Source organism: Panthera pardus, unplaced genomic scaffold (assembly GCF_024362965.1).
Source record: "Panthera pardus isolate Hobbes unplaced genomic scaffold, ASM2436296v1 HiC_scaffold_16, whole genome shotgun sequence".
NCBI classification, from domain to species: domain Eukaryota; kingdom Metazoa; phylum Chordata; class Mammalia; order Carnivora; family Felidae; genus Panthera; species Panthera pardus.
Window position 1 is genome coordinate 125,108,523 of NW_026526721.1, and position 68,491 is coordinate 125,177,013.

The following is a 68,491-nucleotide window of genomic DNA, read 5'->3' on the forward strand; positions in this document are numbered from 1 at the left end:
AATTTGAGGAGGCCAAGGGCCTGCGAATGCTGAGTAGATGGCAGCATCTGGGAAAACCAGACACCAAGGAGGAAAACACAGCTGTGTACTAGTTCGGGTTCTCCAGAAAAACAGAATGAGAGAGAGAGAGAGAGAGAGAGATTATAAGGAATCAGTTTACATGATTATGTAGGATGAAAAGTCCCAAGATATACAGACTGGAGACTGGCAAACTGGAGACTCAGGAAAGCAATGGTACAAGTTTCAGTCTGAGTCCCAGTCTGAAGGCAGAAGACGGATATTCCAGCTTGATGACAAGTGAAGAAAGAATTCTTTCTTACTCAGCTTTCTTATTCTATCCAGGCCTTCAGTGGATTAGATGAGGCTCACATACTTTGAAGAGGGCAATCTGCTTTACTCAGTGCACCAGTTAATCAAATGTTAATCTCATCCAGAAACATCTTCACAAACACACCCAGAACAATGTTTTTCCACATGTCTGGGTATCCCATGGCCCAGTCAAGTTGATGCAAAATTAACCATCACAAGTCCACCCCTTGCCAATTTGGCTTTCACATGCCTCTCCTTAAAACATGCTTTATCTCCAGGGGTGCCTGGATGGCTCAGTCCATTGGGCATCCAACTTCAGCTCAGGTCATGATCTCACGGTTTGTGAGTTCAAGACCCATGTGAGGCTCTGTGCTGACAGCTCAGAACCTGGAGCCTGCTTCAGATTCTGTGTCTCCCGTTCTCTCCGCCCCTCCTCTGCTCACGCTCTCCCTCTCTCTGTCTCTTTCTCTCAAAATAAATAAACATTAAAAAAATTTTAAACATGCTTCATCTCCAAATAAAGATAATAAAAGGTCATAATGCCATCCAACATGATATAACTATTCTGCATATAAACAAAACCACACTCTTTCCCCAGAAGAGATAAAGTCCTTGAGTAATGTTTACTTCTCTTTGATATCCCATAACTTAAAATACTATGGGATATAAGGTTAACATTATTTTAATACTGATATACATGATATAAGGTCAGTATATCTTATGTTGCATGATAAAGGAATAAGAGAGGGAAGATTAAAGGTATTTCTTTTATATATTCACACACCTATAAACATTCATAACAATAAGGAGGAATAATTGTGATAGACTCCTCATTGCTGTATCTGGTCATGTGGTCATAGCTGGTATTTACAACTACCTTCTTCCGCTATCCATTTCCTTTGCCTTGTTCTTTACCTGCTGAGGTGACTCAAACCCTCATTCCTAAAAGGTCTGGACTGTTAGTGGTCCTGACTGGACTGGATTGTTGTGGTTTTCCGTTGAGTTCAATCATAGCACATGGTAACAATAGGAAACACCCTAAGGGATCTCCTATATTCCATACATTTCCTTACCTCCACTGTGGAGTAGGAGTGTAATTTCCTCTGGTAGTCAAAATCAATCACCCAGCATCACAGTAACTCCTTTCTTTGCCTGTTGATTCAGAGGCATGAGGACTATAGAGTAGCCAGGTGTCAGGCTTAACTTCCAGGTCAAGAGTCATTGTTTTATCTCTTGGTGGAGGCTTTCCTCCTGCTGTAACTAAGACCTCTAGGCCAGCAGAGCATAACGTCATGAGAACAGGAAGCCCAAAAATTTTGCAAGTGGGTCACTAGAGGTGATAATGAGTGGTGCCACTGCCATTTCCATCTCTTGATTCTTGGACCTGTGAGCCTCGGCTATGGGAAGAAGGGTACTACTTTATACTGGATATTGACTCAAAGCATAAAGTCTTATGAAGAACACTGTCCTAGCCTTGCAAAGGTATTGCCATCTAGATGGTACCATAACTGAGTCTTTAAAAGACCATTCTATAGTTCCATCAAGCCATGTGCTTTGAAATGGTAGGAAACATGGTAAGATCAATGAATTCCACATAAGCATGGGTTCATTGTGGCATTTCTTTTGCTGTGAAGTTCCTTGATCAGAAGTAATTCTGTCTGTGTGGAATATTATGATAGCAGATAAGGTGTTCTGTAAGCCCATGGGTGGTGGTTTTGGCAGAATCACTGTATACAGGGAAGGCAAATCCAAATCCAGAATAAGTGTCTATTCCAGTAAGAAAAAAGCTCTGCCCCTTTCATAATGAAAATGATCCAATATAATCAACCTGCCACCAGGTCACAAGCTAACCACCCCAGGGAATAGTGCCATCTGGGGACTCAATGTTGATCTCTGCTGCAAAATTGGGCACTAGCAGTGGCCACAGCAAGGCTGGACTTGGTGAGTGGAAACTCATGTTATTGAGCCTATGCATAACCTGTATCCCTGCCACCATGGCCACCTCATACATGAGTCTATTGAGTGAAGACAGAAGTGACTGGGGAAAGAGAACAGAACCCACAGAATGGATCATCCTATTAACTTGATTATTAAAATCCTTCTCTTCAAAAACAAAAAAAAAATCCTCCTCTTCCAAAGGCACCCTTTGTTGAGCATTCAATGGGACACAAATATCTTCATGTTTTTTGTCCATTCAGAGGAATCTAACCACAGAGCTCTTCCCCCAAATTTTTTGTCATCAATTTTTCTTTTTTTTTATTTAAAGTTTATTTATTTTTGAGAAAGAGAGAGAGAGAGCACAAGCAAGGGAGGGGCAGAGACAGAGGGGGAGAGAGGATCCAAAGCAGGCTCCGTGCTAACAGCAGAGAGCCTGATGCGGGGCTTGAACCCACAAAATAGTGAGATCATGACCTGAACCAGTCAGGTGCTTAACCGACTGAGCCACCCACATGCCCCTGTCACCAATTTTTCAATCATGTTCCTTCCAAGTCCCTGACCATCCAGCCAAACCATTGGCTACAGCCCATAAATCAGCATATAATCGCACATCTGGCCATTTCTCCTGCCAAGCAAAGTGAACCACCAGGCACATTGCTCAAAGTTCTGCCCACTGGGAGAGTTTCCCTCCACCACTGTCCATCAGGGATGTCCCAGAGAGGAGTAATAGTGCCACAGCTGTCCATTTTTGTATAGTACCTACATAATTATAAACCAGGCTCATGTCTTCACTTCCTCTGTCAACTGATCACAGGAAACTCCTCATAAGGCCAAAGGTTCAGGCTAAAAGGGAGAAGTCAATGTTCCAAGAGTGGGGATCACGGACACTTGGGCTACTTCCTCATATAACTTACTTGTGACGTTAGGGCCTGCTCAGGCCCAATCACATGTATATGCTACTTCCATTTCACGATGGAGTGCTGTTGTGTCCAACTTTATGGCTTGGTGTGTCAAATGATGCCCAGTTCATGACTGACAGTTCAGGTCACATGGTAACTTTGTTGCCCATGGTTAAGCATTCTGTCTCTACTAAATCCCAGAGCAGGCCAAGAGCTCCTTCTCAAAAAGAATGTAGTTATCTGCTGAAGATGCCAGAGCTTTGCTACAGAATCCTAAGGGCCTATGCAACGATTCACCTGTAGGGGCATGCCCAAGGCTCCAAACAGCATACTTACCTGCCACTGACAGTGCAAGCCCCATTGGATCTGCTGAAGCATATGGTCCAAGCAGCTGAGAGGCTCACATAGCAGCCTGGACCTGTTGCAGAGCTGTCTCTCATCTGGGCCCAACTCATAACTAGCAGCTTCTTGGGCCACTTGGTAAATGGGCTAGAGTAACACACTCTATGAAGAATATGTTACCTCCAAAATACAAAGAGGCCCACTAGGGAGGTGCCTGGGTGGCTCAGTCAGTTGGGCGTCCGACTTCAGCTCAGGTCATGATCTCTCGGTCCATGAGTTCGAGCTCCATGTCAGGCTCTGTGCTGACAGCTCAGAGCCTGAAGCCTGTTTCAGATTCTGTGTCTCCCTCTCTCTCTGGCCTTCCCCCATTCATGCTGTGTCTCTCTCTGTCTCAAAAATGAATAAACGTTAAAAAAAAAATTTTTTTTTAAAAACAAAGAGGCCCGCTAGGCATTATGCCACAATTATGGTTGTAGGAGAGGCCAGATGCAACAATTTTACCCTTCACCTTGGAAAAGATATCTCAACAGACCCTGTACTACTGGGCCCCTAGAAATTTCACTGAGATAGAAGGCCCCTGAATTTTAATCAGATTTATTTACCACCCTCTAATACATACATATTTTACCACTAAATTTAGAGTAGTTGCTCCTTCTTGTTCACCAGATCCAATCAGCATCATGTTATCAATGTAATGGACCAGTGCAATATCTTGTGGAAGAGAAAGGTGGTCAAGATCCCTATGAACTTCCTTTCCTGGTTGTGGCACTAAGCGGTGAGGAGGTCTTCTCTACATTCACAGCCACACTGTCCATGCAGGTCTTTAGATGCAAGAAGATGGCCACAGCACTGGTGCACTGCTAATGGAGCAATGGCCTCATCAAGTTGAATGGACAGCCCCTGGAGATGATATAGTCTCACACACTGCAATACAAGCTACTGGACCTTGTTCTGCTTCTGGAAAAGGTGCACTTTGCCAGAGTAGACATCTGAGTCCAAGTGAAGGGTGGTGGTTACATGGCCCAGATGGATTTACATAATCCACCTCCAAAGCCTCAGTGGCCTATTATCAGAAGTACATGGATGAGGCTTCCAAGAAGAAGATCAAAGACATCCTCATCCAGTACCACCAGACCCTGTTGCTAAGTGATCCCCAGCACTGTGAATCCAGAAAGTTTGGCAGTCCTGGTGGCCATGCTCACTATCAGAAATCCTACCGATAAGCCCATCATGAGAATCAGGGTTCAACTTTATAACAAACAACTGTCACAGGGGAAAACAAATCTCTGTGAACTAAATTATGACACAGGGCTGGAAAGTTGATATACCCTTGAGGTAGGATAGTGAAGGTGTATTGCTGGCCTTGTCAGGCAAAAACAAACTGCTTTGGTGATCTTTACTAACAGGTATTGAGAAAAAAGCAATGGGCAGATTAACAGCTATACACCAGGTACCAGGGGATGGGTTGAGTTACTAAAGCAATGAAAACACCTCTGGTACAGCAGCTGCAACTGGAGTTACCACCTGGTTAAGCTTATGATAATCCATAATCCACTGCCATTCCCCAAGATCCATCTGTCTTCCAAATAGGTCAAATAGGTGAGTAAAATGGGGCTATAGAAGGAATCACCACCCCCGCATCTTTCAAGTCCTTGATGGTAGCACTAACCTCTGCAATCCCTCCAGGTACTTGGTATTGCTTTTAATTTACTGTTTTCCTAAGTAAGAACAGTTCTACTTGGCCTTTCCCATCCTAATAGCCCCCATTCCACCAATGATGGAACCAGTGTGGGGATTCTGCCAGCTGCTAAGTATATGTATTCCAATTATGCATTCTAGAACAAGGGAAATAAACACAGGATGTGTTCATGGACCCAATGGGCCCACTATGAGTCAAATCTAAATTAAACCTCCAGAGGAGGTTCCGGAAGATGGCGGCGTAGGAGGACACGGGGCTCACAGCGCGTCCTGCCGATCACTTAGATTCCACCTACACCTGCCTAAAGAACTCAGAAAACCGCCAGAGGTTTAGCAGAAGGGAGTCTCTAGAGTCAAGCGCAGACTAGAGGCCCACGGAAGAGGGTAGGAAGGGCGGCGAGGCGGTGCGCGCTCCACGGACTGGCGGGAGGGAGCCGGGGCGGAGGGGCGGCTCGCCGGCCAAGCAGAGCCCCCGAGTCTGGCTGGCAAAAGCGGAGGGGCCGGACAGACTGTGTTCCGACAGCAAGCGCGACTTAGCGTCTGGGAGGTCATAAGTTAACAGCTCTGCTCGGAAAGCAGGAAGGCTGGAGGACAAAGGGAGGGAGAGCTGCTGAGCCCCCGGACGGCAGAGCTCAGCTTGGCGGGGAACAAAGGCGCCAGCGCCATCTCCCCCGCCCATCCCCCAGCCAAAATCCCAAAGGGAACCAGTTCCTGCCAGGGAACTTGCTCGCTCCGCGCAAACACCCAACTCTGTGCTTCTGCGGAGCCAAACCTCCGGCAGCGGATCTGACTCCCTCCGGCTGCCACAGGGCCCCTCCTGAAGTGGATCACCTAAGGAGAAGCGAGCTAAGCCTGCCCCTCCAGCCCCCGTGCACCTTGCCTACCCACCCCAGCTAATACGCCAGATCCCCAGCAACACAAGCCTGGCAGTGTGCAAGTAGCCCAGATGGGACACGCCACCCCACAGTGAATCCCGCCCCTAGGAGAGGGGAAGAGAAGGCACACACCAGTCTGACTGTGGCCCCAGCAGTGGGCTGGGGGCAGACATCCGGTCGGACTGCGGCCCCGCCCACTAACTCCAGTTATACACCACAGCACAGGGGAAGTGCCCTGCAGGTCCTCACCACGCCAGGGACTCTCCAAAATGACCAAACGGAAGAATTCCCCTCAGAAGAATCTCCAGGAAATAACAACAGCTAATGAACTGATCAAAAAGGATTTAAATAATATAACAGAAAGTGAATTTAGAATAATAGTCATAAAATTAATCGCTGGGCTTGAAAACAGTATACAGGACAGCAGAGAATCTCTTGCCACAAAGATCGAGGGACTAAGGAACAGTCACGAGGAGCTGAAAAACGCTTTAAACGAAATGCATAACAAAATGGAAACCACGATGGCTCGGCTTGAAGAGGCAGAGGAGAGAATAGGTGAACTAGAAGATAAAGTTATGGAGAAAGAGGAAGCTGAAAGAAAGAGAGATAAAAAAATCCAGGAGTATGAGGGGAAAATTAGAGAAATAAGTGATACACTAAAAAAAAATAATATACGCATAATTGGTATCCCAGAGGAGGAAGAGAGAGGGAAAGGTGCTGAAGGGGTACTTGAACAAATTATAGCTGAGAACTTCCCTGAACTGGGGAAGGAAAAAGGCATTGAAATCCAAGAGGCACAGAGAACTCCCTTCAGACGTAACTTGAATCGATCTTCTGCACGACATATCATAGTGAAACTGGCAAAATACAAGGATAAAGAGAAAATTCTGAAAGCAGCAAGGGATAAACGTGCCCTCACATATAAAGGGAGACCTATAAGACTCGTGACTGATCTCTCCTTTGAAACTTGGCAGGCCAGAAAGGCTTGGCACGATATCTACAGTGTGCTAAACAGAAAAAATATGCAGCCGAGAATCCTTTATCCAGCAAGTCTGTCATTTAGAATAGAAGGAGAGATAAAGGTCTTCCCAAACAAACAAAAACTGAAGGAATTTGTCACCACGAAACCAGCCCTACAAGAGATCCTAAGGGGGATCCTGTGAGACAAAGTACCAGAGACATCACTACAAGCATAAAACATACAGACATCACAATGACTCTAAACCCATATCTTTCTATAATAACACTGAATGTAAATGGATTAAATGCGCCAACTAAAAGACATAGGGTATCAGAATGGATAAAAAAACAAGACCCATCTATTTGCTGTCTACAAGAGACTCATTTTAGATCTGAGGACACCTTTAGATTGAGAGTGAGGGGATGGAGAACTATTTATCATGCTCCTGGAAGCCAAAAGAAAGCTGGAGTAGCCATACTTATATCAGACAAACTAGACTTTAAATTAAAGGCTGTAACAAGAGATGAAGAAGGGCATTATATAATAATCACAGGGTCTATCCATCAGGAAGAGCTAACTATTATAAATGTCTATGCGCCAAATACCCGAGCCCCCAGATATATAAAACAATTACTCATAAACATAAGCAACCTTATTGATAAGAATGTGGTCATTGCAGGGGACTTTAACACCCCACTTACAGAAATGGATAGATCATCTAGACACACAGTCAATAAAGAAACAAGGGCCCTGAATGATACATTGGATCAGATGGACTTGACAGATATATTTAGAACTCTGCATCCCAAAGCAACAGAATATACTTTCTTCTCGAGTGCACATGGAACATTCTCCAAGATAGATCATATACTGGGTCACAAAACAGCCCTTCATAAGTTTACAAGAATTGAAATTATACCATGCATACTTTCAGACCACAATGCTATGAAGCTTGAAATCAACCACAGGAAAAAGTCTGGAAAACCTCCAAAAGCATGGAGGTTAAAGAACACCCTACTAACGAATGAGTGGGTCAACCAGGCAATTAGAGAAGAAATTAAAATATATATGGAAACAAAAGAAAATGAAAATACAACAATCCAAACGCTTTGGGATGCAGCGAAGGCGGTCCTGAGAGGAAAATACATTGCAATCCAGGCCTATCTCAAGAAACAAGAAAAATCCCAAATACAAAATCTAACAGCACACCTAAAGGAAATAGAAGCAGAACAGCAAAGGCAGCCTAAACCCAGCAGAAGAAGAGAAATAATAAAGATCAGAGCAGAAATAAACAATATAGAATCTAAAAAAACTGTAGAGCAGATCAACGAAACCAAGAGTTGGTTTTTTGAAAAAATAAACAAAATTGACAAACCTCTAGCCAGGCTTCTCAAAAAGAAAAGGGAGATGACCCAAATAGATAAAATCATGAATGAAAATGGAATGATTACAACCAATCCCTCAGAGATACAAACAATTATCAGGGAATACTATGAAAAATTATATGCCAGCAAATTGGACAACCTAGAAGAAATGGACAAATTTCTAAACACCCACACTCCTCCAAAACTCAATCAGGAGGAAATAGAAAGCTTGAACAGACCCATAACCAGCGAAGAAATTGAATCGGTTATCAAAAATCTCCCAACAAATAAGAGTCCAGGACCAGATGGCTTCCCAGGGGAGTTCTACCAGACATTTAAAGCAGAGATAATACCTATCCTTCTCAAGCTATTCCAAGAAATAGAAAGGGAAGGAAAACTTCCAGACTCATTCTATGAAGCCAGCATTACTTTGATTCCTAAACCAGACAGAGACCCAGTAAAAAAAGAGAACTACAGGCCAATATCCCTGATGAATATGGATGCAAAAATTCTTAATAAGATACTAGCAAATCGAATTCAACAGCATATAAAAAGAATTATTCACCATGATCAAGTGGGATTCATTCCTGGGATGCAGGGCTGGTTCAACATTCGCAAATCGATCAACGTGATACATCACATTAACAAAAAAAAAGAGAAGAACCATATGATCCTGTCAATCGATGCAGAAAAGGCCTTTGACAAAATCCAGCACCCTTTCTTAATAAAAACCCTTGAGAAAGTCGGGATAGAAGGAACATACTTAAAGATCATAAAGGCCATTTATGAAAAGCCCACAGCTAACATCATCCTCAACGGGGAAAAACTGAGAGCTTTTTCCCTGAGATCAGGAACACGACAGGGATGCCCACTGTCACCACTGCTCTTTAATATAGTGCTGGAAGTTCTAGCATCAGCAATCAGACAACAAAAGGAAATCAAAGGCATCAAAATTGGCAAAGATGAAGTCAAGCTTTCGTTTTTTGCAGATGACATGATATTATACATGGAAAATCCGATAGACTCCACCAAAAGTCTGCTAGAACTGATACATGAATTCAGCAAAGTTGCAGGATACAAAATCAATGTGCAGAAATCAGTTGCATTCTTATACACTAACAATGAAGCAACAGAAAGACAAATGAAGAAACTGATCCCATTCACAATTGCACCAAGAAGCATAAAATACCTAGGAATAAATCTAACCAAAGATGTAAAAGATCTGTATGCTGAAAACTATAGAAAACTTATGCAGGTAATTGAAGAAGATATAAAGAAATGGAAAGACATTCCCTGCTCATGGATTGGAAGAATAAATATTGTCAAAATGTCAATACTACCCAAAGCTATCTACACATTCAATGCAATCCCAATCAAAATTGCACCAGCATTCTTCTCGAAACTAGAACAAGCAATCCTAAAATTCATATGGAACCACAAAAGGCCCCGAATAGCCAAAGTAATTTTGAAGAAGAAGACCAAAGCAGGAGGCATCACAATCCCAGACTTTAGCCTCTACTACAAAGCTGTCATCATCAAGACAGCATGGTATTGGCATACAAACAGACACATAGACCAATGGAATAGAATAGAAACCCCAGAACTAGACCCACAAACGTATGGCCAACTCATCTTTGACAAAGCAGGAAAGAACATCCAATGGAAAAAAGACAGTCTCTTTAACAAATGGTGCTGGGAGAACTGGACAGCAACATGCAGAAGGTTGAAACTAGACCACTTTCTCACACCATTCACAAAAATAAACTCAAAATGGATAAAGGACCTGAATGTGAGACAGGAAACCATCAAAACCTTAGAGGAGAAAGCAGGAAAAGACCTCTCTGACCTCAGCCGTAGCAATCTCTTACTCGGCACATCCCCAAAGGCAAGGGAATTAAAAGCAAAAGGGAATTACTGGGACCTTATGAAGATAAAAAGCTTCTGCACAGCAAAGGAAACAACCAACAAAACTAAAAGGCAACCAATGGAATGGGAAAAGATATTTGCAAATGACACATCGGACAAAGGGCTAGTATCCAAAATCTATAAAGAGCTCATCAAACTCCACACCCGAAAAACAAATAACCCAGTGAAGAAATGGGCAGAAAACATGAATAGACACTTCTCTAAAGAAGACATCCGGATGGCCAACAGGCACATGAAAAGATGTTCAACGTCGCTCCTTATCAGGGAAATACAAATCAAAACCACACTCAGATACCACCTCACGCCAGTCAGAGTGGCCAAAATGAAGAAATCAGGAGACTATAGATGCTGGAGAGGATGTGGAGAAACGGGAACCCTCTTGCACTGTTGGTGGGAATGCAAATTGGTGCAGCCGCTCTGGAAAGCAGTGTGGAGGTTCCTCAGAAAATTAAAAATAGACCTACCCTATGACCCAGCAATAGCACTGCTAGGAATTTATCCAAGGGATACAGGAGTACTGATGCATAGGGGCACCTGTACCCCAATGTTTATAGCGGCACTCTCAACAGTAGCCAAATTATGGAAAGAGCCTAAATGTCCATCAACTGATGAATGGATAAAGAAATTGTGGTTTATATACACAATGGAATATTACGTGGCAATGAGAAAAAATGAAATATGGCCTTTTGTAGCAACATGGATGGAACTGGAGAGTGTGATGCTAAGTGAAATAAGCCATACAGAGAAAGACAGATACCATATGGTTTCACTCTTATGTGGATCCTGAGAAACATAACAGAAACCCATGGGGGAGGGGAAGGAAAAAAAAAAAAAAAGAGGTTAGAGTGGGAGAGAGCCAAAGCATAAGAGACTGTTAAAAACTGAGAACAAACTGAGGGTTGATGGGGGGTGGGAGGGAGGGCAGGGTGGGTGATGGGTATTGAGGAGGGCACCTTTTGGGATGAGCACTGGGTGTTGTATGGAAACCAATTTGACAGTAAATTTCATATATTAAAAAATAAAATAAAATAAAATAAATAAATAAAATAAAATAAAATAATGTAAGTAAAAAAAAAATAAAAAATTTAAAAAAATAAATAAATAAATTAAACCTCCATTAGTCACATGACCTCCATAACTCCCTACCCTTGACTGGTAGGACACAATGACATTTTGGGTCTCCTGGAGTTAATTCAGAGTCAGTATCCAGTATCCTGGGTCAATTTAGAGTCAGTATCCAGTAATCCCCAAAGCCCTGATTATTTCCTTTCTCCAGTGCACAGTTGCCCTCCCAGAGGCTATAATTCCCTTTGGGGAAGGCTGGGAGGAAGACGAGTAGTATAAATTTTTGGTTGTATACCAAAGTCCTTCCTAGAGGGGATCTAGCCTCCCCTTCATTCACAGGGTTCTGGGTTTATAAACTGGCTCACATTTGGGAATTGATTGAGGAGCTGTGACTCTGTTTTTATAATTCAGGTTAAACTTGTTCACTTAAAAGTTTTCTTATACAGATCAAGTAAACATTTAGTAGGCTTCCCACCTACTTCTAGGAATACCACGAGCAAATAGCCAATGCCAGAGGTCAGTACGAGTTGGACTGTTCTGATTGCTGCTTTGACTCTGCTGTCCACTACAGTAACCACACTCACCTTGCCTTTGGCAGTTGAGCACCACCACTTCACCCCTGCCACCCCAAGATCCAATTACTCCCACTGTATTTAGGTTTCCCAATTTCATGACTACAGCTCTCACTAGGCCTGGTCTACAGAGAAGAGCAATCACAGAGTTCTACAGCAAAATGTATGTCTTCTGTACCTTCCCAGTGTGAGTGAGTAAATCTTAAATGACAGATCCACTCTAACATTCTAATCTCCCCAAGCTTTTGAATCCCTTTACGTTAAGCCAAGACAGGTCAGTCATTTCTAATTTGCTCACTGTGGGCCGCCTTTTGGTCCGTTTATGTCAACCAAACAGTTACAGCCCTTCCTAACTCCTTGAGCTGCAACATAAATGCAGTATCTCTGCTTAGTGCATCTGTATCAATAAATCCCACATGATCCAAATTAATGTTCCTTCCACTATTACCTCACACCCTCCATTCCCACACACATTCCCCAGATTTCTGTCTACACAAATTAGAAAACTCAAGTAGTTCTTTTGGAGTATAGTGCATCTCCTTATGGGTCACACTTTGCACCTCATCTTTAGGGACTGGTGGGATTTGAGTCTAGTTATAGGTCTAGACACAAAGAAGGGAGGTGGAGGTGGGGCCTAAGGAAACTCACCATTGTCACCATTGTCTGGCAACTGCCTCAGGGGAGGGGAGGCCATTATAGTTTCCTCAGACAAGGCAAAGTTAATTCTCTCAGTAGGGAATCTCTACCACTAGAGGTGGGAAGGCAGCTTCTACTGGGGGGCAGGGAGGCCTCTTCCACAGGCAAAAAAGATTCATCAAAATTTAGGGGCTCAGGGTGCCTGGACGGCTCAGTCCATTAAGCGTCTGACTTCGGCTCAGGTCATGATTTCGCAGTTTGTGAGTTCCAGCCCAGCACTGGGCTCTGTGCTGACAGCTCAGATCCTGGAACCTGCTTTGGATTCGGTGTCTCCCTCTCTCTCTGCCCCTCCCTGTGCATCCGCACCTGCTCGCTCACTCTCAAGCTCTGTCTCTGTCTCTCTCTCTGTCTCTCTCTCTCTCAAAAATAAATAAACATTTTTTTTTAATTTTTCAAAAAATAATTTAGGGGCTCAAATTCCCCAGCTTCATCAGGGACTTCATCCCACACACCTCCAACCCAACTTACAGGATCCCATTCTTTCCCAGTATGCCCTCACTTTAATACCCTGCAAGGCTGGGAGTTCAATTTACATTATAATTCAGTCAATTGCAGGGTAAGATTCTGCATTTGATTTTCAGCAATTTCAACTCTTCAGCTATAGTAGATAAGAGTCTCCTTCAGGGCACACATAGAAGTTTTCAGGTGATTTACGTGGCATTTGAGCTGGGGATTCAAATCCCTGAGTTCATCCTTTTCTTTTGCCACTTTGTCCAGCAACATTAGAAGCAACCAGCCAATCTCATTAGATTTGTTATTTTTCAAAAAATGTTAGAAAGTATTATATACACAGTTACCCAGTTCCTTGATTAGTGGATGATTAAGAGCATCCAATAAAGATATTTTGTATATCTTTATTGCCAACTATGCCATGAATTATCAGTGTTCTCTTTACTAGAGGAAATAAAGTCATTAGCATCTTTAAATCTAATCAGATTAGAGAACCAATTCCAGAAACCCCAGAACCAATTCAGAAAACTCATCCTTAAAATTCTTTTCTTCTAGAACCACTCTATCAAAATCTGTATTGGTCTGGGAGATAGATGGGTGAATAGATATATAATAAGGAATTGGCTCATGTGATTATGGAGACTAAGAAGTCCCAAGATCTGTACTTGGCAAACTGGACACCCAGGACAACACTGGTGTAAATTCCAGTCTGAGTCTGAAGGCAAGAGAAAACTGTTATCTCTGCTTGAAAACAGGCAGAGAGAGAATTCTTTCTTACTCAGCCTTCTTATTCTATTTAGGCTTTCACTAGATTGGATGAGGCTCACCCACATTGGGGATGCCAATCTGCTTTACTCAGTCTACCAATTCAAACGTTAATCTCACTCAGAAAAACCTTCACGGACACACCCAGAATAATGCCTATCCAAATATCTGGGCACTCCCATGGCCCAGTCAAGTTGACATATAAAAGTAATCATCTAAAGCTGGAAAAATAAAATTAATTGCCTACATCATGGAGTTACAATCTGAAAACTTCAACAGAAAAGCTTACAAAGAGCTCACAAAAGTGCCCATAAAGAGTTTAGCTTTAAACCTCAGCCAGTCCCAGGGAATCCAAACCCAGCTTTCAACTGTTCCAATCACGTAAACCCTTCCCTGAGCCCCTTCTTGAAATCCAGTATCAGACAGGCCCACAATGGCAGCAGGAGAAGGAGGAAGAAGTAAAAAAAGAGAGATGGAAACAGACCACATACTTCCCCGAAGTAAGGGACCCCACCTGCTAAAGACAAAAGAAGGTTTCACCCTCATATATGTTCAAAGTTTTTATTACTATCTGGGAATAGGTGATTTTAGTTATGAACTGAATTAAAGTGATTGAATTAAAGTAACGATAGAGCTTTCTATCACCGAAGAGTGACCAAAAATGTCATCGATTGACAAGGAAAAAAACTACCCCCACTAGATAAATTTTAAAAGAGGGTGGGGGACACTCCATGAGTCAGTAGATTTTCAAAGCGATTACTTCCATCTCTTGTGTTATGAATTTTTCTGTTTGCTGAGTCTGTGAAATATTCCTCATAATGGATTCCATCATGTCCTTTGTCATTTTTCTTTTATAGCTCATTCTGCATGGGAGTGTTTTCCTCGAACAAGTCGTTCCACGGTAGGTACTTTTGCAGCTGCCTTAGCCCATTCTTCCCAGTTTGCACACCTGGGACCAGGTCTTATGTTCTGGAGTTTCAAGTGTTTGCTCCCAGCCAACAAAATTCCTGGTGCCACACTCCTGTGCAGAAACAGCCAGTTCTCATTTTTTAACAAAGATGTCCCTTTTTCTTCCTGCACCCTGGGCAATAGCACATTTCTGGAGTGTTTTCAGTCACCATTCACTAAGTAGACAAGACAACCAGCCCCAGCCCCATGCAGTGAGCACAGGTCCACTCTCCTGCCAAGTGTGAGGTACACTCATTTCCATTCCCACACGAGCTTTGAAGCCCAACCTATGTATACCCAGTTCCTTATACACTTGGGCTACACTTCATCAGCTTACTCCATAGATTTATTCTTCACTATTGGTCCACAAAGACCACGTGTGTGCATGCATGCATGCATGTGTGTGTATGTGTGAGAGAGAGAGAGAGACAGACAGAGAGACAGAGAAAGATAGAGAGTCCTCTGTGTTTGGAGGAGGTTACAGAGAGGGTTTGTGTGCTCACTCTGCCAACTTGATCATATTTCTTCAAGTCATGCCTCAGACACTGCTGAGCTACTAGACAAGCAGGTTGTATATCCCAGCCCAAGTCACCTCAGTTCAGCAACATAGCAGACAAGCCCATTTCTACAAGTAACTACATTTTGCCTTAGTGATGGGAGGCACTTGCTTATTACTGGCTTTGGCAGAAATCCCTCCCTCTCTTGTCCTGCCTGCTCAGAAGAGCGGACGCCTCTCCATGACAGCTGACATAGGACAGGCTGTTCCACATTCTGGAAAACACAGTGCCAGAAGCTCCCCCAAGCCCTCCCACACACAATAAGGAACTTCAGAGGTGACTCAGAACTTTCAGGTAAAATCTCAGACGCAGACGCTGATACCACATAGGTCGGCTGGCTACTCCAACAAGCTCGGAAGGCTCTGAGCCTCCAATGCTCTCACCAGGCTCCTATTCTTTCCTGCAGCTGCACCATCAGCCCAGCCTGGCTCAGCCTGGCTGATCAGCCCAAGCCTTGAAGCTCCAACAAACAGGGTAAGAAAGACAAGAAGAGGGGCCTGAGCACTCCCACTGGAGCAGGTAGAGAGTCCAGACCCAGAGAGGCAACATGGATGCCTCAGGAACCACATCTGCTTGACATAGAATCAGCCCATGGAGTCACACCCCTCAGGCCTCAGCAGCCATACACACCTTCCTTGAGAGCAGAGCAACTGGCCAATCAGCAAGAAGTTCAGCTGACTGGAATCACGGAGTACCAACTATCCACCAGACATTGCACTAAAAATTTTACATATATTTTCTCATTTACTATCTACCCACCATGATTGGGGAGGTAATGTTAGCTCCATTTTCCAGATGAGTAACTGAAGCTCAGAGAGGTTAAGTAACTTGCCCAAGATCACACAGCTATTAAGTGATAAGAGTCATAATTCAAACCCAGGGAGTCTGAAGCCAAAGCAGTGCTACTGGTCCCTCTGCTCTCACTGCCTCTGGCAGTGGGGTTCTCCAGGATGTTGAGCTAGTGCACCCCACATCAGTTCTCACGGAGAGGTGTCTGCTCCTCTGGGAGGGACAAGAAGACACTGGGCCTCTGTCTAGGCAATAGGGAGTAAAGGAAGGCTGCACCATGGAAAGCGAGAGACATTCTCCAACCGTACAGAGTCAGAGCAACAGGACCCCCAAGGATCCCATTTACTCTGGGGTCCCAATGTTCACCTGCAATCAAGACTCCCAGGTGTCTCATGTTGGAGGGCACCCCAAAGGTCCAGTGCAGCCCTACCCTTGCAAGGCAGTCCAGATGCCCCCAGCTCTGCCTTCAGGGGGAATATGGGCATTTGTGCCATTTAGGGCTTGGAATTAGGCAAGATGCCAGGTAACCCCAGTGGCCTGCTTCTGTGACCCAGTCTCTCCCATAGCTGCCTGGTTGCAGGTCCCTGGCTTCTCTGACCTGCACTGCTGGCAAATGCACAGCCTGCATTGTGCCAGGCAGCCTTTGCCCACAAAGGCACTCCGGACCTTTTGGGTTCAGCCCAGTCCCAAAAACCTACATGGCCCCTGATGTGGAGAGTGCACACTCCCTGAAAATCTTTCCTAGGTGGTAGCTTTATACCAGTGACAGTCAGTCCCCACTTGGAATGGCTACCTGATGTTGTTCTGGGTTTCTCCAGCAAGCAGGTGTCTGTCACCGGAGGGTACCCGAGCAGCCCATGTGCGCCACCACCCCCCCCCCCCCCAGGCAAAACAGTCCACATGCCTCCAGCTCCACCCCCAGCGGGGAATTATGCACATTTGTGCAGGTGAAGGCCTGGAATTTGGCAGATGCCAAGTAGTCCCCCAAATCCTGTCCTGTAAGCCAGCCTCACCTAACGTTGTTCTGTCCCAGGACCTGGCTCCCCCGTCCTGTCCGCGCATGCACAATCACAGACCACAAACGGCACCTTGTTAGCAGACCCAGCACTTGAAGGGGGCACCCCTAGACCCGTGGGTCTCCAGCAGGACCCCACCAACTAAATGGCTTCAGGGTGTAGACAGCCCACAGCCTGAAGATATTTCTGAGGCGCCATTTGAAACTGAGGACGGCCAGTCCCTGCTCGGACCAGCTGTCTGACGGTGTCCTCGACTCTTCCGGCATTTAAGGCCCCCCAAGTGTCTCTTATTGGAGATTAATCTGACCTTCCCACGTGGCCCCACCGTGGCAAGGCAGCCCACAAGCCTCCAGCTCTGTTCCCAGGGGAGCTTGGAGCCTTGTACCCTCCACAGCCCCCAGCAACCTTGACTGGGCCTACGCGACACTTGCCCTGTACCAGGAACCTGGCTCCCCTGACGCGCACGGCTCACACATGCCCAGTAAGCACCGGTCAGCTTGCCCAGAGCAGCCCCGCCCCTCGAGGCCTGTGGAGCTCAGGTCGGTCCCAAACCAGGGTAAAGGGAGCCCAACTCCGCAAAACTTCTCTGGGGCAGCTGCTTTAAAGGAACAACAGCCAGTCCCCATTTGGACTGGCTGCCTGCTAAGGTCCCCGGCTTACCAGTCATCAAGGCTCCCAGATGTCTTTCAGGGAATGGTACCTCGGGCAGCCTGGTCAAGCACTCTAGCCTCCTCCAGCTTCTCTTTCAGGGGAATATGTGCATTTCCGTAGGCTAAGGCTTGGAATTAGGCAGATGCCAGGTAACCCCAGAAGCTCCATCAGGTAACTCAGCTTCTCTCTACAGCTGCCATGTTTCCGGTGCCTGCCTTCCCGCACCTGTGCAGCTCCCGCATGCGCAGTACACACCCCATCAGCCCACCCAGCGCAGCCAGGGCCCTCCAGGCGTATGGAGCCCAGACAAGCCCCAAACCACCTGCGCAGACTCCTGCGTGGAGGGATCCCACCCCCGAACATCTATCAGAGGCAGCAGCCTTAAACTTGCAACAGTCTGACCCATTTGGACTGCCTGATGGGGTCTAGGAGTTTGGCCACAATCAAGGCTCCCAGATATGTCTTATTGGAGGGTACCCCAACTGTCCAGAACAGCCCCCACCCTGGCAAGCAGTCCAGATGCCTCCAGCTCTGCCTTCAGGGGATATATGCACATTTGTGTAGGTTAAGGCTTGGAATAAGGTAGATGTCACATACCCCCAAGCACCTGCTCCTGTGATCTGGCCTTTCTCTACAGCTGCCCTATTCCAGAGCTTGGCTCCCCTGACCTGCAAGGCCTGGCATACTCATTTCAATCCCATCAGCTTTGGGTAGTCTGGGCACTCCAGGCCTGTAGCACTAGGCCAATCCCCAAACCCCTGTGTCCAAGGTCATACAGCAAGGAACCAGCTACATCATCAGGACAAAAATGTATCTCTAAACAGGAGCAGGCTCCAGTTTAGTGTTTCTGAATCCTAGGCACCTTCTCAATAGTTACAGTCTTTTGTTTTCCCTTTACTTTGTTGTTGTTTGCTTGTGTACTGAACAGCAGATTAGCAACCTCCCGTCCTCCCCCACCCCTCCAACCTTCCCCAGGAAATCCTTCTTCAAGTCATCCAAGGACCCCGCATCTGTCCTTTTTAACATTCCCCCAAGTGACTCTAGCATTCTGGGATCTGCTACTCCAGCCGCTCTTGCTCTCCTTGATTCTTTCCTCCTGTACCCATGCTTTTGGAAGGAATGGGCTGCCTCTTCTACTCTTTCCAGCTCCCTTCAGAGTTCCAGGCAGTGGGGCCTTCAGCCCCCACATTTAACACAGCCCTCCTGCCAGACCCATTGGCCTCTTCTCTCCACAGCACAGGATGCTGACAACCACCCTCTCCTTACAGTTCACCTCCCTCAACTTCTAGAAAACTACAAAGATAGAACGAACTGACCACCTCAGTTCTCTGCTCACACCTCTTAACCTCCCTGTACACAGACAGCCCCTCCCGCTGCAGGGATGGGCTCTGTGTCCTGTGACTGCTGCTCTCACTGCCTCCTGGACACATGGCACCCCAAACCTAATCCCAAAACAAACTCATCATCCTTGCCCCAAGCACAGGCCATTCCACCTTCCCTCTGTCATTCTTCCAGTTTCTTAGACCCTGGACTCGTGTAATTATTCTTCCTTCCTCTGTCTCTTTCATTGGCTAAGCCCATTGACTATAAGTAGGACCAAATACATAGTTTGTGGGTCTCCTGGTGCCTGAAGCAGAAAAAAGTCATTAAAGGCACATAAGAAGCTTTTTGCTTTCTTCTGTGATATTTTTCTATGCTTGTCCTAGTGGTTTTTATTTGCTGTTTAATGTGTTCTAAGTAAAAAAATATTATAATTTTTAAATATTAGCCAAATTTTACTGTTCATTTTTACATCGCAAATACCAGAGCATTTACCTCTTGCATGGAATCACCGAAATGGCACAATTCCTCTTTCCTGGCTTGTCCCCAGACAGTGCCAGGAGCTGGCCAGAAGAGGCAGACTCAGGAAGTTTGGAAGGACAGGATCCATTAAACCTCAACTCCTAAAAGCATTAATCTTATGGGTCTTTTTAATACATGAGTATAATCAAAGATACTTTAATTGGAGTTTGATATTTTATGTGGCCTTGTCTGACTCAGGGTTTCAATTGGCAGGGTCAATCCACTTATGTTGTCCTTGAAACATAAAATTCTTTCTAACTGAGGTATTCTTGTGTATGCGTTTCTGTTTACTTCATCTATGCAATAGAGAAGACAGTAATACCAACATAATACACTTTTTTAATCTTCTCTTAGACTCCATTATTTAAATGCACTCTGCATACCATTTTAGACTCATGGCTTCTCAGATTTACCCTATGTCAACTTGGCTTGCTCTATGACAGTAAGCCGACACTCTTATTTCTGATGTTCAAGTTGTCTTAACTTTGCCAGTGGAAGCCCCTTTTAGATTGGCTCCAATGTCCTTTTGATTCCATTAATTTATTTAAACTCTCCTGCTTCCTGGTCTTGTTGTTCAGTTCTTCAAGTTCACCTTGAACTTTCGAAGTACAGAATCCGCCATTTCTCCCAAGGTGTTTTGGAGGGAAAAGAGAACTACAGACCAGAATGTGGAAGCTGAGATGCATTGTTGGGTGACATGTCTCCCTGGCCACTTCAGCAGACAAAGAGACAAAAGGGTGTATTTTTAGTTTACTATTTTTATTCTTTTAAAAGCATGAGTTCATATTGATTTTTCCAGCTCAGTTCTAACAATAAAGTATTCCTACTCAAATCCTTTATTCTACAATTGTATATCCTTTCTTTTATGCTAAAAAAAGTCTAGATTCCTAAAAAAATTAATATAATTGCTTATTTTCTTTGAAAAGAAAATAATTCTAAAATAACTTTACAACATTAATGTAAATTATCAAATTACCTAATAAAGTTCAACTTTTCTAATGCTTATTTTTTTGCTTGTTTTTAGGCCACATTCCACTAAAGATTTGCAAAAAACAAAAAAAAAATGTTTGCTCTAGAGTCATTTATAATCCCTCACTCTATTTGGCTTTGTGAGTCCTGGCACAGAGCTTTGATGCAACCATTTTCCTTCATTTTCTCTCTCTTTTTTTTTTTTTAATGTTTATCTATTTTTGAGAGAGAGAGAGAGACAGAGCACGAGCAGGGGAAGGGCAGAAAGAGAGGCAGACACAGAATCCGAAGAAGGCTTCAGGCTCCAAGCTGCCAGCACAGAGGCTGACGTGGGGCTCAAACCCATGAACCGCAAGACCATGACCCAAGCTGAAGTCAGACACCCAACCAAATGGGCCACCCAGGCGCCCCCATTTTCCTTCATTTTCAATCTGAGAGCCCTAGCATTAGATTAGCCCACAGACCAAAGCTCTTAGTAGGTGGAGACTGGTAGCCACAAGGAGAAAGAATGTCCTCTGTAACACAAGATGATGGAGACACCTCTAGCAGTGTAGTAGCCAGAATTCTGCACAATGACTGCATTTCACCATTATCTGTCCATCTACAATGGCTTACCCCATAGGGATAATATCAAGACTGGTACACATGATTTCTGGCTGAAAGAACCAATTCTGCCTCCTGTTAACTAACCTATCCAATCTACATTATTTTCACACATTCTGTTGTTTCTTTTTCTTTTCTTGTAAAGTCCTGTTCTAATCTCCTAAGCTTTTTAATTTATCTTGCTCCTTTTATGAGCTACAAGCTCTCACTTCTTTTATAATGTTCAACGTTCCCTTACCAACCTAATACACGGTGTTATGTATTGTTACCTCAAGGTTTGCAGTGAAGAATCAAAACCAATTAGCGGTGTCTTAAGCCCAGAACTAGTCAAAGCTTTTAATTTTCTCGCAAAAGGATCGAGTTCTTTATGATTATCCAAGAACAGTACCTGTAAATGCAGAATCTTGAGATTTTACCTGAAATCCTTTTTGACTTATGGATCAAAATTCAGACTTTATTTCATATACATTATTATTGTCCTTATTTGAATTATTGATCAACATAGAGTAGAACTCCAAATTCTCCAAAGTCTTTGGAAAACACAGTTACCAATTACCTTCATTCTATACAAAATCCAAATTTGCCAAAGCCAAATAAGAACGTCATGAAATACAACTAGATATAGTTCAATAAAGTTTCAGTTAAAAAATACATAGCCAGATATATCAAATTATATCACAATTTTTTGATGACTGAAACAACAGATTATTTCACCTTTAAACCATTCTCAGAAAGTTTAAGTGGAAACTTTTTACAAATTAATAAAATTTCCAGATTGTGTAGATTCTCATAGAACCCATTCATAAAAGATATCACTGTTTAGAAATGATACCACAGGGGCGCCTGGGTGGCTCAGCTGGTTGAGTATTCTACTCTTGATTTTGGCTCAGGTCATGACCCCAGGATGGAGCCCCTCATCAGGCCCTGTGGAGCCTACTTAAGATTCCCTCATCCTCTCCCCCTGTTCCCCTCTCCCCCACTTGCATGCTGTCTCTAAAAAAATAAAATTAAAATCATTAAAAAAAGAAATTATAGCACACTGCTCCATAGGACATTAACTAGTTAATGTTAGAGGAGACATCAAAATTCTGCCCAGAATCAAATATGTCATGCCCCAGATTCCTGACTTTGTAATCTGTAGGAGGGACTTCAAGTGAATCACAAATTCTTTGAATTTAGGATAAAAAGATTGATTATCTGGTTTCAGTTATCAATATTGTTGATTCCTCTTTCAAGTTTTGAATGGTATTTAATTTAAAAAAATGATTTTGGAATAAATGTGTTTTTTTGGGGGGGAGGGGTGATTTTTTTAAATGAATCATTAGCCAAAGGAAAGAACCGGCCCCACTTCTGGCATACACCCTGCTGATACCATACATGTCTCCAGAACCTAGGTTTTTTGCTTTTAGGCAGCAGGGTTAGAACCATCCCTCAGATCCAGCTGCTGCCTATCAGTTCTTCAATTTGCAGCTTGTCTTTGCTAACCCCAAATTAAGCTTCTTCTGCAGAGTTTAAAACTTTGTTAGAAAAAGGAATAAAAGAAAGAAAGGGAAGGAGGGAAAGAGGGAGGAAAGGAAGAAGGAAAAAGATGAGGAGGAGGGAAAGGAAGAAAGGAGGCAAATCCTTATATCTGACAAACAGCTTATCTCATAATTTAAAACTGAACTGCTTACAGTCACCCATATTTAAATTTATAGCATCTACTTGCTGCCATCTATCTGCTAACTTAAAACTCTTCACTTAAAATACAGTAATTCTTCACCCCATTGGCAATCCTCCACAATCTAGGCTTAATCTGAGGAGAGGGCGCTATTCCATTTTTATCTATTTCCAATTGCAAAACTCAGACGTGAAGGTGAGAGAGTGGAGATGGAGAGTTAACTTCATGACATGAGCCTCACCTGGGAAGGCCCTTCAGCCTTGTTAATGTAGGTGGGATGACCTCAGAGGGCCCTAGTTCTGGGGGATGATTTCCTAAGGCTAGAAACCAAAGATGATGTTTGTAGACTTAATCTTACACTGAGGCATCTCCAGGAAATGTGGAGACTTGGGGCCACTTCATAGATGACTGGTCTAAAGGACAGGAGCAAAATGTAGATGTTATTGAGGTTTGTGCCAGGATTTTTAAAGTAGTCATTATAAATTTCCACAAGGGAGTCCAATGGAGGGACCAGGGACAAGTATCTCCTCCACAGTAAGAGGATTTGTGTTTTTGCTCTTGGGACTTTTTTGCAGGTACCCAAGAAGGCTACTGCTCAGTTTTTCCTCCATGGTCCTTAACCGGGTTTTACAACCTCTCCTGGGCTTGCAACCTCTCACAGGGAGGCAGGAAGGCCTGCATCTTCCTTTTGGGAGCATCCTGCTCTCACATGTACATGCTCCCAGTTCAGGCAAGAGTGGGTTTTCCAGGACTTGAAGGTCCCTGGAACCGACAAGACAAACTGTAATTTGGGGTCAATTCTTGTATGCCAGTTTCAAATTTCACAGACTAGGTGTCACAGTAGTTTAACATGGCCTCACGGGGGCACCTGGGTTGCTCAATCGGTTAAGCGTCCAACTTCGGCTCAGGTCATGACCTCACAGTCCATGAGTTCAGTGTTGGGCTCTGTGCTGTCAGCTCGGAGCCTGGAGGCTGCTTCAGATTCTGTGTCTCCCTTTCTCTCTGCCCTTCCCCTACTCGCACTCTGTCTCTCTCTCTGTCTCTGTCTCTCTCTCTCTCTGTCTCTCTCAATATAAAATTAACATTAAAACATTTTAAAAATAACATGAGCTCATGAACAATGGCCTGAGGAACACTTAAGAAAGTCAGTCTAATTTAGGGATAGGCTAGAAACAGGACACACAGAAGAAGAAACAAAAACAAAACAAAACAAAACAAAACAAAAATCTCTTTTTTTTAAGAGATAGGGAAGGACAGCATAGAAGAAAGAGGGACACCCAAGTAGGGAAGGGAATGCCACATGGGCAGAGAGAAGCCCCTAATGACATGCCGGAGACAGAGCCCCAGTGAGGAGATGGCGTCCACTATATTCTGAATCAACTAATGACAGCGGAGGTTTGTTAGAGGCCAAGCCCATGAAGTTTTGTAATTGAGTTCTCATTCTGGGAAACTTGTCTGAGTTTTCCTTTCTCAATCCAGGAAACTCTAGGCGGTTGGCTGAGTGGGAACACAAGAAGAAATTTTTCCAGAACTCAACACAAGGTGGCGCCAGACACCAGTGAACTTAATGAGGTCCCCTTCCAAGAGGGCTCCAGAAGCTTTGCAAAAGTTCCTGGAAGGGATCAATCAATTCAGACCAGATTCAAAGGAACCTAAGAGCTCTGCACCCACAGAGAGCCTAAGAATAAAATGAGGCATATAGAAAATAAGAAAAAGTATACACATATATATTATACATAGAGGATATGTATATTATATATATACATAACACATATAAAAGATAGGGAAGAGGCTAGACAAACTGAATCTACAAAGCCTCTGTAAAAGGAAAATAAAGCCATGTCACTGGGAATCCCTGGCAGGACAGGAAACAGGCAAGATGGAGGACTGGAAATGGAGAGCAGCCAGTGAAGAGGCTGTTGCAGATGTCCAGGCAGAAGAGAGTTGTGGCTTGGGCCAGGGATTGGTGGTGTTGGAGAAAAATGCCTTCTGACTGAGGTATTTACATTTACTAGTATTCTTCATTGATATGGTGAGTCAATAAGCCCAACATGACTACATAACAAGACTCAACTGAAATGCATTCTATTCATCTTTTTTTGAGAATTCACTGTATTAGCTTTGCTTTTTTTATGTGTTATTATGGACTCATGACATTTCAACTCTGCCAACTGATGTCAGCCAATATTCTCATTCTGATGCTCACACTGTCCCAACTTTGGCTGGTGGCGGCCCTTTTAGATTTCAAACGACCTAGTTATTTAAAGCCAGAAGAAATCTGGCCCAACAAGGTGATAAGTGTTCTGAGATTGCCTCATACTCTTCTGCCCCAGACCAGACATGAAATCAGACATTGTTCCAAGAAACCCTGGCTCCTTTGGGGAGAAAAATAGCATTAAAAACCATAATGCAGGCATTAGTGTGCATTATGGGGTAACATTGCTACTGGGCCATTTTGATGGGGAAAAAGCCAGAAAAGAAAGAAATTTGGGGGCCCCTGCCAGCTCGGTCAGTTAAGCATCCTACCCTTGATTTGGGCTCAGATCAAGATCTCACAGTTTGTGGGCTCGAGCTCACATCAGGCATCATGCTGACAGCCCAGACCCTGCTTGGGATTCTCTCTCTCCCTCTCTCTGCCCCTCCCCCCGCTCTTGCACATGTGCACACATGTGTGCACTCTCTCAAGATAAAAACTTACAAAAAGAGAAATATATTTTTAATAAAGTGTTTTACAAAGGCATGACTGTGTATTGATATGTTCAATTCAGTTCTAACAATACATTGCTCCTACTCAAATTTTTGAGTCTACAATTGGCTTTCTTTTTCACCAATCCTGAAATCTAGGTTCCTATCAAAATAAATATAACTATCTACTTGCTGTATCTGACAACTTAAGAGAATATCTCCAAAAACAAACCAAAAAAAAAAAAAAAACCACTATCAATACAAACAGTACAAATACTAAATAAAGTTTTCGTTTTGGAGAGGATACTCCTCAAGAGTTCTTCCCAAATTACTCCATTCTAGAACTAATGGTAATCTCCCTCCCCTGCCCACCCCCCACCCCTGGCTATGTAAGGATGTAACTAACAGTTGTGGTTCAGTTGTTTCCATTCACTTTGATTTAGAGGAGGCTGCAACTTGCCCCCATCCCCATTTTCTGCTCTACCTTTTCATTTTTCATTAGACTTCCACACCCCCAATATGCCAGATAAGTCACTTAAAAATAATAATTACTATCATTATTTGATTTTGTATTATCTTATTATTCGTCTTTCCCCCTTCCCCTGTGGAAATGTAAACTTCATGGAGCGGTGGGTTTTGTTCACTGGACTCTGGCAGTTCCCTGAGGGCAGGGTAAGAAAGCTGGGTTTGGGGGCACGTGGGTGGCTCAGTCGGTTAATTGTCTGACTTCGGCTCAGGTCATGATCTCAGTTTGTGAGTTTGAGCCCCAAGTCGGGCTTTCTGCTGTCAGAGCCCGCTGGAGCGTGCCCTCTCTCTCAAACATAAATAAACATTTAAAAGAAAAAAAAGAAAGAAAGCTGGGCTTGATTCTGGGGATAGGGGCATTCCATGGGGTTGAGAAACACCAAGGACTGCAGATGGTCAGTCTTCCTGTTCTGTTGTAGTTATAAACTGTGCCCTTTTCACTTCTTAAAGTTTTTTGTTTTTTGTGTTTTTTTTTTAATTTTAAAGGGAGAGAGAGAGTAAGCAGGGGAGAGGGACAGAAGGAGACAGAATCTTGTTTAAAAAAAATTTTTTTTAATGTTTATTTTTGAAGGAGGGACAGAGCGTGAGTGGGGGAGGAGCAGAGAGAGAGAGGGAGACACAGAATCCGAAGCAGGTTCCAGGCTCTGAGCTGTCAGCACAGAGCCCGACGCAGGGCTCAAACTCACTAACCGTGAGATCATGAGCTGAGCCAAAGTCTGTGAGCCGAACGAAGTCAGACACTTAACCAACTGAGCCACCCAGCCTTTTATTTTAATCTTTTTATTTTAATTTTTTTTTTAATTTTTTTAAGTTTTTAAATATTTTTTTTTAAGTTGGGGCACTTGGGTGACTCAGTCGGTTAAGCGTCCGACTTAGCTCAGGTCATGATCTCGTGGTCTGTGAGCCCTGCGTCTGGCTCTGTGCTGACAGCTCGGAGCCTGGAGCCTGTTTTGGATCCTGTGTCTCCCTCTCTCTCTGCCCCTCCCCCACTCATGCTCTGTCTCTCTCTCTCTCTCAAAAATGAAAAAAATTTTTAAAAATTTTTAATATAATAAAATTTAATATAATATAATAATAATTTTAATATAATAAGTTTATTTATTTTGAGAGAGAGAGAGCAAGGATGCATAGTGGGAAAGAGTAGAGAGAAGGAGAGAAAATCTCAAGCAGGCTCTGTACTGTCGTCACAGAGCCTGACATGGGCTTGAACTCATGAACCATGAGATCATGCACTGAGCCCAAATCAAGAGTCAGATGCTTAACCAACTGAGCCACCCAGGGGCCCCAAAGAGAGAGAGAGAAAGAGAGAGAGAGAGATTGAGAGTTCCACCACTCTCAGCGCAGAGCCCAATGCAGCACTTGATTCCATGACCCTGGGATCATGATTGGAGCTGAAATCAAAAGTCTGTTGCTCAACCCACTGAGCCACACAGGCAGGCCCAAAGATTTTTTTTTATTTTTAAGTAATCTCTATACCCAATGCAGGGCTCAAACTTACAGCACAGAGATCAAGAGTCGCAGGCTCTACTGACTCAGCCAGCCAGGTGCCCCTCTTTTCACTCCTTAAAGTGTCACAGTTCAAAGAACCAGGTGATGGGGGTAAATGGATTGGAGGGGAGGAGAGGAGGCCTCAGGAGTCAGGATATAAGAACTCCAGGGGAGAGGGAATGACCAGCTACAGAGGAGGCAAGCCCTCTCCTATTGGGGACTAGCTCAATGTCTAGTGCATGATTGCAATAACCTCAGGGGGTGCATGTTTGGGAACTGGAAAGACAACAGAATAATCAGGAGAAATTTCTCTATACATATACGTGCCAGCAGGAATGGATACGCACTGGGACAAATTGTGAGAGGGACTCAAGCAGAGGGAAATCTTAACTGATTTCTGGATTCTAGTCCTGGACAGGTGACAGAGGGACAGCAGCCCCAGGGTGGAAGCAGGAGGAGGGAGAGTGATGACCAGTAGAGTAAGATGGCCTTTATTTTTACAAACTGAAAATATGTCTCCAATTTAGGCTAAATATAAAATCAACACATACTCTTCATGAAAGAGTCAAACAACACAGAAGCATATAAATGGTACAAAGGAAAAGATCTTCTGTAATGTCATCTTTCTGGAGAGTCCACCTCTAGCTACTTGAGACCCCACCGGGTGGAGAGGGAGTTGTAGGCCTCTATCTTGTAGGGGAAGCTATCTGGTTGAAACAGTTAGATTGTCCCCACCTCTGGTCTGGCTGGAAGGCGCCCAAGAATTTGGCATGGAGACAAACCAGGTCTGAGGCTCCAAAGCTGGGAGGGGGTGGGGGCTAAGAAGGGAGGCACAGGTCTTGCCCATCAAACCTTTTACTTCTCAAGAAACTTCCCTCTTTATTCCTTCTCTAACCCTGACTCTTTTCCTCACCTGGTAGGGAGAAGGGCAGGAAGAGGCTTCCAGAGGTGAGTCATGGATGAACATGCTGGAAGGGGCTGAGGTCACCTTGAGTGAAGCTGTCTTAGGCAGGAGAGGTACCCAAAGGGATTTCCTGTAGAGCAAGGCCTCCAGGAAGATCCAGGATCACCCTGACCAGGTAAAGCTGTGGCCGGCTGCATCAGTCAGGGTTCTCATGAAGCCAGAAGCTGCCTGCTCTCCTTCCCTGTCCCATCCCCTACCTGAGGTCACCCCCACAACTCCTGACCAACGGTGGTCTTCAGGAGCCTCTCTGGACACAAGGTCGATAATGTAACTAGAACCCCAAAGACCACTTTTTTGGAAGAAGCCAAAAAGATTACCAAGGTGACCCTTTTTTATTTTTAATTCTATACTTTAACAACTCTACAGGTAAAGGGAACACAGCAAACATCACACATTATTGACATCCTCCTGCATTCTCCTCTCCTCGTACACGTACATTTTACCTGCCTTTAGTGTGCACACATTATTTACTCTTTACAGTATCTCATGAATCCACAGCATCCCATTTTCCATGGGCCTGGGGCCTCCCTCTAGGTCATGTATTGTAGAGCTGGCTGAGCCATTCACTTCCGCACAGGCATTTGGCTGGAAGCGAAGTCAACACTGTTGTGCCCATCCTTCCTTTCCTCTTCAAGGTTTCCTTTAGGAAAGTGGGATCTCCAAGCCAGCCGGTGTGAAGAGTTTTTACCATTCTTGTTACACTCTTGTTATATTCTGCAGAGAAGGTGAAACAATCACAATGTACAGTGTTGCCAGTTTCCCAGAGCTCTGCAAGTGCTGGATATACATATACATATATATATATATATATATATATATATATATATATATATATATAGTGGTTTAACGGTTGTATAGTGAATTCCCCCATTTCAAGTCACTTTCTCCAGGTCATTCGGTCAGTGAGTGGCAGACAGATCCAGTTCTAAGAGGCCACGTCTTCTCACCCCAACTCAGTGCTCTGTCTGCCAAACCACTCTGCTTCTGACAGTCGCTTCTAGACATGGACCCAGCAGGCTCTTCTTGCTTTTCTTGTCCTTTGTCCATGGAGGAAAACTGAGCCACAGCCTTTCCCTTCCTTATTTCTGTGCCATGCCAACCAGCTTCTCAGTTTCAACTGGGCCCTTCCAAAGCCTGCTAGATCCAGGTCCTGAAGGGTTCCTCCGAAGACAGCATGGCAGTGGCACAGGCTTCCACCTCTTCCCTCCTGCAGCTGATTAACTTCTGGGGTGAATTGGTTATTTTCTGAAAAAATAATTTTCATTAATATTCATTCATTATCATGTCATAATATTCATTATGGTAGAATATTATACTACTGCTACATTATAGTAGCAATAAAGTAGTAGTCACAATCATAGAGAATATTGCAGAAATCTCAGCTATTTGATTAATTAACTTTCAAGCAGAAAAAAAAAAAAAAAAAAAAAAGATAATTTTAACCCCGGGATCAGGGGTTTCCAATATTTACTGAGATCATCCTCCAATTCACAGACCAGCAGATCTCTTGGGGCCCTGCTATGTCCATGCTCATCTCTCTGGGACACTGCCCCACAAAAGCCCAGAATGTAATTCTGGTCAAAAAGTCTAACCTCCTTCCACCAGAGAGCTCTGAAAATAATGACCTTGTGAGATGCTCGACATACAGCATGTGGCAGGGTGCCCAGTCCAGAGGGGGCGCTCCATAAATGGGAGTCCCTTCCCACTCATATTCGTGTTGTTACCATCTTCTCCCAGCGCTCCAATACGTATTCCTAACTGGCTGTAAAAGTGCAGGTGTCAGCATTTCAGAGGGACTCTCCCCACTGCTCCACCAAATTCACTAGGTTCTTCCACAGTTGTCTCCCACGACCCTTCCTGTCGTCACTCCAAGGAGGAGCACATGGGCACAGCAAGTAAGCAAGGGGTTCCTCCACCTCAGTGCCCAGGAGAAATCAGCTTCAGGGAGCCAGGTGCCCTTGATCCTTGTTTGCAAAGAGGCGGCTGCAGGGCTCAGTCCTAGTGTTCACAGGCATGCAACGGGGAAGGACAACGTACAGGGTCCACCGAGGGGGGAGTGCTGTGTGGAGCCCACCACCAATTCCCTGCTGCTGGTCCAGTCAGATCCTTAGGATACTAGCTACCTAAATCTGCAGCGATTACATTTGATTATTTAACTCTAGAGCAGCACTGTCCAATGGAAACATAATTTGAGCTATATAGACACCTTAAAATTCTCTAGTAGCACATTTTAAAAAGTAAAAAGGAACAGGTGAAATTAATGTTAATGTACGTTCTTTTTAAAATAAAATATTATTTTAATTTATGATCTACATAAAAATATTAATGAAATGAGTTTTCAAAGTCTATTGCATATTTTATATTTACAGTACATCTCAATTTGGACTAGCCACATTTCAAGGGCTTAATAGTCACACATGGATTGCGGCCACCATGTTGGAAAGTGTAGTTCTAGAACATGAAAGTAAAACAGCACAATCGCAGAAGTTCAGAAGGTATGAAACTCTCCTCCTGTAGGCTAGAACAGACTTTCAAGCAAGGCTCAGTTGATTTGGTTTTTAATCTGGATTAGTTTTCCACATTTAAAAATCAGATTTCCCATAAACATTTAGAGTTCTGGTTCCTCATTTAAAACTTGGAGATCCAGTAACACTGGTTCACATTCCCTCTCAGCAACAACATGCCAGAGCTGAAAAACAGCTGCCTTCTTTAGCTGGGACATGTTTGCCATGGTCCCCACCATCTCTCTCTGTCGAATTATGTTCACTGCAGTGCACTTTTTTTTTTTTTTTTTTTTTGTACCTGTCTGGGCCCCAGAGGCATCTGAACACATAAACTCCACTTTCTACAAAGCACACTAAGCCAAACTTGGGATGGCCCACTGAAGAATGACTACCTTGGGGCCACCTTTATGCATACCCATATTCCTGTGGAATGGGACAGCAAGAAGAGAAAGAATAAAGTCAGTCATAGAAAGGAAAGGAAGACTCTTTTGCACCAAAGTCTCCATCCCTATGAAGCAATTATGGATGAAAGGCAAGGAAAAGAAATAATACTTTAAAATAGGGACTATACACTGAGCATTCTTTTTTTTTAATTTCTTTAAAAAAATTTTTAATGTTTGTTTATTTTTGAGAGAGAGAGAAACAGAGCATGAGCAGGGGAGGGGCAGAGAGAGAGGGAGACACAGGATCCAAAACAGGCTTCAGGCTCTGAGCTGTCAGCACAGAGCCCGACGTGGGGCTGAACCCACAAACTGTGAGATCATGACCTGAGCTGAAGTTGGACGCTTAACCGACTAAGCCACCCAGGCACCCCATTTTTTAAAAATTTTTAATATTTATTTATTTTGAGAGAGACAGAGTGTGAGTGGGGGAGACGCAGAGAGAAAGGGAGATATAGAATCTAAAGCAGGCTCCAGGCTCTGAGCTGTCAGCACAGAGCCTGACACGGGGCTTGAACTCATGAGCTCTGAGATCATGACTTGAGCCAAAGTCAGACGTTCAACCCATTGAGCCACCCAGGCGCCCCTGAGCATTCTTGATATAATTCTCTTTGCATATATATTTTTGTTTTAGACTGTTACTTGTTGATATAAATTTGAATGGAAAGAAAATCTTAATGGTGTATTTTAGAATTCAACCATCACCAACCGTGAAATTATAGATGTAGACATGAAGTGTTTAATCCAAACAGATAAATTAAACACTTACAAACTCCATAGGGCTTTTTGAAGAATTGTCAAGGATTTCCACTTGGTAATTTTCCAAAGTTTGATTAGAAAGATGTGTGGGTTTTGCAAAGATGGCTGGAAGTTGCTTTTTAGTACTTTAGAAGATTATCACTAAGGCAAATGTTGAAGTACAGCTAGGCTGTACTAAAGTCAAGGCTGCGGTAGGAGAGAGGGTGGTGGTGACATTCAGCTCCAGAATCTGTGTGGGATTTAATGAACACTAGTGATTGAGTTCTCATATAGCACTATGGGAAATATACATATACTCAGAGAAATTGTTCACTGAAAACATCTAGGGAGAAAAAGAATAAAAATTAAAAACCTTATGGAAAGGAATGTGCACAGGAACAGACACCAGAATGATGTAGGGAGGATGGTTAAGAACAGAGAAGGGAAAGGTAGGCAAGGATAGTGGTATCTATCTCCCATGGATAAAAGTGGTCATATTCTCACAGAATATCCTTATTTCTGGTCTCCTCTAAAGTTGTTTGGTTTTCTCCAAACACTATTTAAAAAAAATTTTTTTTAACATTTATTCTTTTTTTTCTTTTTTCTTTTTTTTTTTTTTTTTTTTTTGAGAGACAGAGCGTGAGTAGGGGAGGGGCAGAGAGAGAGGGAGACACAGGATCCAAAGTAGGCTCCAGGCTCTGAACTGACAGCACAGAGCCCAACGCGGGACTCAAACTCACAGACTGTGAGATCATGACCCGAGCCAAAGTCAGTCACTTAACCAAATGAGCCACCCAGGCACTCCTAGAGTGTGGCTCTTAATGCATTAGAATTCCTAGGACTTCTTGCCATTTGAGGGCTCTTCCTGTGTACCTGAAATTCTATAAGCAACTGACCCTTTACATGGTTCTTTCCTGGCCCTTTGCTCTGTCACTCACTTTGGGTCTTGGAAGGATCCTATGTCCCTCATCCTGCAGTAAGGAGGGACCTCTGCTGGGCTGCTGAATGTAGACTAGAAGAAGAAAATGAGAGAGTGTGTTAGGAATGGAATACCCTGTGAGTAGAGGGTGAGCATGAGTAACAGAGTTGAGAGGAAAACCACAAAAGATGGTTTGATGGAGTCCAGCCGAGGAAGGCTAAATTTTTTACCACATGTGGAAAAGAAGAGCTATGACCTGCCTCAGACAGGGATGCTATCCTACCGTTATCATTTTGGATTGGTCCAGGACCTTCTCTTTCACTCCACTTATGGTGGAGGAGCACTGATCAGACCAATCCTCCTATAGATAACAACTTTAAAAATTGGTCAAAACATGGGGCATCTCGATAGCTCAGTCAGTTAAGCATCTGACTCTTGGTTTCGGCTCAGGTTATGACCTCATGGTTTCATGGATTCAAGCCTTGCATCAGGCTCTGCACTCACAGCACAGGGCCTACTTGGGATTCTCCCTGTTTCTCTGCCCCTCCCTCACTCATGCTCCCTCTGTCTCTCTCAAGATACATAAACTTAAAAAAAAACTGATCAAAATATAAAATCAACTTCCTTAGGTCACTGGAGAGCAACGAACAGTTGACACTTGAAAGAAGATAACATTACTGGGTGAGTTTCACATTTTTTACAGTTCCCCGACTGAGGGCAAGTCTCTCTTGGTGCCATGAACAGTGACAGATATGGATGCAAACACAAAAGTTAGATGGTGAGAGGACCAGAGTTCAGTGTTAATGGACTGAACATTCCAGCTAAATGGCAGAGATTATTGGAATGGATTTATTAAAAAAATAAAATTTTAAGACCAACATATGCTGCTACAAGAGACACACTTTAAATATGAGGATATGGATAAGTATAAAGTAAAATGGATAGAAGATAGGCTGTTCAAACAGTAAATAACAAAAAGTTATACAGATATCAGGATAAGGAATATTGCCAGAGATAAAGCAGGACACTTTATAATAATAAAAGTCTCAATTATTGTTTATATATTTTTTAAAATTCATTTTTGAGACAGACAGAGCATGAGCAGGGAAGGGGCAGAGAGAGAAGGAGACATAGAATCCGAAGCAGGGTCCAGGCTCTGAGTTGACAGCACAGAGCCCAACGCAGGGTTCAAACCCACGAACCATGAGACCGTAACCTGAGCCTAAGTCAGATACTTAACCGACTGAGCCACCCAGGTGCCCCTAAAAGTCTCAATTATTAAGGAAGACATGACAATTATAAATATGCATGCACCCAAAACAGAGTATCAAAATACATGAAGGAAAAATTGACAAACATAGACACATCTACTCTCCTAGCTGGATATTTTGTTGTCTCACTCTCAATAACTAATAGAACTATACCAAAATATCTGAACAGTATGATCAAATATTTTGACCCAATTGATATTTATAAAACACTACTCCAACAACTGCAGAAGACACATCTTTATTTTTTTGAGAGAGAGGGACAGAGAGAGAATGAAAGAGCACGAGCAGAGGGAGGGTCAGAGAGAAGGAGAGACGGAATCCCAAGCAGGCTCCACACCGTTCCTGCAGAGACCTGATGCGGGGCTTGTGCTCAGGAACTGTGAGATCATGACCTGAGCTGAGATGAAGAGTCAGACGCTTACCCGACTGCAGCACCCAGGCACCCCCAGAATACACATCCTTTAATGGTCCCACAACTTTGAGCCCCTAGGGTTCTTGCTGAAGGGGAATAGGCCGGCCCTGCCCCCCTGTGTTTGCTATACCACGGTGCCTTCCTGTTTGGCAGTGAACCACTTAGTCATTCAGAGTGGGCTGGTGGGGCGCTGATGAAATGCACATTGGTAAGCAATGATGGAAAAGGGAAAACGAAATGAGTCAATATATAAAGACTTAGAACAGTGTCTGGCACTTAACTCTGCACCAGTGTCAGCTAAAGTTAGGTCTACGTAGAAGCGCTAGAAAGAGAAAGAGCTGGTGTTAGGATGACAGGGTGGAGGGTGTAGTGGAGACTGGGTCACAGGGAGGATTACTTCCACGTGCAGGGAGAGCATGGCCTGTGCTCGCAGGGTCATGCAGATATCATAAGAGTAACTCCTTCCAGAGTGACTCCAGGCTAATAAAGAACCATAGGCACTTCTGATTCTAGTTGCCTCTGAGAAGCTGACTGCTAACTCCCTCCTGCCAGGAGAGATCTGAGAGAAATCCCTGAGGTGACAGGGATGGGTTTGTTTTTGTTTGTTGTTGCTTTGTTTTGTTTTGTGCTGCTTTAAGTGTCGAGGTCTAGGTGGCATGGGGGGGCACAGGAGTTAGCAAAATGGCACATAGGGAGATACTGGAGGCCTGCTTTGGCTTTCCTACCACCCTGGCATGGGCATAGGACCTACCCCCATTGGAGACTCAAACCTGCCTTGGCAAGGAGATGAGAAAACAGGTGGGGACCCCTAACCATGGGTAGTCTCTGGCCAGGTCCAGACTGTCCCCCAGCCCCCAGCCAAAGGCAAAGCATGGTCCATGCTTCACACACATGCACTATGCCCTGAGAACCAATGAGGCTCTTGGCATATGAGTTGAATATGTTGGGTTGGAACATGAATGGATGTAGCTGCTGTTTTAATTATGGCAAGGGACCAAGAATGCTCGCAGGTCAATACAGAAGTGTAAGATTGTGCGTGACTCTTGAAATGCCGAGCATCCTGAATGGTGTAACACACCTGCTCTCTTGGCTGTGCCAGGTCCTGAGGGCAGGAAGCAGTGGCCTGATGGGAGCCTGAGGAAGGCTACCACTCCCCAGAGAAGAAGGTTCTCTCTCAGCCCCTCTAATTAGAAGTGAATTCTAATTCACCTGGGTGGCTCAGTTGGTTAAGTGTCCGACTTCCACTCAGGTCATGATCTCACAATTTGTGAATTCAAGCCCCACATCGGGCTCTCTGCTGTCAGCACAGAGCTCGGATCCTCTGTACCCCTCTCTCTCTCTGCCTGCCCCCACTCTTGCATGCTCTCTCTCTTGAAAATAAATAAACATTTTAAAAAAAGAAGTGAATTCTTATAAATCCTCTTCTCTCCTCTTTGTGCAAATGCTTGTAAAGCCACAGAATGTGTGCCCATGCCAGACTCATCAAACTCCATCTGGTAAGCGTCATGCTGAAAGGAAAAAAGAATATCATTACCAAGGTGTCGGGAAGCACCACCACAGGGCAACAGGAGTGCCGGAGCAGCCGGCCCATTTTCCAGATGGAAAGGGGCACAACCACGAGGATCAGCATGAAGCCAACAAACCCAAACAGGGCCAGCGCCAGGGGGAGGGTCTCTCCTGGAAATGAGAAGATAAGAACAGGCTTAGGAGACAACAGAGAAGGTGAAGTCCCCCACCCTGGCCTCCCTTGCTTTTTCCTGGAGTTGGCTCTGCACATCGGCCAGGACGGCAGATGCCAACATCCTGAGATTTGACATCTGCCTTAGTGACTAAAATTACCACCATTAAAACCATTTTTCTTAGAATCCAGATTAAGGCGTTGTTTTCAGAAAGCCCCAGGGAAGATTAAAATCTTTTTCTTGGGAAGGGAAAGGGAGGAACATCATGTGTTAGGCCACTAGCTGTGTTAACACGTACCTCGGCGCAGCTGCCGGGAGGAAGGCAGAGTGCCAGGACACCGGCAGGATGAGGGGGAGGTGCCGAGAGAGAACAGCACAGAAGGGAGCTGGTGGTAACTGAAAACAAAATGTGTTTCACAATTTGCTCTTGGCATTGACTTACATTATGGAGGAAAATACTGACCTCAGAAAACAGTCACATTATAACTACGATATATCGAGCCCCTGCTATCGTTAAGTGACTTACCCCCGGTCACACAGCTAGGGCTGGCTCCGAAGCCCAGAGTCATTGTACTGAGCATGCTCAGTACATGCATCAGAAAGTGCCAGGTGTGAGCATCTGCAGATGCAGAAGGGGTGATCGGTTATGTTCCCACCTTTCTGTTCTGCGTGATGTGGAGCAACTCACTGGGCCCCTCTAGGTCAGACCCCTCACCCACGGTGTGAAGGGTGGCACAGCCAGCGAGGCCACAGAGAAGGCTGTGGTATCAGGTATATGGCTGGGGGCACTGTGCTCTGTTTCAGTGATTTTGTAAAATACTTCGGCAGTACACATCAAGAAATGAATGTTCATACCCTTTCATTTACTCCTCTGAGTGGATTCCAAAGAATAATTTCAAGGAAGGAAACAGTTATACGCAGAAAGCGGTTCATGGCGACATCTGGACTAGGGCAAACAGCCCCATAACCAGTCTCCCTCCGCACCTCCCACCACCTCCATGTATGCTCTGGTGTGTTTTGTTCATAGCACATACCACCAAGTGAAACTATCTCATTTGTTTACTTGTTTATAGCCCGTCTCCCCAACTAGAGAATAAGCTCCCATGAGGGCAGGGGCTGCCCTGCTGTATCCCAGTGACTAGGCCAGTATTTGGCACATAGTCAGTGCTCAGTAAGTAGTCACTGAATGAATGAATGAATGAATCAATCAATCAATGAACATCATCATCAAAAGAAATGGAAATAACCTAAAACACAGAAATAGATCTAAATACCCCAAAATAGGAGACAAGTTAATATATTATGTGACATTGGCATGGTAGCTTAGGAATTCAGCTATTAAAATGGGAATTGGGATATACACAAATTTGTTCACTACAGCCTGATTTCTAATGGCAAGACTGGAAAGCACAGAATATATAATATACATTATAATATCATATATATTATATATATTGTTATATATATTTTGGCACACTGATTAATTCACTTATTATACATCTTCTTTAAAAATGAGGTAGGTCCGGATGCCTGAGTGGCTCAGTCGATTAAGTGTCCAACTCTTGATCTCAGCTCAGGTCATGATCTCACAGTTCATGAGTTCGAGCCACACGTCGGGCTCTGCACTGATGCAGAGCCTTTTCTCTGTCCCTCCTTTGCTTGTGCTCTCTCTCTCTCTCTCTCAAAATAAATAAATAATCTTTAAAAAAATGAGGCCTGTCCACATGTACTGACATGAAAAGATGTTCACAATATACTTCTAAGTGAAGACAAGTAAGGTACAGAATGGTAAGCACAGTACAGTCCCATTTTTGCCTATGAGTATTGGCATCACACAATGATTGGAAGATTCAACCACAAACTTGCCAAAGGAAACCTGAGTGGTGTGGGGGAGAATGGAGAACATGTACCTCTCACTTTATACACTTCTTTGTTGTTTGGATTCTTCACCAAACTTGAATCATATGAAAGTACTAAATTTTTTTAATTTTTTTTTTAACGTTTATTTATTTTTGAGACAGAGAGAGACAGAGCATGAACAAGGGAGGGGCAGAGAGAGAGGGAGACAGAGAATCTGAAACAGGCTCCAGGCTCTGAGCTGTCAGCACAGAGCCCGACGTGGGGCTCGAACTCACGGACCTTGAGATCATGACCTGAGCTGAAGTCAGACGCTCAACTGACCGAGCCACCCAGGCGCCCCAAAAGTACTAAATTTTTAAAATAATTATTTAAAGATGAAAATGTTACACAAAAATGTCATTTGTGGTGCTTGAGTGGCAGAATCATGGGATATGGGGTATTGTTTTGTTTCTTTTCAAAGGATTTTTTTTTAACACTGTAAGTTTTAGACTATAAAAAAGTCAAGGGAAAAAAGTTAGGTCAAACCAGGGGATTCTGCAGACTTTCCATCAAGTCCCTTCCAGCTGAAAGTAGGGGTGATATACAGTGGGGTGCCTCCTTGCAAGGTCAGACTCTCATACCTCTCTGGCACCCTCAGCCCACCCTGGTTCACAAGTGCTTGCAACATCAGGCCTCAGGCCTAGGGAGCTTTCAAGAGGAAAGTGTTCTAGACAGGTGCTCAAGTGACCCCAACAAGCCCCAAGGTGAAATCTTGCTTCTAAGAGAATTACAGGAAAGTATACTTTCACCACAGAAACCCACCCAGCTCGGGGGCAGGTCAGTGAAACCTAGGGCAAACTCAGAACTAAAGGAACCCAGCAGACAACCCGCATCCACCAGGAGGGGCCTTCACCTATGTAGGACTCCAGGAAACAGGCAAGCCATCCGTACCTTGCACCTTGACACATTCTGCCTGGCTGAAAGGGCTGTGTCTCCCGATGGCCTTCACGAATGTCTGGACCTTCACACAGTATGCAGCCCCTGGTTCCATGGTTTCCAGGTGCACCGGAATGCCCCTGCTCCTCACCACTTTGACATGTTCCTTTAGGAGACCAGAAAACAGTTATACCCTGAGGGAAGCAGGACAGGACAAGGCAAGAAGAGCCAAGGAAGTAAAGTTCTAGATATTTCCTTTCTGAGATGCATATAAAATGTTCCCTCTCATTTACTCATTCATTCATTCTCATGTATTTATTAAGTACCTACTATGTGCCAGGTACTATTGTAGGCACAGAGACATAGCATTGAACAAAATAAAGTCCCTGCACTCATGGAGCTTACATGGGGGACAGAGACAATTATAGGCCACATGGCAGGTGGTGATAGAGCTGTGAAGAAAAAGGAAGTAGGGCAAGGAGGTAGAATTATGAGAAGGGACTAAACAGAGTGGTTAGGGAAGTTCTTTCTGACAGGGTAACATTTGTGCAAACACCTCAAGTTCAGAAATCTGACTGAGCCGGGGGACTTGGCATGGCCAGTGTAGCCAAAGTGATCAGTTCACAAGAGCACTGGAGCCAGTAGGATATGCTTCCTCACCCATCCATCTATTTACCCATCTGACCACCCATCTGTATACCCCTCTACCTCCACCCACCCGGTGAGGCCTGTGCTCCACATTTGTACCTGTAGAGGCTTGTCTGGGCCAAGCCCCAATGACTCAGAGTACATGCTCCTCTCTCAGCACTGGCCCTGCCAGTTTCCAAGGGTGGGGAATGGGCTCCATCCCAAAGAATCTGAGGGAACTGCATGCTCCCTCCTGCCTAGGCCCTGATCTATCCCCATACTACTCCCTCTGCCTGGCTGGCAATGCCATGTCCTACCACTGAGCCCTGACCCAGCACAAGTAAATACTGGAAACCATTGTTATTGTCTGCCCCACCTACACATGTCACTTTTCAGGGGAAAACACCCAAATTACAGCCCCTGTTGAGTAGATGGTAGGGCATGTGCCTGGCCCCCAAGATACTGCTGTGAGGTCAGGGGCACCCTCGGACAGCTCTGTTCATAGACTCTGTGAAAGCTCTCTACTGCCTCCTATCCAGATTTATAATGAAGGCTGTTTCCCTCATGCTGCCTACAGTAGCCTTTGTAAGTCATCTTGGATGGGGGTCTCTGGTGGGTCTGGCTATCCCTTAGTTCCCACTCGAGCTCTAGCCCTTCTGCTGCTTCTGTTTGTTTGGCCATTCACTCTGGGAGTGCCAACATCCCACCCAACCCAGTCTGCAGCAATTATCCCACAGTATGATGGGGCAGTGCCCCATCTAGGCATTCTGGGTGGCCAACTGGCCGCTAATTAGACAGGTTTATTCACAAGCCAGTTCCTGGCTCTCTGCCCCAACTTCTGCACCCTACCCAGATACACACCCTTAAGAGGATTGTGCCAGTCTCATATGCTTTTGAAATCATCTATATAATCTAGAACACTCTGGTCTGCTGTACCTAAACATACCAGGGAGAATGGCTGAGGAGACAGGCTGATGAGGAATGAGAAAGGCACTGAAAGATATTATGGATCGTACTATGTTAGAGTTTAGAGCAAAGAGGCAACCCTCACACCTCAGCAAATCTGGCCCGAGAAGGCTCCAAGCCAAAGCGTGGGGTGGACCAAAGCAATTCTTTCAAGAGGAGGCTCTAGGATTGTCAGTCTACTCCCATCTCTCCTTTCCCATCCTCCACCTAGGCCTGTTCATGCTCGGGCCACCCCCAGACAGTGAGCACTTTAGGGGCCGGCTTTCCTCGCCCACCTCTCAGAGGTCTGTGACTCCATCCCTGAGGCCCGACTCCAAGGCCAAGGCCAGAAGTCTCACCTTGGCACCAGGCTCCCTCCTCCAGTAAGCCACAAGGAACTCAAACTGGGACCCCAGGTCTTCCAGCTTAATAACCAGATGGAAGCCGTCCTTGGTGACATCCATCCCAGGTGGGGTAAGGATGGCTGTTGGCAAGACAGGGGGAGAATCAGAGCCAGCCCCAGACAGGACTGATTTCTGTCCTGAGAGACCAGAACCAAGTCATCAGTAGAAACATGCTAGGGTTGTAGGGAAGGGAGGGCTGTGATGTCACTTCTCAGCACGCAGAAACTGTACCATCATCTGCCGTGTCTGAGATTTTGCTTGCCATGGTTTCAGGTACTTGTGGTGGGGAGGGAAGCAGATGATCCTCCTTTTGATATACAATGAGAAGGTCAGTAGTTAACGCTATGTCACAGTGTCCGTGTCATGCACCTCATTCCATCTCATCCCTTAGGCATTATACCATCTCATATCACTACAAGAAGAAGGAGGGCCAGTATGGCACATTAAGGTGCTTTAAGAGAGGAGAGACCCCATTCACAGAACTTTTATTACAGCATATTGTTGTAATTGTTCTTCTGTTATTAGTTATTGCTATTAATTACTTACTGTGCCTAATTTAAAAATTAAACTTTACCATAAGTATGCACATATAGGAAAAAACATAGTATATATAGAATTTGATACTATTCTCAGTTTCAGGCATCCACTGGGGGGCTTGGAACATATCCCCTGCAAATAAGGGGGACCTCTGTATACCAATACTCTCTTGTACTTAGCAGGTGCTCAGTAAATGCTTTTTGAATAATGAGCAAAATAAAATTTTTTAATGACAAAGACTTACTATAATTCTTTTTCACTCTTCTCCTTGACCATAATAAAGTCCTCTGCTCTGTTCTTCAGAGGCATACATACTCAAGAAAAGTGACTCAGTACTCAGATAAACACTTCTTTCTGTTTTAAAATTTTATTTTATTTTTTTAAATCTTTATTTACTTTTGAGAGAGAGAGAAAGAGACAGAGTGTGAGCGGGGGAGGAACAGAGAAAGAAGAAGATACAAAATCTGAAGCAGGCTCCAGGCTCTGAGCTGTCAGCACAGAGCCCAAAACAGGGTTCGAACTCACAAACAATGAGTTCATGACCTGAGCTGAAGTCGGACGCTTAACCGACTGAGCCACCCAGTCACCCCTCTGTTTTAAAATTTTATAATCCATGTTCTTCTTTTTACTTTTTTGGCAGAAATTTCTCCTCACCTTGACTCATCTAAGTGAGCAGATGCTATTTCATAATGCTTGCCAAACACCTGCATGAATTCAGTTCCATACTGAACAGTTGGGTCCATTCTTTGCCCCCCTGGAATGAACATACCCGGCAGGGACATGTGTGTCACTGTAACTCAAATAAATCAGTGATATATACTGGCTGCTGATGACTTTCAAGCATCAGGAAATCAGCAACCTGTGGACGGGTTAGCCATTCTATTCTTGGTCCAAGAATTCTTCATCTCGTATTCTTACTAGGGATGCTGGAAAGTCAGAGGGCTTTACAAATTCCAGTAATCAACTCCAGAAATTACAGCTTAAGCACAAACTCCCATCTTTCATATGGCTGGATCCCAAACAGGGCAGGAGCAGCCCCTGTGGATTCTTACCCATCAGCAGACCAAGGACAGAAGGGTGCACATAGTCAGCCTCCTGTCCCTGGCCGCTGATGACGGATCCATACTTGCCTATCAAATCTAGACACTGCATGACCACAAGGGCCACCCCAATGGTTGGCTTTGGCTTGGGAAGTACAGTGGTGTGTGTTCTGGGATAAATCCCCCTGCACTGAGGTCAGTGGATACTCAGAGGAAAGGCAGTTCCTAGAGGGAGTTTTTGGAGAGCAAAGCATTTCCTGGCATTTGAAGAGCTGCCTGGATAGTGGACAGGAGAACCGGGAAGTCAAGGACCAACTGCAAAACATAACCAGTTCAGAAGCTTCAGTTTTAAGTAAACATGATTAATATTGGATCCTCTCTTCTCCAAATTTATTGAGAATAGAATTAGAGAAAGTGACCTAAAGTCATTTCAGTTCAGAGGATAATTTTTTGACAGTGTTGAGGCAGGAACCTCTGTCCTGTACATTCTACATACTTATCTCATTTCATCCATCCAGCAAGCTTAGGAAGGTGGTACAGGTGACGTAATTGAGAAGTCAGAGAAGTTATATGACTTGCCCATAATTACATAGTTAGTGGCAGGAATTTGAGACCATGCCTTTCCATATTTCTAGACTCTTGTGTGGGGATATTTAGTCTCTGTATGAGTTGATCTCAAAACTAGCTATATATGAGAACAACCTGAGGAAGTTACAAACTCCCAGTGAACAAAATGCACACTAATTATTTAAATCAGACTCTCTGGGGATGGGCCCCAGACATGTGGTTCTAAAGCTCTGCTGTGACTGGAATGTGCAATCAAGGTTAAGAACCTCTACTCTCAACAAGGCTTCCCCTTAACTGGGGCGCCTGGGTGGCTTAGTCGGTTAAGCATCCAACTTCGGTTCAAGTCATGATCTCACTGTTCATAGGTTTGGCCCCTGCATCAGGCTCTGTGCTGAGAGCTCAGAGCCTGGAGTCTGCTTCTGCTTCTGTGTCTCCCTCTCTCTTTCTTCCCCTCCCCCACTCACACGCTGACTGTCTCTCTTTCTCAAAAATAAATAATCAATGAAAAAAAAATTTTTTTAAATAAGGCTTCCCCTTAAGAGTAAGAGAGCTTTTTCAGAAGAGCCTTAAAACAAGATTTTTCACATGCCTGGGGAGAAGTTAGGGTGACCCTTTTCAAAGGCAAAAGAACAGATTTAATACCCCTTTCGGAGTCATGATTCCGTCCTAAATCTGTAGCTAACTCCACCTACGCAGCGATCACAGAGGATGACATCTTCTACCTTCTGGTGCAGGTATAGAGGCTCCTTCCTGTTCCTCAGCTGCTCCTGCAGTAAGACCTTTTCCTGTTTACACAGGGCTTCTCGAGCACAAGTTGTTACTGCACACCATTGCCCACATAGTTTTATAAGCATTTTCTTATCTCCATCTGACCTATGCCTTCCTTTCCAACAATAGCTGCCAGTCCCCAGCGATGGTCTTGGCTATAGTCCCAGGATTCTAGGAGCTGGAGAGAGGTGGTGCTGGGTGCTGCCTGGGCACTGCACCTTCCAGTGACCCTCAGCCTCCGCCAGTGCCTCATACTGGGATCCCACTGACCCCACGGTATCTGCTCTCAGTGCCCGGGGAAAGAGGCCTGGGCAGAGAAGCCCACATTTTGCACCAAAATTCCTATTGATATCCCATTCTGGGGGTCTCACTCCTGCCCCCACCTCTTCCTTTCTCGTCTCTCTGGCTCTCAACTCTGGGCATCCCCGAGGTAATAATAATAATAATAACACTTACCAGTAGCTGAGTGCTATGATAGGACAGCACTGCCCTGAACACTTACATAGTACACCTTATATGGTCCCCACAACTACCCAGTGAGGCAAACTGTTGCCCTTCTTATGGGTGAGAAGGCAGGGAGCCAGCTATCAAGTGGCTGAGCTAGGATTTGAATCATACCACTCTGACTCTAGAGGGCCAACTTCCCTTTCAAATCTGTCTTCACCTTCCTCAGCCCCTTCTACCTTGGCCTCCCTCATGTTCTGATTTCTACCCAATCCTTCCATGTTCCCCACCACCTGCAGACCCTGACAGAGACAGCCAGGAATGACTTCCAAAGTCTCTTCCAAAATGAGAGGGCATGTGGGAAGCAGTGGCAATTTTTATTTATTTATTTATTTATTTATTTATTTATTTTAGCGGTTGACAATTTTTTTTAATGGACCAGTTAGGGGGCATCTGGGTGGCTCAGTCGGTTAAGCATCTGACTCTTGATGTCATCTCAGGTCATGATGGAGCCCTGCATCGGCCTCTTGGCTATCAGCTTGAGATTCTCTTTCTCCCTCTCTCTCTGGCCCCTCCCCCACCCACACATGCACACCCACTCTCTCTCAATATAAATAAACATTTACAACAAATAAATAAATGGACCAGTTAGGACTGTTTGTGTTGAAGGCTAATTTGATGCTAACAAGAATTCTGAAACTCTCAGTGAATTTGGTTCCTGAAGGGGAGGCCAATGGGGATGGGGGAGTAAGAAGAGAAGTGCCTTACTTGAATTTCGATTGAAGGGAGGCTTCAGGGTGCTCCAGGCTGAGGTCTCTGACCCCTGGGTGGCCCTGACACGGAGACTGTACGGCACAGTGGCAGTGATGTCATCAGTGATGTCACACTCAGGACCTTTGGTGGGTGAGCACCAGCTGCTGGGGATCCAGACGTGGCTCATGTACAGGCTCTCGTACTCTCTGGCCAAGGAGAAGAGGACATCGTGTCATACCAGTCCCTTCTACCTAGGCTCAATGATGGGTGCAAGTAACTGCCTCACTGACCTGCTTTTTATGGATCAGCAAAAGAAGCATTTGCTCCTTTCTCCAGTTCCTCCATCCACCTCCTTCACCCACCATCCATACTTTCTTACTCCTTTTATCACGGGACAAGGGAAACCTAGGCATAAACCCCAATCTGTCCTGGCCTCTCCATCTCCACAGCACCCCCTCAATCTTGACTACTTTCATCCCTGGCTTTGCTGTGGTCTCCTGACTCAGCTTCCACTTCTGGTGTTCTTCAAACCATTCATCACTCAACAGATCGTAACATTTCTCTTCTTAATGGCTTCCAAAGCACTTAGAACAGAATCCAAACTCTTCCCTGGGACCTGTAACACTCTCTGGCCTTCTCTGCCCCTAAACATGATGTTCCCTCTACACTGGCCTCCTTGCCATTCCTCCCATGCTGAGCTCTTATTACCTTAGGACCTGTGACTACCTGTTCACTGTGGCTCAAATGTTCCATCCCTGCTGTTCACAATGCTCCTCCTGTCCTTCAGGTACCGGCTTAAACATATCTGAAACCGCCTAGAGCAGTGCGGCCCGATAGAACATTTTCCATATCGGTGTTGTTCAATATGGTAGTCACTAGCCACATGTGGCTATTAAGAACTTGTGATGTGACTCGTATGACTGAAAAACAGATGCTTTAATGTGATTTTAACTGATTTAAATTTAAGTAGCAATCTGTGTCTAGTGCTACCACACTGGACAGTGTAGACCTAGTGTATTTGATTCTTTACCATTTTACTGTCTGTCTCCTCTTCTAAATGGAAGCTCCCTATACCTAGAAATCTTGTCATCTGTACCCCTGAGCCTAGAGAAATGTCTACACACATAGGTGTTCAGTGTGTATTTACTGTTAATGAAACATATTGAGAGCCTTCTGTGTCCCTGTCTCTTCTCAAGAGCTCTCAGAGCCTGGGCACCTGAAGAAGAGTAGATCCTGCCTAACCCCAGGTCCTGCTAATCTTTAGGATCATGATTTGTTTTGGCTCCTACAGGCAAGATCATAGTCAGGAAAACTGAGGCCTCCCCCACCTCCAAAAGATCTGTGACTCCAATGATTTATCCACCTCAAGTCAGAGCCAAACTCATTTCTTAAGATTTTCTTTAGCATTGGACAGTTGGCTCACTGTTGAAAAGAAGCTCTACCAGAATGTGTTTATACACACTTGTATTCCCAGAGAGCTCACTGTAAAATCTACAGCACAATTTCCCTTGCTTCTTCAACTGTCCCAATGCCCATGCAAACAGAGGAGGCAGATCGTGGAAAATAATCTATCCCTGGGCTCACCAAGCCTCCTTCAGCTCTGGCATGACGACTGTATCTCCAGGAATCAACTACTCTTTAAGGGAGAAAAATTAAAAACAAAACAAAACAAATCAAACTCACCCCTGGTACTCAACGAAATAGTATATTATTTCTCCAGGCACCATCACTGGGCTCCACGTCAAGAGATGCCTCATGTTGGTTGATTGTACAGAGAGGTTCTGAGGGGCAGGCAGGATGGCCACTCCATCTGGGATTGAGGTAGTTAGACAGGCTGACACTTGAACTCATATCAGGGGAATGTCACAGCTTCAAATTAGTATCTAATGAAAGGCCTCACATGTCAATAAAACTGAAACAATTCTAATTTTATCATACTTGCGTTAATGCTAAATTGTTGCTATCGTCATTGTAATTCTTCCTTTGGTGATAAATGGCATATTAAGAGTAATTATAATGGCTGATATTATTAAGCACTTACCATGTTCTATCTAGGCCATGTGTTACATTGTTACATGATTATCTCACTTAATCCTCATGATCATACTGTGAAGTAAGGACCATTGGTTTCTCCACTGTATAAATGAGAAAACTAAACCACATTATTTACAACTCTTATGTCAGATCCACCTAGATGCAGGCCTTGACTCTGCCACTGACCATGTGACTAAACCTATGCAGGTTCCTGCCCCTTTCTCATTACTTCCTTCCACTATTGCCACTCGAGTACCAAAGCACATCCCTTCACATCCCCCAAAAGTCAAATGGGGAGTCAGCTGCCAGCTGGGAAATACAGGCTCAGGTCTGCTGTGGAAGGAATCCAATCCAGAAGGGCACCAAGCCAGATGGTAGACTCCACTCCAGGCAGACTGCGGGCCCCTGAGGCAGCTGGGACACAATCATCTGCTCACACAGGTGTGTGGTGTGCCCAGGGTGTGCACACAGTGGGTCTATGGTTTTCACACAGAATCAAAGAGACCTGTGAAACTGAAGCTGCACTCCTAAGGAGGTGGGCAGTCCTGGGATTCATCCCTGCATGCAGCCAAGGGTGCAGTCTGGATCTTCTGCTGTGGTTCTTCTCCTCCCACTTTGACACACCTCTCTTTTAGTCCCTAACACCTGCCTCCCTTTGCTGTTACAACCACAGTGATAACATCAGTAGCACAGTGTGGGGGGAACTGGGGCCCTCACCAGGGGCCTTTTCATCTCTGTGCTTGTGTCCAGATTGGCACCTGTTGTTCATTATCAAGCCCTGTGACCATGAGGGGAAGGGGGGCTGATGCCCTTGCTTCTCTAATGTAGGATCCCAGTGTTACACCTCCATCCTACTCTTGGCATCCATGATCTGCCCTGCAAGGAAACACCTGGGGTACCCACAGGAAGGCCTCTTACCCTCCCCACTCAATTTTGCAATCACCCCAGGGATGAAAAGAAAAAGAGCCAGCTGCAGTGGGGTGGCACAAGAGGGTGGGGCATGGTTCTCTCTGACATCCTTCCTCTGCTAAAGTATTCAAAATATTTCTCTAGTCAGATATATAGGTATCACATAGCTATGTAAATATACAGCTATAATTCATAACTTTAAGACTCTCAAAACTGAAATCTCCAGGCAATGGTTTCCCTGGAGAACACTACCAAATTTTTTTTTTATACGACCTCTTCCCACAAAATAAAAGAACTTTCCAACTTATTTTATGAAGCCAGTATTACCCTGAAACCAAAATCAAAGATAGTATATATTTTAAAAACAAAAACAAAAACCAACAGAACAATATATCTCATGCACTTAGATGCAAAAATCTTGAACAAAATACTAGCAATCCCAACTCAATAATGTATAAAAAAGATTATACACCATAACAAAGTGGAATTTATTCCAGGTACACAAGGCCAGTTCAACATTTGAAAATCAATTAATGTAATCCACCATATCAAAAAGCTAAAGAAGAAAAATCCTACAGTCATATCAATTGACACAAAAAAAGTACTCATAATATCTAACACTCATTCATGATTTTAAAAAGAAGACATCTCTCTTCATGTTAAGAACAGCAGGAAGGGGCGCCTGGGTGGCTCAATCATCCAACTTTGGCTCAAGTCATGATCTCAAGTCATAATCTTGCAGTTCGTGAGTTCAAGCCCCATGTCAGGCTCTGTGCTGTCAGCTTAGAGCCTGGAGGCTGCTTAGGCTTCTGTGTCTTCCTCTTTCTCTGCCCCTCCCCCACTCATGCTCTGTCTCTCTCTCTCTCAAACATAAATTTAAAAACGTTAAAAAAAAAAAAAAAGAACAGCAGGGAGTTATCTCAATTTGATAAAGACCATCTACAAAAAACCTACTCATAATACCTTACTTAATGGTGAAAGACTTCAATGTTTTCCCCCTAAAATCAAGAACAAGGCAAGGATGTTCATTCTCACCACTTTTTTTTTTTTTTTTAATTTACATCCAAGTTAGTTAGCATATAGTGCAATAATGATTTCAGGAGTAGATTCCTTAATGCCCCTTACCCATTTAGCCCATCCTCCCTTCCTCAACCCCTCTAGTAATCCTCTGTTTGTTCTCCATATTTAAGAGCCTCTTATGTTTTGTCCCCCTCCCTGTTTTTATATTATTTTTGCTTCCCTTCCCTTATGCTCATCTTTTCTGTGACTTAAAGTCTTCATATGAGTGAAGGCATATGATATTTGTCTTTCTCTGACTAATTTCACTTAGCATAATACCCTTGAGTTCCAACCATGTAGTTGAAATCACCACTTTTATTCAACATAATACTGAAAGTTCTAGCAACTGTCATGAATCAAACAAAAGAAGTAAAAGGCATTACAGATTGGAAAGGAAGTAATAAAACTCTCCCTGTTTGCAGATGACATGATAGGCTATGTAGAAATTCCCATGGAATGAGGGTGTCTGGCTGGATCAGTCAGTAGAGCATGCGACTCTTGATCTCAGGATTGTGAGGGTGAGCCCCACATTGGGTGTAGAGAATACTTTAAAAAAAATAAAGGGGTGCCTTGGTGACTCAGTTGGTTAAGCATCTGACTTTGGCTCAGGTCATGATCTTGCAGTTTGCGGCTTCAAGCCCCACACTGGGCTCTGTGCTGACACTACCGAGCCTGCTTGGGATTCTCTTTCTCTCTCTCTCTCAATCTGTCCCTCCCCCACTTAGGCACTCTCTCTCTCTCAAAATAAATACACTTGAAAAAAAATAAAAATAAAATAAAGTCTTAAAAAAAGAGAAGATCCCACAGAATCTGCAAAAACAAAAACAAAAACCTCTTACAACTAATAACTGAGTTCAACAAATATTATTATAGGATACAAGATAAACATAAAAAATTAATTGTATTTCTATATATTAGCAATGAACATTTATATACCAAAATTAAAAATGCTATTTACAATCACTCAAAAAAATGAAATAGTAATAAATCTTAGGTATAGAACATATCTAGGATCTGTAGAGAGAAAACTCCACAATGCTGGTCAAGGATTTCAAGGCCAAACTAAATAAATGGAGACACATACTGTGTTAAAGGCCTGGACAATTCAACATAATTAAAATGGTAATTTTCCCCAAGTTCATATACAGATTTAATGTAATTCCTATCAAAGCCCATCAAGGATTTTTGTAGATAGAGATAAGCTTTGTCTCAAATGTATAAGAAAACAATTTTGAAGAAGAATAAAATGAGAGGAATAAATCTACCCAATTTCAAGACTTACAGTAATTGAGATTGTGTGGTATTGGCCAAAAAAAAAAAAAAAAAAAAAAAGACACATAGATCAATGAAACAAAATAGAGATCCCAGAAATAGACCCACACAAATATACTCAACTGATTTTTGGCAAAGGCACAAAAGTAATTCAATAGAAGATGAATAGCCATTTCAACAAACAATACTAAAGCAATAGGACATCTGCAAGGCAAATAATAATAATACATCTCAACCTAAACCCTGCACCTTATTTTAAAATGAACTCAGATGGACCATAGAGGGGTACCTGGGTGGCTCAGTTGGTTGGGCATCAGACTCTTGATTTCGGCTCAGGTCATGATCTCACAGATGGTGAGATTGAACCTCGTAGGGCTCTGTGCTAGGATTGGAGCCTGTTGAAGATTTTCCTCTCCCTCTCCCTCTGCCCCTCCCCCTCTCACACACGCATGTACATGCACTCTCTCAAAAAAAAGGATAGACTGAATGTAAAATGTAGACTCTAAAACTTTTAAGAAAAAACAAAGGAGAAAATTTTCAGGGCTAGGCAAAGAGTTCTTACTCTTGACACCAAAACCTAGATTCATAAAAGGAAAAATTTATAGCTGAGCATCATCAAAATTAAAATCTTTTTTTTTTTTTTTGGTTTATTTATTTATTGACTGATTTTGAGAGCGAGACAGCAAGAATGAGCAGGAGAGAGGCAGGGCAGGGGGCAGGGTGGGGGAGAGAGGATCTGAAGCATACTCTGTGCTGACAGCAGAGAGCCCAATGCAGGGCACGAACTCACAAACTGTGAGATCATGACTTGAGTTAAAGTCAGACACTTAACCAACTGAGCCACCCAGGCCCCAAGATTAAAATCTTTTGCTCTGCAAAAGAACCTATTAAGAGAAGGAGGAGACAAGCTACAGAATGGGAGAAAATATTAGAAAACTACCTATCTCACAAAGGACTCATGTCTAGAACATGTAAAGAACTATTAAAAATCAACAGTAGAAAAGCAAATAATTAGAAAATGGGCAAAAGACATGAAGAGACATGTCACTGAAGAGAATGTACAGATGGAAAATATGTACATGAACAGATGTTCAACACCATTTGCTATTAGGAAAATGCAAGTTAAAACCACAATGAAATAGCAACACACAGTTATCCAGATGGCTAAAATAAAATAAATAATTAAAAAAAAAAAAGACAAAACCAAATCCTGGTGAGGATGCAGAGAAAGTGGATCACTCATATATTGCTGGTGGTGATGTAAAATGGTATTTGCCATTCTGGAAAATACATTAGCAGTTTCTTGTAAAACTAAACTTATAATTACTATACAACCCAGCAATTGTACTCTTGGGCATTTATCCCAAAGAAATTAAAACTTCTATCACAAAAGATCTGTACACAATGTCCATAGACAAACTGGAATCAACCTATATGTCCTTCAAGAGCTGAATGGTTAAACAAATTATAGAATATCCATCCATAGAATACTAAAAGGAACCAATTAGTGACACACAAAACAACTTAGGAATCTCCGGGGAACTTTACTGAATAAAAAAAGCCAATCCCAAAAAGTTACATACTGTATGATTCTATTTATATAACATTTTGAAATTATAAAATTTTAGAAATGGAGAACAGATTAGTGGTTGCCAGAGGTTAGAAACAGTGGGGAAGTGAGGATGGTAAGAGGGAGCTGGGTATAGTTATAAAAAGGCAACAGGAGGTATCATTGCGATGTCTGAACTCTTCAGTATGCTGACTGTGGTTGCAAACACACAAACGTATACACACACTTGTCCACACACACATAAACTAATGTGTACAAGTAAAACTGGAGAAATCTGGGGCGCCTGGGTGGCTCAGTCGGTTGAGCGCCGACTTCGGCTCAGGTCACGATCTCGCGGTCCGTTGAGTTCGAGCCCCGCATCGGGCCCCTGTGCTGACAGCTCAGAGCCCGGAGCCTGTTTCAATTCTGTGTCTCCCTCTCTCTGACCCTCCCCCATTCATGCTCTGTCTCTCTCTGTCTCAAAAATAAATAAAAACGTTAAAAAAAAAAAAAACTGGAGAAATCAGAACAAGACAGAATTGTATCAATGATGTCAACATACTGGTTGTGATATTATGCTACCGTTCTCCAAAATACCACTGGGGGAAACTGGGGTCCCTGTATTATTTCTTTTATTTTTAAGTTTATTTATTTATTTTGAGAGAGAGAGAGAACACATGTGTGCATTCTCATGTGAGCGGGGGAGGGGCAGAGCTAGAGGAAGAGAGAGAATCCAAAGCAGGCCAAGTTGTCAGTGCAGAGCCCAACACAGGCTCCACCTCACGACTGTGAGATCATGACCTGAGCCGAAATCAAGAGTCTGACACTCAACTGACTGAGCTACCCAGGTGCCCCAATCCCTATGTTATTTCTTAAAACTGAATGTGAATCTAGAATTTCCTCAACACAATTTCAATTAAAAAATACAACCATAATATCATGACATATTAATAGTATTAATTCTGATTATATGAATGACAGGATATATTTTAAAAGATCATGATGGGTGCCTGGGTGGCTCAGTCAGTTAAGCATCGGACTTCAGCTCAGATCATGATCTCACAGTTTGTGGGTTTGAGCCCCGCATCGGACTCTGTGCTGACAGCTCAGAGAGAACCTGCTTCAGATTCTGTCTCCCTCTCTCTTTCTGCACCTCCCCTCCTCAAGCTCTGTCTCTCTCAAAAATAAAATAAACATTAAAAAGAGAGTTTATCATGATGGGATAAATTCAAAATGAAATGCACCTAAGAAAAATGTGAAGTTCTATAATTAGGTCCAGTCAATTAAATCAGTGAGGGAGACCTGTTTAGGGAGGGTAACCTGATGATTAGGTCACTTAAGGATTTAAGCAACACACTCTGAGGTTGAATTACCCAGTATGTCTTTCTTCATAAGAAGGCACCTAGGGTAGGAAAACAGCAAGAGATGTCCCAACCTTTAGGTGGTTCCATTGTGTTAATGCAATAATTTGCACTTGTGTGACTCTCTTCTACCTGTGGAACTTCACAGAATCCATTCACAAATCCATTGTGGGCAAAATAGTCTCATTCCTGTATCAAAATGAAAACTGCTGCTTCTTTTTGAGCCCTAAAGGTAACGTCTTTAATATCCTTATGCTATTTGTATAGTGTATTCCAAATATCATCTCTGTTTTGCCCAGGTTTATATAACACATGTACACTGGGTGTGAGATGGAAAAACAGTAATGCCCATGAACTACTGAGGCCAGGCAACATTTAATAGAGTTACATAGAAAGTACCATGGCACTGCATGAAGAATGATTCCTTTTCTGCTAGGACACTAACCAGGAAATAGGAAATGACTCTATGAGATGGAAACTCAAGCCAAAAGTGATTCTTCCCACCTTCAAAGTGTTAAAAAAAAAAAAAAATCCTCTCCAACTGTTACAGAATATGGTCTTGAGAACACAGTTAAGGGGAGAAAAAGAAAACTTTGTTATCCACACAGCATTCTCCTTTATAAGAATTGTCCTCAGTCATGTGTATTGAAGTCAAGTCTCTGAAGAAACCAGTTAAAAAAGACTCTACCTGATGTAAATGTGCAAGTGCAAAAACAAAGAATACAGTTGACCCTCAAACAACAAGGGATTGAACTGTGCACGTCCTCTCATACACAGATCTTTTTTGATAAATACAGTACAGTACTATAAATGTATTTTCTTATCCTTATGATTTTCTTAATGGCATTTCTTTTTCTAGCTTACTTTATTATAAGAATACAGTATTTAATACATGTGTTATATGAAATGTGTTAATCGACTATTTATGTTATTGGTAAGGCTTCTGGTCATTAGTAGCCTATTAGTAGTCAAGTTTTGGAGAGTCAGAAGTTATATGTAGATTTTCTATTGCACCGGGATTGGTATGTTGTTCAAGGCTCAACTGTATAGTCAAGGAGAAAGTAAGAGTAAACTTGGAAGTGTGGACAGGACAAAGAGATAAGCCACATTGAGGAGGGTGCAAAGTCTGGAAGAATTCGATCTCTAGCCATGATGGATAGGAATTTGCGCCAGAGTTGGAGAGAGATCCTGGAACCCTCTGTATAATCTTTTGGTTCCTTGTAAATATTTATGCTTTTTTTGCATAAAGAAATTTAGCATCTTAAAACAACGCACGTTTATTATGTTACAGTTCTGTAAGTCAGGAGTCTTACACAGGTCTCACTAGGCCTATGAGTTGGCAGGACTGCATTCTTTCTAGATGCTCCAGAGGAGAATCTATTTCTTTGCCCTTCCAGCTTCTAGAGGCTGCCTACATTCCTGCTCATGGCCCCCTTCTTCCATCTTCAAAGCCAACAATGGCTGATTGATTCCCTTTCATGCTTCAAATTTCTCCTTCCTTCTCTTCTGTCTTCCCATCTCTCTCTCACTGCACCCAGAAAAGGTTCTCAATTTTTCATGTATTAGATTGGGCCCTCTCTGATAATCCAGGATAATCTCCCAGTCTCAAGGTTCCATAATATTAATCACATCTTTAAAATTCCTTATTCCATGGAGGGTAACCTACCGCAGGTTCCAGGAATTAGAGCATGTACATCTTTGGAGGACCATTTTTCTGCTTACGACATGGGGCTTACACTACAGAGGATATTGGCTCTATAAACGACACTATGCCCTAAAATTCCTCCCTCAAATACAGTCAATTATTGTAAGAAAATTACTCTGTATACAAGCAGAAGAAGAAAAGGCCAAGGCTGAGCGAGGACATGGCTGCTGAGCAGGCTGCTGGCATCACTCGCTGCTGCAGTAACTGGTGCCTACAACCCAGCTTTAAAAGGTACGCAAACAAATTCATGCCTCAGGAAAGTGATAGATTATTTCATAGTCTTAAAGTATGGTCTTTGGATCAGCAGCATCACATTACCCACAAGCTTATTAGAAATGCAGACTTCAGGCTACAACCTACATTTTATTGAACCGGAATCTGCATGTTAACAAGATCCCCAGGTAATTCATACTCACATTAAAGTTTGAGAAACATGGGTCTAGAGGCTATTCTCAACCATGGCTGCCCCATTAGAATCATGAGGGAGATGGTTTGATTTTGTTTGTTTAAGTTTTGTTTTAAAATAATTTCAGACTTAGAGAAGAGTTGCAAAATATAGTACAGAGAGCTCCCATATACCCTCTACTTCATATACCCTTCTACTTCAGCCATCCATATGTACATAAGCATAGTACAATTATGAAAATCAAGATATTAACATTGATACAATATCATTAATTAAGCTTCAGGTTTTATTTAAATGCCACCAGTTTTTCCCCTAACGTCCTTTCTTTTTTCCCAGGAACCAATCCAGGATCCCACATTTAGTTACCACATATCTAGTTAGTCTCCTCCAGTCTGTTCTTAGTCTTTATCTTTATGACATTCCCTTTTTTAAAGAGTACTACTCAGTTGTTTTGTAGAATATTCCTCAGTTTGGGTTTTTCTGATGTTTTCCCATAATTTGACTGAGGTAATACTTTTTGGCATGTATTCACAGGGAGTACATGATGTTAGTATGTCTTATTCCTGGTGGTGTTAGGCGTCTCTAATGTAAAAAGTACCATTTCCCCCTTTGTAATTAATAAATAACTTAGGGGAGATACTGTGACACTATGAATATTCTGCTTCTCCTCAAACTTTCATCCATTAATTTTAGCGCTTACTAATGGCTAGTATTTGCAACAATTACTGCTGGGATGTTCTAGTTAATGGTGATTTTTCCGTTTATTAATGAGAATTCTGTAAGGAAGAGCTGTTCCTTCTCCTCTATTTATTTATTCATTTATTCCTTCGTTCAACTACTTATATTAGTATGGACTCATGAATATTTATTTTATTCTATTGTTACTTACTTTGTTACTCAAATAATTCCAGCTTTGGCCATTGGGAGCTCTTTCAGATTGGTTCCTGCGTCCTTTTGACTTATTCCCACTCCTCACTCTCTTTTTTCATGTTATTTTTATTAATAGAATTTTTATTTTTGGAATTATTTTAGATTTACAGAAAAAAACTACAGACAGTACACAGAGTTTCTATATATCCTTCACCCAGCTTCCCCCAATACTATCATCTTACATAACCATGATATATTTGTCAAAACTAAGAAACCAACATTGGTGCATTACTACTAACTAAACACACTTATTTGAATTTTGCCTGGTTTTCCACTAATGTTCTTTTTCCAATCCAGGATTTAATTAACGATACTCATTTCATTTAGGCCTCCATCCTTTTTGGAGCACTTTCTTACCACAAATGCTCTAGACTTGTATTTTCTCTGCCCAGTCCTGGAACAAACCACTTCTCTCAGAAGGCCCATCCAGGGAGTTTTGAAACATCCCAATGGCCAGGAAGCACCCTAGATTAATTAAGTCAGAATCTCTGGCTGTGAAACCCAGGCATTTAAGAGCTCTCCAGGTGATTGCAATGTGCATTTGAGTACCACTAATCCAGACCTTACCCCCCCACCCCCCGCCCCGTTGCCAAAGAGTAGTTGAAACTATAATAGTAAAGTCCCAAATGCCAAAGACTTAAATGTATTTCCCAGCAGGCCTTTAGGTTTCCTAAAGACAAGAGACTCCAATTTGTCCATCTATAATCAGCGCCTTGCCCAGAACCCAGCACATAGTGGGTACCAGAAGTGCCAAGTGATGAAAGCTAAGTAAGTGAAGCAAGGCTTGGCTCCCTTCATGAAATTAGCCTCAGCCTGACTTCCTTTTTCCTAATCCCCTATGTTGCTTTGGATATATTTGCTGTTAAGTAAAGGCTGCCCACCGCAAAGCCCCTGGGCAAAGTTTCCAGGCAGAAATCCTTGTTTCTCCTCCCTACAATGATGCCATGCTGGCTTCCTCCCACTGGGTCTGCTGTCAGCTCCCCTCATTTGGGTTCCTTTCTGCCACTTTCACCTCCAACGGTCTTTATGGCAAATGCTCAGAAAAGGTAGTACCATTCCTTTATTCCCTGTATTTTGTCCTCCCTTTTCCTGGTGTGCTTCAGTGTCTCAGCTGCTTCTGCAGAGAAGTGCAAAGGGCACAGGCTCTGGAATCAGCCAAACCAGAGTCAAATTCCAATTCTCCCGCTTACAAGATGCATAAACTTGGGCAAATCACAGAACCTCTTTGAATCTCTGTTTCCTAGGATGTAACATGGGGATAACACCACCTACCTAACAAGATTGATGTGAGAAGTCAAGAGAACATTTTTGCTAATCTGGAGCACCGTGTGTGCTCAGAAATGGCCAGTGTGATTGTTGTGGGCATTATTAATGTTGTTGCTGTTGGTGGTAGTAGTAGTAGCAGCGGCAGTAGCAGCAGTAGTAGTATGGGAGTAGTAGTAGTGGTGGTGGTAGTAGTGGGAGGGGGAGGAGGAGGGGGAGGAGGGGGAGGGGGAGGAGGAGAAGGAAGGGGAGAAGGAGAAGGAAGGGGAGGAGGAGAAGGAAGGGGAGGAGGAGGGGGAGGAGGAGGGGGACGAGGAGGAGGACGAGGAGGAGGAGAAGGAAGAGGAGGACGAGGACGAGGAGGACGAGGACAAGGAGGACGAGGACGAGGAGGAGGAGGATGAGGAGGAGGAGGATGGTGAATAGACTGTACTAAACCCCTGACTTGTGCTTGTGCAGATAAACCACAGAGTGACCTCTGGAAAGACCAGCAATTACCTTTACCTCATTATAATAATAAAATCTCCACCCAAGGAGGAGCACACGGTCCATTTACCTAACATACACTGTATGTATAGGCATGTTGCCTTAAGGTGCATGTGTGACCTTATGCCCACGTCTATATACCATGACAAGGCCTCCCTATCTGAATATTCATCCTAACCCTAAATAAAAGGAACCCATTCACCCTTGGGAGTTACTGCTTTTGAAGCCATTCCCCCATGATCTCCTTATCTGCTGCAAATACAAGTTTTCTTTGTGCAACAAATGAAGCCGGTGCAGTTTCTGACTCCTCAAGAAGCGAACTCACATGGGTTCAGTTACATAACTATGTATGGTGATGGATGTTAACTAGATTTATTATGGTGATCATTCTGCAATATGTACAAGTACCAAATCATTATGTTGTATACCTGAAAGTAATATAATGTTATCTGTCAAGATACCTCAATAAAGGGAAAAGAACCTGGGGGGAAAAACGCTGAGCTTTCCCCTTCTCATTCGGCCTTCCCATCTTCTCCCTCTGGCTTAGTGCAGGGAGTGTTTTTCTGGCAACTTGTTCCACCAACTGATCAATCAGCTAACCGACCAATTAACCAACATGTTTAGCCTATGCTAGGAGGACACCAGAAAAGATGCCCAGGCCCTTCCCTCAGGTCAGTGCAATTAACAGAAGTAGCCCACCCAAGTAGAGTATGTGGGGTCAAGGGTCAAAGGGGAGAGTAGTCCAGCAAGAGTCTGAAAGAAGAGCGACCCATCCAGAAAGATGATAGGAGGTTGGGCCGGAGATGGTGTTTCTGGTGGGAAGCATCATAAAAGCCAGGAGGAGGAAATGAGGGTGTTACATGTCAGTGTGAAGACAGCAGCTGCCTGTAGTTTGTATTTGTTGTCAAGGAATAGTGAGAAATAGACTTGAGGCCTGAATATGCTGGGTCACGAAATAAACAGCAGATTTGAACACCATGTGTTGAGCAACTGGGACACCATAAATCTGACGTTAAAGCCGATTCTAAACATTTGCAAATCACCTTAGCAGTAAGTTGTTGCCGAATTGAAACTAAAACAATTCGTTCTCAGTTAAAAAAAAAAAAAAAAAAAAAAAAAGACAAGACAGGAAGTACTCAAGGCTCCTACCAACACTGCAAAGTGCCCAGTACCTTGGAGCATTAAAATTAGAAATTTCTCTTAAAGGTGTTTTGACATGAAGAAACATCAAAGACTAAAGAGCTTCAATTTTGGAACAATAAAGCATGTAGGTACAAGCAACCAGGGGTGGAGCAGAGAAAATTACGTAAACTGGTAGGGAAAATGCCCCAAACCAAATTTTTTAAAATGCTATGGAATATCCAACTGCTACTCTTTCTGCAGTGATCAGGAAAGAAGTCCAATTTTTGTAAGTCTTATACCCAATATCAAGGTTGCAAAGTAAGCCTTTTTATTCATGTGTATTTTGTTAGAATCTTTATCTTACTTTAACCTGTCCTTACAGATAACATCTCCAAAGCACACAAAGACTGAGATGACCATGTTGTGCCTTTTAAAACCAGATGAGATAAATAATAAAATGCATGGAGCTCTGCTAACCTTTAAACTATTTGTTCTGACATTTTATTTTTCTAGATTGTTCTGTGACCATTCGGAAAGAGATTTCCAACTAGAATGCTGGCTTTTGCTTTGTGATATGGGGATGAAGGTTTAGGAAGTGAGAAGCCTTTTTATAGAAACAGACATAAGATGTTCTACACATATATTACAACTCCAAATTCTGCTGAAGTTATTTTTCACCTTCTTAACCTATATTTGAATCCCAAGCTATTGGCTATATTCTAATTCGTACTTACCAATGAGCAAACATGGAATCAAGGTGTAGAAAAACCACATGATAAGACTTGCCAAAATTTCTTCTAGAACCGTAGAGGGGGTCTGTATTTGGTCAACTCAGCTTGACCTGGAACACCGTTTCTTTCCAGAATGAAGCATTCTGTCCATCTCAGCCATCCTTGCTTCAGAATGTAGATGTTGGAGCTGAGGTCTGAATTGCTGTGAAGCCTGAATTGTTCTAGGAGGAGCCAGCCCAGACAGCTCAGAAGGGGCGGGCTGTGCAGCACCCTCCTTTCTGTCCAAACCCATATATTGCATCAGAGGGAGTGGTCTAGGAGAGCTCCAGAGAAAAGATAACTCTGACGAGCTTCCATAGAGGCCCCACTGGTGGTGAGCCAGCAAGATTGTTTTACCCTCTCATCAAATAGCTATCCTCTTCCAAGTCTCCATCTTGTGAGTTCATTCAAGCTGAGTACTTATTAGCTCCTTGTGCTCCTTGTACTTCAGAAAAAGTAGTTAAAATTTTTTCTTTCTAATATAAAATTTTTAAAAGGTCAGAAGGTAAAGAATATAGCTTTATATTTGCTTCTATTGGCAAAAAGAAAACCTGGAAGGAGATACAGAAACTAACAAGATTGGTTACCTTGGGGCAGAGAGAGAGGGAATCGGGAAGATGTAGGAGAAAAATGGGACTGACTCCTTGCAATATATTTTGTATGTTTGGGGGCTTTCCTTGGAAATTTTTTATTGTGGTAAAATACACGTAACATAAAATTTACCTTCTTGATCATTTTTAAATGTACAGTTCAGTGATATTAATTCAAATTGTGCAACCATCACCACCATTTGTCCCCATAAATCTTTTCATCTTGTAAAACTGAAACTCTGTATCTTCCTTCTCCTTAGCCCCTGGCCACCACCACTATACTTTCTGCCTTTATGATTTTGACTACACTAAGTATCTCATATAAATAGAATCACGCAATGACTTGTCTTTCTGTAACTGACTTACTTCACTTAGCATAATGTCATCTAGGTTCACCCATATTGTAGCATATTGCAGAATTTCCCTCTTTTTTAAGGCTAAATCATATTCCATTGTATGTATATACCACAGTTTGCTTATGCATTCATTCACCCATCAGTGGACATTTGAGTTGCTTCCACCTTTTAGCTATTGTGAATACGCTGTTATGAATATGGGTATAGAAACATCTCTTTGAGACCCTGCTTTCAATTCTTCTGGGTGCTGTATCTTTTTATACTGTGTGATGTATACATTAGTGGGAGAACATGGGTTTTGGAGTGCCACAGATTTTGTTTCCAGTTTCAGAACTTATTTGCAATATAACCTTAAGAAAATTAATCACTTATTCTTTCAACAAACATTCACTAAGGGCCTACTGTATACTAGATCTGGGAATTCAATAGTTCCTGCCCTAAACCAAAAACTTACAAACTAGTGAGGAAGATAGGTATGGAACAACTAATAAATCAATATTGAAGATGAAGTGACAGAAATATAGGAGCATTAAGGTAAAATATCTAACCTAGCCTGGGGGATTAGAGAAGTCATCATGAAGGAAGTGACTTTTAAGCCGAGTAATAAATGCTGAAAAAAATTAGTGAGGCATGGTGTACTTAGGAAACTACAAGAAGTTTCATTCAAATGGAGAGCAGCAAGGCTGGGTAATGGGGCTCAAAGGCAGACAGAACCAGGATTCCAGACAGCTTTGAATGCCTTGTTGAAAGGTTAGAGTTCATTCTGAGAGCAATGAAGGTCAAAGGAGGGATTAAAAGCTCAAATCTGACCATGTTATTCCCTGCATTTGAGCTTTAAAAAGCTTATGACTGGAGTGGAGAAAACAAACAATAGAAGGGGCCAAACTGGAGGCAAGAGGACAAGGAGTAAACTATGTTGGTCAATGAGATGAGAGATGTTGTTGGCTTCCATTAGGTTTTCCTAGGTCTGTAGACAGAAGTGACTAAATTCAAAAGATGAAGGAGGTAGAACTGACAGCTCTTAGATTTAGAATGGATTAGGAGGGTGGAGAGGGAGAACATGACTTTCAAGTTCTAGGTTTGAGTAACTGGGTGGATGACAGCACCTCAATTGAAATAATGGAAAGGAGGAGGGAGAGGTGGTTTAAAGCCAGGCAGGGTTGAGGGTGGTACAGTAAAAGGTTGCATGTGTTAAGCTTGATACACTGCAACTTCAGATGCTTATGGGGCAGCTGCAGTCTAAGTATGTTAACGATCTTTGTCTCAAGTCTATGGGGGTGTCAAGGGTATGGCGCCATTTCCCCTACCTTCAGCATTCCAGTGGTAGCTGAGACCAGGAAGTGGGTGAGAACATTCAAGGAGAGTATGTAGATTAAGGAGACATGTGGATGTGCTCCTGGAGAAGACTCACATATAAGAACCAGCACAAGAAAAAAGAAACAGGGAGAAAAAATAGGTCACAGAAATAGCCCTGGAACAAACTATGGTCCTGGAAATGATGAAGGATGGAGAAATCAAGGGGGAGTGCAGAAGCGTCACTGAATTGATCGTTGAAAAATGTCCCCTGGATTTAGCACCAGGAAGGCCATTGTAATCTCACTAAGAGGAGTTTCAGTGGAGAGCTTGTATCAGAAGATAGTTGTAGGTTGAGAAGTGGATGGGAAAAGTAGTACTCCTTTGATGTGAAGGGGAAGAAAGCAACTCCATAAGCCTCATGTTTTCATTAACACAATAGACAATATTTTACATAGTAGTTGTGGGATTAAAGAATACAGACAAAACAAATTAGCCCAGTGCCAGGAAATCAGTAGTCTTCACAAAGCTGTATTAACCATTTGTAATATTAATAATGTTAACAATAAACACAGGGGTGGCTGGCTGGCTTAGTCAGTGGCAGATGTGACTCTTGATCTCAGGGTTGTTGGTTCGAGCCCCACATTGGGTGGAGATTACTTAAAAATAAAATATTAAAAAAAATACAGTAAATAGTTTACTCTAATTAAACTAGCCCTTTAGTTAGCTCTGCTAGCTAGCCCTTTCCAGCTCCCCATCTTATGGTTTGGCCCCTGGATCAGCAAAGAAAGGCTTCCAGTTCAAGATCTCTATTAGAGGGTAGTAGTTAAAAGAATGGGCTCTAGAGACACAATCGATTGGCATCTGGGATCTGCCACTTACTAGCTGTTTTTTAGGCAAGTCATCTAAACAGTGTTTTAGTGTCCTCAATTATAATAGTACCTAATTCCTAGCACTGTTGTGAGGACTAAGTGAGATGGTACACTTAGAATAGAGTATAGCAAATAAGTCTACAGTAAATATTAGCTATATATATACATATATATATATATATATATATATATATATAATTTTACTACATCATGGTTTATAATATATATATATAATTTTACTACATCATGGTCAAGAACACTTGGTGGATACTCTCCTTGATCACAGCAATGTGAGTCAGTGGTCACATCTGTGTCCTGACCTCTGGTCACCAGCTGATTGTACAGTCTCTCACTGCTCCCCTGGCATCTGATACTGGTTCCCTTTGCCTTTGGGTCTGGACACACCCCAACTTGGGAGTGCTTCATATATGCTGGCCTCACCACCTGTCCCCAGTTTTATCTTTGTTCTCCCAGTCCTGGTTTCCTAATTCTTCTATCCTAAATCCCCTTCTGCCCACAATCTCCATGTGTTAAAAGCTAACAATAAAAGTCAACGTGTACTGGGTATCTACTATGTGCTGGGAATTGTCTTAAAGACTTTCCACAACCATAAACATTTCCACGTATTATACAACAGACTTGCGAGGTAAGATTTGATTTCCAACTTTTCAGATTAGGACAGAGGGCACAGAGAAATTTATTTACTGTATATCAGAAAGCCTGTCAGGGATGGAGACAGGAATTCCAACCAAGGTTTGCGTAACTCCACGTCCCTGTCACTCACCTTACTGTCCTGTAATGTGTTTGAGGAGCACAGTGTGGTGAGTGATCCCAGAGATTAGCAATGGTTTTAGGGAATAGACAAATCTCAATAGGGAATCCTAAGGATCTACCAATTTAGATTTGGGTCAGAGAGATGCATTCAGTTTAGCATTCCAACTGGGAGAATGGCATGAGCCAGGCCCAAGGATTGAAAAGTTGCAGGGAATACAGGAGAATGGAAAGGAAAAGGTAAGTAAACAGAAAATGAAACAGAAAAACACTTATTTACTTATGCTGTGGGGGAAGGAGAGTTATTCATCAGACTTTGGGTCTTAGGATAGTTAAGCACTATGAGTCCCTGTTAAGATGCCTGTCTGCCATGCTGACAAGGCAGTATTGCCTACCAATCCTTCACAAGCCACTGCAAGGAAAGTCTCTGTCTTGGGCTCAGCACACTCAAGGGACACTGAGGGCTAATGCTACCTGCCTGCCACAGCTTTTGAATGACAGTCTCTTGTCAGGACTGGTTCATGACTCAAGGAACTCAGACCATCCACCTCTGCTTGGGCCTGCCATTAGCGAGGACTTCTGGAGGGCTGTGCTTCACCTAGTTCTTATCCTGGCCTAGACTAGATATCCCCACTCTGATCTTGCCTTTCCTCTTCAGACTTTGAGGTACTTCTTTCTATTCCTTCTCATTAGCTGGTTGTGGTCTCTTGTCTATGCAACATGCCCAAGCCAAACTATCCTTTAACCTGTTTCCTGCACTTCTCAGGTTAATGTCTACTGCTTTCCAGAGTTGAAGGATCATCTAGGTCTGAAAACGAACTGCTGGAAAAATAAAACTATTTCCTACTATAAGCAAGTACAGTCTAGAAATAGGAATTTTTTTGTTACACTATTTGCCACTCAACTATTTGATACTTAATTATGGAAGAAAAGGAAAGGAGATAAGTTTTATGGAAAGGTAGAGAGGCAGTGGGTAGGGATTAGGAGGTTGATGGTCAAAGAAGAGATCCCTAAAAAGCCCTCTGAGTCCTGTAGGGCAGGGACTAGAATGAAGCAAGGGGCAGTAGGGTGCAAAATTTGAAGCACTCACTGTTAAGGTTGTGCAAGATCCTGGTTGTGCAGGTCCTGGTGCCCTGGCATAGACTGCATTATCAATTACTTCATTCCAAAAACCATTCCTTGACCTTCTTGGCACAGAGTAGTTCCCTTTTCCGGGATTTCTAAGTATCTAAGTCCTGTGTTTTTAGTACATCTAACATTTAGTTCTAATCCAGTCTCAATTTTTTTAAGTTTATTTATTTTTGAGAGAAAGAGCGGGAGAAAGGCAGAGTGAGAGAGAAAGAGAAAATCCCAAGCAGGCTCTGCACTGTCAGTGTGGAGCCTGCTGTGGGATTTGAACTCAAGAATAGTGAGATCGTGGGGCACGTGGGTGGCTCAGTCGGTTAGGCATCTGACTTCGGTCAGGTCATTATCTCACGATGCGTGAGTTCGAGCCCGTCAGGCTCTGTGCGGACAGCTCCAAGCCTGGAGCCTGCTTCGGATTCTGTGTCTCCCTGTCTCTCTCAAAATTACACATTAAAAATTTTACAAAAAAAAAAAAGTGAGCATCGTAATACAATTTTCAAATGATTATGGTTACTGTATTTTCACTCAACCACTGATATAACCCCAGTGAGTTGTCAATGATTCTATTAAGTGGAGCACACTGTGCTCAAAGGTCAATTTTTTTAAAAAATGTTTATTTTTAAGAGAAAGCGCAAGCATGAGTGGAGGAGGGGCAGAGAGAAAGGGGGACAAAGGATCCGAAGCGGGCTCTGCGCGGAGCCTGATGCAAGGCTCAAACTCATGAACAGTGAAATCATGACCAGAGCTGAAGTCGGACATTCAACCAATTTAGCCATCCAGGTGCCCTAAAGGTCAATTTTTTTTTTTTATTAGAGGCTTCCTTTAATCACCCTATGTAAATTAACACCTCACTCTTACTCTCAACCCCCACAACCTGATGATCTATTCTTTCTTTAGAGCACTTCTCCATCAGGCATCACTAGAAAGGTAAGTTTTATGACAACTTTTAGACAACTTTGCCTATTTTCTTCACTATAACATTGCTAGCTCAGAACTCTTGATACTTAAGCATTCAAATATTTGTGGTGAGTTGGTTAGATGGATGGATAAATATCTCCAAAAGCTAAACACTGACACACAATCATACACAGATGTAACGGTTCAAAAATTATTTTTTTCATCTTGGCACCAAGTGATTAGCATATGCCCCAAGGAAATCAGTATTTGTTTTCTGTAACATCCTCGTTATCTATAATCTAGAAAACATATCAAAACAAGTAAAATTTGGCATTACACTCTCCTAGAAACAACAGGCTTGAATATTCAGGGATTACAAATTTCTTCCAAAGAATTCAAGAAAATCAATTAATAATCATTCCTCCAAAATAGAGAACACTTCAGTCTTATTCTGGAACCCACCCGTCACCATAATTTCCCAAAGGCTATCTGCAACTTTTCCAGATACAAATTTTTGTAGAGCCAGCCCAGAAATTTATTTAAACCAACTAGATAATCTTTACCTTAGATGTCCATTTTGTCTATTTATGTTTTCCTACTTCAGTCATTATGATTCCAAAAGGTACCAGAAAACATGAAATAAAGGAAATTGGCTACTCTTTTTGTCTTCTGTGGTTATAACTACAAATAAAATTAGCAACATTACAAAATGCTGAGTCCAGCTTTACCTAGTTTTAAAAACAGCTTAAAAAGTAATTTGAGAGAAACATTTAAAAACAAGCCAGACCGGTAGGTAAATTAAATGTGCTATGCCACTGTAGGCAACAGGCCAATTCTGAAATATTTGATAATGAAAGCATCAACATACTGGCCAACAAACATTTTTAAAAGGGCACTTTGGCTTAAAACATTTACCTCTATGAACACGGCCAATTATAATCGAAACTCCTTCTGTCCTTCAAAATCTCACAATTTCATTTTAGGTTCTACTCCTTAAACAAAAAAGTCTTGGCAAACGGTGTACACTTTCAGATCAAAAGAACATCTCGTTAGTAAACTAGAAAAATGTATTTCGGTTCCTTGGTCACTTGGTTTAGGTCGTGTAACAACAAGAAATTAGGGTGTGGAGTATGCATAGCATACTGGTCTGCACGTGTTTAGAAGATGAGGGAGTTGAATCAGATAAACTTGCTGAACCAATAGAACCAGCTTATGAGAACACAGAAGCTTCCTACTTGCCCAGAGTAGAATCAAATAATGGTTTTCCCTAGCAGTAATGTTGTATTTTTTTTAAAAAGTCCACTGGATGCTCTTCAGAACATAAAATGAAGATGTCATTTCTCTTGTATCAAATGTCCTTTAAGGAAGAAATGACTACAGTTGTAAAACCATGATATTAAAGATGAGTAAGTTAAAGCATGTTGTAATACTACATTTCTAATTTGCTGATTTGGACATTGCATCTAAGGTGTTTCTGAAAAATGAGAGTTTCCAGATTCTAAACCAAAAAAATCCATGTTACAGGAAAGATAGGGTCTAACAAAAACTACATTTGGAAACATGAACTGGGGGGGTAAAGGTTGGGAAGTAGATTAATAGAGTTTTTTGGGGGGGGGGTTTGTTTTTTACCAGGTACATCAGTAAACACAAGGGGACCATTCACATTAGGTTCTATCCAATAGTCACCTTGTGGGAATTCGACTCTAGGATTGCCAGCTTATTTTTCAAGGTAAACCAGAATTCTGAATTTTATGTGAAACTCCCCAATTTTTAAATGTTAACAATTACTTTTTAAAGCACTGTGTGGGCTATATTCCTATTTGGCTGTACCCTGAACAGGGCACCTGGCCAAGATGTGGGAAAGGGGTAGTGATGAAATTTGGACTTTTCAACAAGGAAAAAGGCTGGGCTTGCATTGATGGGGCAGGGGAAAGAGGTTTCCTAATTCTCACAAAAGTACTTAAGCTGACAGTAGTGCCCCTACTTCTTTGCAATCTCTGGATTAGATGACAGAATGAGAGCATTAAAGCTGGAGATAATTTATGTGCCACAGATCTATAAGGATGGTCTTTTCCTAACAACCCAAGTTACTCATCTGCTAGGCCTTTTTCTTCTTCCAGCAATAGCAATGGATTAGTCTTCCTGTTTTCAGTGATATACCTGTGACACTGTCTTGAATTACACTACGCACCTGTGTTACTGTTCATAGTAAAAGATACATTATATGTGTTCATATATATCCAGCTGAATCCTAACAACTTATGACCAATTAACAGCTACTGCAAAAAGCTATTCATTATTGAACTTATATAAAGTTCTGAAATAAGTTCTTCCAAGATTT

General features: G+C 43.0%; 1 protein-coding gene and 1 pseudogene across 5 annotated transcripts; one reads left to right on the forward strand and one right to left on the reverse strand.

Annotated features, from left to right (window-relative positions):
- The first annotated feature begins 4,301 nt into the window (after positions 1–4,301).
- LOC109258247 (40S ribosomal protein S16-like) lies at positions 4,302–4,711 on the forward strand (annotated as a pseudogene).
- Positions 4,712–29,378: 24,667 nt separating this feature from the next.
- Positions 29,379–60,448, reverse strand: IL20RB (interleukin 20 receptor subunit beta). 5 transcript variants are annotated; one of them, XR_002076742.2, is made up of 8 exons: positions 60,211–60,446; positions 47,064–47,190; positions 45,396–45,586; positions 41,227–41,351; positions 39,311–39,461; positions 36,376–36,518; positions 32,271–32,489; positions 29,695–29,802 (listed from the first exon to the last, which is right to left on the reverse strand). XR_002076742.2 is itself a non-coding variant. In XM_019437421.2 (7 exons), the coding sequence occupies exons 1-7, from the start codon at positions 60,248–60,250 to the stop codon at positions 29,695–29,697; spliced, it is 885 nt and encodes a 294-aa protein (XP_019292966.2). In that variant the 5' UTR covers positions 60,251–60,445; the 3' UTR covers positions 29,379–29,694. The 5 variants fall into 5 exon arrangements, 4 of the variants coding, with proteins under 4 accessions (XP_019292966.2, XP_019292978.2, XP_019292995.2 ...); XM_019437421.2 differs by lacking the exon at positions 32,271–32,489 and having other exon boundaries at positions 29,379–29,802; positions 60,211–60,445; XM_019437433.2 differs by lacking the exon at positions 32,271–32,489 and having other exon boundaries at positions 29,379–29,802; positions 47,064–47,263; positions 60,211–60,445.
- Between the last annotated feature and the right edge of the window lie 8,043 nt (positions 60,449–68,491).

Excerpts from the sequence above, each read along its gene's own strand:
- IL20RB (XM_019437421.2), bottom strand. The coding sequence starts at position 60,250 with ATGTGGTTTTTCTACACCTTGATTCCATGTTTGCTCATTG. Across the intron at positions 45,587-47,063 it reads TATTTCGTTGAGTACCAGGG|AGAGTACGAGAGCCTGTACA; the intron begins GTGAGTTTGATT and ends CTCCTTGGCCAG. Across the intron at positions 29,803-36,375 it reads TGGTGCTTCCCGACACCTTG|AAAATAACCAATTCACCCCA; the intron begins GTAATGATATTC and ends TTATTTTTTCAG.